At 38.9% G+C, this 72089-nt stretch overlaps 1 protein-coding gene across 1 annotated transcript; it reads right to left on the bottom strand.

Annotated features, from left to right (window-relative positions):
- Positions 1-44276: 44276 nt before the first annotated feature.
- On the bottom strand, positions 44277-71878 carry LOC114663078 (tripartite motif-containing protein 16-like). Its single transcript, XM_051935368.1, has 9 exons — positions 71269-71878; positions 61788-61884; positions 61428-61504; positions 60280-60513; positions 57521-57683; positions 54883-54948; positions 51005-51067; positions 49220-49285; positions 44277-47893 (listed from the first exon to the last, which is right to left on the bottom strand). Exons 1-9 carry the CDS (start codon positions 71845-71847, stop codon positions 47364-47366), a joined length of 1875 nt encoding a protein of 624 aa, XP_051791328.1. The 5' UTR covers positions 71848-71878; the 3' UTR covers positions 44277-47363.
- Between the last annotated feature and the right edge of the window lie 211 nt (positions 71879-72089).

Below are 72089 nucleotides of genomic sequence, written 5' to 3'. Positions count from 1 at the left end.
CACATGGTCACCATGCTATAGTAAACAGTATATGCTCATACGGATGTTGACTATATGAGTGAGGCACGCCAACTGAGAACAAGCAAGGGAGACTAATACCCACAATCCCCACATGATGCTTGGCAGACAAAGTGTATACGTACTACTTGTATTGCAAGACCTCACTCATTTATCAAGTTCAAATTTATTTAAAATTTTAGCTTGTCTTGCAAAACACTTGCACTACTAAGTTACTTGCAATCCAAGGTTTTACTGTAATAGACTGTGCTTATCTTACATAGTCTTGTGCCACTTAATGATGGAATAGAAATTACTTTAATTTTAGGGTATTTTATGTTTTTTAAATATAGCAAATGATTGTTATTTTATGGCTTTTAGTTGGCTCCCTTTGCTGTTGTACTTTTCACCATATTTTTACAATTTTTTTTGACACTGTATAATATTTGTGTTTATTTTTTTAATAGTTTTTTCCATAATACTACTTTAATTGCAAATACACAGATGCAAATGTAAAATTGATATGGTTTCCTTTAAAAAAAGGGGGATATCTTTGTATTTTACATAGACAGAGAAAATCTGTTAAATAACAAAATGTTAAATTGCAGTTCATTATTGTTTTTAAAAAGAAGGTATTAGTTATTTGGAATAACATGAAAATACTGCTAAATGTGACTGTATGTTTTCCTGTAAAAATATGCTTTTTTTTTACAGTGCAATTGACTTAACACCCATGTCTTTGGGGTATGGCATGGGACCCGTAGTCCCTGGATAAAAATTCACACAGGCACAATGAGAATATGCAAACTCTATATGGACAGTGGTTATGGCAGGAATCAAGCTGAGATCTCTGAATCTGTGAGACAGCAGAGCTAACTACTAAACATCTTGGGTAATACAAATATTTATTTTTATTTGTGTTCACCAAAGCAAAATGTTTTAATAGACTCTGACTCATGTCCACCATTGCTGTCATGTACTGTTGTTAATAAAATATCAAAGAAGTGCTGTTAACAAGCATGGATCACCTTCCAGATTCTGATAAGGCATGCGGGGTGAGAGGGTATGTGGTGCTAAATGTGTTGTCTCTTTCTGTCCCTACAGCGCCATGAGGGCAACTGAATTCCACCCACAGCTTCCCAGAAGCCCCGACCCTTCCATTGTAAAACCAAGACACCCACAGAAAAGGTTGTCTCACTTCTCGGAGAAGCTTCCATATAACAGAACTGCCCATGACTGACCCTCTCAAATGAGCTGCTTATAATGGAGAGCCGAGTTGGCTGAGAGGGCGATTAAGAAGCCTGATTTCTACTGTGAGTGTTTTTGTTCTGTTTTCTGGACTATTGCATTAAATGGGGTGGTCCAGTTGGCATTCCAACGTTTCTTTGGAATTCCAGTTGTCCCTCCATCCTTCACACAAGTATATGATAAAATACAACATCAGCATCAGCGTTAACAACTAGAATAAGCAACGTCAGCAGTAGTTGAAATTGGTATGCTAAGGATTAAGGGAATTCAATTTAAATCTTTCATTTTCTGGCAGACTGTTACGGATGAAGAATTTGTTAGTACTTTAGATCATTGTGAAACTTTAAAGATTTTCTGGTATTTTCTATTTTACCAGTGAGCTTAAAAGACAAATCCTCTTGAGCTTTTGTTTTTAGAAGGCAAACAACTCAACCTTTTTCACTTTTTCCTTTTGTGTTCTTATGAATATCTGTGTATTCTTTAGTGCAGTGATTTGCGGTTTTGCTTTATTATGGCAAAGGAAAAGAGCATTCAATTTATGACAGTGTCTTCCTTTGAAAAAAAACTCTCAGTTTCTCTTTGGCTTGAACTCTCAGCAGAGAACAATAGGAGTGGCTGGTATGAAGACGAAAGGGTACTGGAGCCCATGTTGCACAACCTGAAAGAACAATTATTGTGGGCAGATCAGAAAACACTATACTTTAATCAGCAGGTCATCAGGACAAGCAAAAGCAATTTAGGAAGCTCCAAATCAAGATCTTTAAATCTAAAGCAAGCTATTGTACTGAGTTAAATCTCCTTTAGATTATGCAAACTGCAACACTGACATGTCTCTGGTGGCATCTTGATTTACATGGCGTGCCCCTAAATCAATGAGATATTAGTCACATATACACTGACATCACTGAGATATACACTGATATATACACTGACATATAAGTTCTTGGTGGCATCTTGATTTACATGATGTGCCCCTAAATATAGAGGACATAGTTAATGATTTTGTTTGATACCCCTGAATGTGCCTCTTTTAGCATTCTACACCAGTAACATGTTGTTGTGCTCCTCAAGAATCTGTAGATAGCACATAAGCACCAGGATCCCCCTGAACTTTCTGTATTTTACTAGCAGTTTAACATGGAGGTTTGTCAATCCCCACTTCCACATTCCTCACAGATGTTATTTCTGCAGATACAAGAAAGGATATAATCATTACATGAATAAATACACCCAACAGTTTTTGTTTGAAACCTGGTTCTTAGTTGTAACAAATGCAGTTAACAGCATAATTATTGCAATCCAGTTTAATTAAGGACTGGCTGCATACAATTGACATTAACAATAATTTGTAGCTGAGAAACATTGCAGTGAATTCTCATTGGCTTTCTGGCTGGTTTACATTCTTTAATGTCTACTCTGACTTTGATGTATACTATTTATTTGAACAGCCCAAAGAAACATTTTTCACTTTTAAACTATTTGCGTGTCATTTTACATTGATGACGTACAATGACACCTTTGGCAAAACAGTGATTTCTTATTCAGCCTGCGTAACACACACACGTTGCAAATCCACCCAGGTTTCAGGTAAACAATTACTCATCAGTGTGTCCCTGTTTGGTACTTACTGTCATGGAAACAGAAGCATCCAACAAACTATTGAGATGAGAATTGGACAGATTTCTTGGTACCCCTACATGAAAAAAGAACACACAATTGTCTCTGAAATAACTTGAATTTGACAAAAGTAATTGGCACCCATCATTGTGTATTCCGCATTTAACAAATTTCAGGATTTTCTTTAAAGCTCTGATTCAACAGAATATTTCAAATTAAAACCCAAATGGCATGGACAAAAATGATGGAACCCCTTAACCTAACATTTTGTTGCACAACCTATGGAAGTAATCACTGCAAACAAGTGATTCCTGGGGCAAATTCCTGTCTGGCTTTTTTATGTTTTTTTATCAACAGTAGAGTCCTACTGGGTCTTCTTCAATTGAGCCCACAGTGACAGATTTTGTGATCAGACACTGACGGTCCTTCGCCTTGGGAGTTCAGCTGGTATCTCTTTGGAAGTTGTCCTTTACTTTTTGTCTACCATTCCCACTATCCTTCTGCCCATTCTGAAGTTGATATTCCCCTTGCATCCACTTCTAGGTTGGCTACAGTCCCATGGACCTTAAACTTCTTAATATTTGCAACTGTCTTCACAAGAACATCATGCTGCTTGGAGATGATCTTATAGCTTTTAACATGCTGGTCTGTCATTTTGTTTTTGATCTCCTCAGATAACTCTCTTCTTTGCTTTCTCTGGTCCATGTTCAGCATGGTACACACAGTGACACCAAGCAGCAGACCAACTACTTTTCTCAATTTAAATAAGCTGAATGACTGATTGCACGATTGGAGACATGTGTGATGCTAATTAAAGAAAACAGCTATTTTGAAAAATCACTGTAATCCAATTATTTATAATATTTTCCCTGGGTACAAACAAATGTGTCCAGGCAAATTTAGAATTTCTTTATAGAATAAGTAATACTTTATCTCTTTTCACCCTTGCTTTGCTTTACTCAATGGCATTTCAAAGGCATGCAGGTACACATGGGGTGTCTGCTTTTGATTTAATTACTTTTCTGGAGGCAAGCAGCACTTTTTTAATGAGCTGTTAAGGGTACCACATCTATATGTGTTTTATATAGTGCCATGCACCATTCTAAGGTGATTTACAGTGCAAGCAAGAATACAAAACTGTACTCAGACAGAACTGAATCAAACCTTAAAATAACGATAGCTGAACCAAACACAATACAGCAGGAACATGCCCTGGAGGAGCTTCAAGTCAAAGAGAACAAAGCACAGTCACTCAGGAGAGATTCCTTGAATGTTTTACTGCCACAACAGTAAGTTGAAGCAGAGCGCACTACAGCATGGAAGGATAAATTAAAGAGGCCTTCAACATTTGCTTCATTTATGAATATTTTTTTTTAGACTGTGGAACAAATTTTCAGTTCCTATGCACTTTGAACAAACAGTGAGTGTTGCACAAGAAACAAATCCAAAACTATTAACCAAAGAAAGTGTTTTTTAAAGAAAGCTACACAAGGCAGTTAGGTTTTGTATTATGGAATAATTGATTTACATGACTTCATGGGTAAAGACCAATCAGAGGCCATGACAGCTCAACAATCACCTCGCGGTGATTCCATGTCATTGCAGGTTCAATGTGAGAAGCAGAAACCAACAGAGCCACAAAATATCATGGATTGTTCCTGAAACTTTCTGAAAAAAAACACATAAAAACTGACTTTAACATACCCAGTGCTACTGGAAAAGCGACATGGATAGCCGTTATTTTATTAAACTTCCTCTCACTCTGTAAAACTCCACACATCCACCTGATTATTCTCTGATGCTTGTTTGTGCTTGTTTGTAGAAGGCATTACATTGTAGGGAAGTCGTTGTTTGATTCACTGCCAACATTCTGATATAGCGTGCAAAGCACTGAACTCTAAACTTCATTGCTGTTGGTACCATTACTACCATTTATTCATAAGTCCCCCTCAAAACGACAAATTGGACTGGTCTCACAACACAGAGAAATAATATAAGAAAAGGCAATTCAGGCTCTTTTTCCTTAGGAGACTGTGTTCCTTTAATGTAGTAAGTGACATCCTTCACATCTTCTACGACTCTGTGATAGCCAGTGTGATTTTCTATGCTGTAGCATGATGGACTAGTAACATCACTTCAAGAGAGGCCCAAAAATTTCAACAAGCTAATTGAAAGGGCAGGCTCAGTTATGGGATGCACTCTGGACCCCCTGAAGGCAGTAGCAAAGGACATTATTAAAACAAAACTGTGTGCCATTATGAGCAATGCTGAACATCCATTCTGACATACCAACACTTTCAACCAATGAATTTTTCAGTAGAAATGTGTCAAGAAACACTATTAGAGGCTCCTTTACACCAACAACAATACATCAGCATAATGCCTTACTGGGACTGGGACAGTGAAGTAAGAAGTTTTTCTTTCCTTTCAATGTTCTTCCTTTTTAGTCATTCTGGTGTGTGTTCAGACCATAGTGTGTGTATATATATGTTATACAGTGATTGCCAAATAATAGAAAGAGTACACAACACGTGTTTCGCCCTAATTCGGGTATACAGTATATGTTATATATAAACGTCTACACGTGGAAGTGTGTGCATCTGTCTGTCTGGCCCAGAAGTGTGATGCTACAGCATGAAGGTCAAAGAGCCGATAAGGCTGCCCCAAGTTAACAAGTTGGAGATAAACTCGCTTAGCCACTAATACACAAGCAAGGCAAGTACATCTGCAAAACGAAACCTCTGAGGAGAGAGAAACTTGCTTACACTCAAAAGAAAATTGGGGGCGACCACGTCCACAAAACGAAACCACTGACTCTGCCTTTCAACTTTTTCTCTGACGATTTCAATAGTTTCTATTGTATAGTATATACAATATATAGTGACGTGTGAGTCAGTGTCATGCACCAAAAAGACAAGGCTGAGTCTAAGGACTTCAGGAAAACCAGCTTTATTCAACTTAAAACAGGAACAGCAAGGGTATTTATTGAAGCGGGAGATACCACTCGACTACACAAAGACAGTAAACGGGCAGGGCTGGGCCAGGTCAGTGGCAAAATGGCAAATGTTCCCTGCATTCCCCTACCAGGTGAAAGAAGCATTGCACAAGGCAGTGAGCTTGCAGTTGCCTCTGTGGCACTGCAAATCTGCAGGGCACTGTGAATGTGCAGTTGCATCTACGACAAACGAACAGCGCTAGACAGATGCGTCAATTGCATTTCGGCATGTCACCCTGTTGGGGAGGGCTTCAAAAGGGTTAAAAATATCTCACTATATATATATATATCTATATTATAAAAAAATCTTGGGAGGGAAACTAGAGAGACGAGACGTGATCTTCTCAGAAGACAATTTGACGTCCTGCGAGAGACACTTTAATGTCACGCGAGACAAAGCAGTCAGACAACATTTAAAACAAGTTTACGGACATCTAACCTAGCAGTTGTTGGAATGCTTTTGGCAGACGCACTTCACGTGCTCCCAGCTCTTAAAACAACGACAAGCAACAAGCAGAAGATGTAGCTCGCCAGCAGCAGGAAGCCAGCAGATGATCCGACTGCTTTTCCTTGGCGTGCATTCAAGGACTCGTGATGCAGGCACTCCCTGGGTGGTGTGGTCGATTGGTGTGGCTGTAGTTCCTGGTGGTATGGCACAGTGGGTGTGTGAGGCTTTTGGTTGAAGGGCCCCATGTGGGTCTGCTTCACATTTTGATTGCTACACACTTTGAAATATTGACTTATTTTTGACTTTGTTAAATAAACAATTTTTCAACTGCAAAACCAAACTTGTTACTGATATTATAATTGACAACAATTTGAGAGAAACAGGCATAACACAGAATGAGCAGTTCAGCCCTTAAATCAATGGACATGCTGTTATGCCTTTACATTTACAGGCAGTCACTTAACCCTAGAGTACCTAAGGGAACTCTTCTATTGTTAGGGACCATGGCTGGTCACCACTTCCAAAAACAATATCTGTACACCTTCCATCTTAGTGGGGGGACTCCTCACAAAGTTTCCTATGGCCCGACCACTTTAGCAGTCCCAGCACTATTTAAATCAGTTAGACTTCATAGAGCCTGACCCCTACAAAGAGCTTTCCAGAAGGGTGTTGAAAGGCTTTACATGTCTTCTTCTGGAACAGTCACTGTGACAGTTGGACCCACCCTGCCTGTAAGTGCTTAGTCTTTCCGTTGCTAAAATACACTAGTAAGCAAACATGCAAAGTATGCTATGTCTGTGAGGCATGTGTCCATGTGAGGCTTGTCTGCATTGTTACAACAGGATTGCACAGAATAGAAAAGGAGTACCTGTGAATTTCTGTAGCTAAGCTAAAGATCATAAGGTCATGCAGTTTTTACTTTCATTGCAAATTCTACCACATGCAAATCATATTTAATTTATATACTTTAGGTCGGTTGTAAATGGTGGTGTTGAGAGCACCAAAACTGCCTACCTGTATAATAAAATGCACAGTGTTAATCCAAACAACCAGTCATGTTGAGTAGTCACATCTGTTTGTCTGTTAATCTCTCTGTCCAATGTAACAACATGGCTCCCAGTGGACTGATTTGGCACACTTATTCTTCAAGAAGATATGTTGTGACAGTTCAGTTTTCATTGAGATATCTTGAATACAGCATACTGTACACATTTCTGAAATTTCTAATTCTTGAATTAAAAAGTATTCAATTATCAAACTCGTCTGTCTTAAAACAGAAAAACTTTTTGTGTGACATCAACTATGAAATAGTTTAATGTTTCAATATTACCTTGAGAGTAGTTACTTGAACTTCATTATTTTTTATATTTGTTTTTTATTTTACTCTTGATACCTGCTTCTGAGGACAAAATAGTTAAAACACCCACAGTGAAGCCAATGCACACTCGCTTCAAGACAGGATAGGGCGGGGTCAGATGTGGGCGGGGTTGAGGTAGGGAGCAAGCAAGGTTGGATGACCGAGTATTATCATATAAGAATTGTACAATGTGTATTTATTAATTCAATTCACTAATAAAGATACCGTATATACTCGCGTTTAAGTTCTCCCACAGATAAGTCGGGGCTTGATTTTACCATATAATTTCTGGTATTTTATAATGTCGGTCGTGTAAGTCAAATGCAGAAAGCTCACGTTATTGGTCCAAGAGATTATGATATGCTAATGCCCACCTGACAGAGTAACCACTGAGCACACTGCCTTTTTTTCTATGTATTTTGCCTACATGACCACACGGTAAATAATACACAAACTATTCCGAAGCGACGTTTACACTGTTTTGTGTTTTTTGTATCTCACACCCTCATACACCTTTATCGTAAGAGCATCCCTTATGAAGAAAATATGAAGCTGGTTTTAAATTAAAAGCCATTAAAATTAACAAAGAAATTGGTTATTGAGCTGCTGCAACAAAATTCAATGTGTCTGAGAAACTGGTGTAAGATTGGAGGAAGCAAGATGTAAAAAAAAAATATATGCGTCGTATTTTTGAACGGGTATATAAGTCGGGGTCTGATTTTATGATTGATTTTTTTCGGGTTTCAAGACCCGACTTATACGCGAATATACACGGTATTCTTTATTTTTTCAATATAGAATTAAGAATAATGTTTATTTGTTGTTCATTATTCCTTACTTACCAGATTGCAGCAGTAAGACTCATTATGTCTCTGGCTTCTGCCTCCATCGCAACTGTCTCGTCTCTGCATGGCATGAACCTCAGTCCCAGAAGGTCACTACTCCTGCTCCTTGAAATAAATAAATGACGTGATGTCAAGCAACATAACGTACATGAAAATGTATGAAAGATGGCTTAGAGACACATTACACTAAAGTCACTAAATGTGCACTCAGTATTTCCGCTACACTAAAAGTAACTTCACAGCTAATGATTTTCTTTTGATTTGAGACAGCTCATTAATCAGCCTACACATAAAGCAGGTCATACATTAGACTTAGTAATTACTAAAGGACTGAAAGTTGATGTGAAGCAGATCATTGATATTGGTCTATCAGACCATTTTCTTTTACTATTTAATATAGAAATAATGATAGAAAATATTCACGAGAAGCATATTGTTAAAAAACACTTCTTTGATTCAGCAGCAGCTTCAAAATTTACAAACATTCTAAGCAACCAGTCCATTTGTAGTGCTAACTACAATAGCGAGGATAATGTAAATAGTAAGGTGAAAAAATGTAATACTAAGGTGAGAGCTGCTGCTGACATAGTCGCACCTGAAAAGACAGTTAAAAAATCTTCTAGCATTGTTATACCATGGAAGACCCAAAGAGTGTCTGATTTAAAGAGAACATGCCGGAGAGCTGAGCGTAAATGGAGAAAAACTAAACTAACTATCCACTATGAGATATTGAAGGTTAAAATAAACAGAATACAATAACACAGTCCGTCTTGAGAGGCGCTGCTATTTCTCTAGATTTATAAATAACAATACTAGTAATCCCAGAGTCTTATTCTCTATGATTGATCGTCTGCTAAATCCAGCTAACTCAATGGAATACTTTCAGTGAAACTTAAGAGGCTATTGCTGTATTTTTCAATCAAAAAATTAATGATATTAGAAATAATATAGTATGTCTCCCCAACACTGCGCATCCTCTTAAGCCCCAGTACTCCGTTATAAACAAATTTATATATATATAAATATATATTTATTTTATATAAATGTACCTGATTTATATAAAATAATTTCTCAACTGAGACCCTCCACCTGCATCCTTGACCCAATACCAATAAGTTTTGTCAAAGAAGTATCGGGCGTGCTAATTGATAGTATTCTTGACATAGTAAACTCGTCATTAGATACAGACGGTCTTAAGACTGCTGTAGTTAAACCCCTACTCAAAAAAAATAATCTCGACTCCACTGCTTTTGAAAATGTTAGACCTATTTCTAACCTGCCTTTCTTAAGTAAAATTCTAGAGAAGGCAGTCATTATGCAGCTAAATGACCACCTCAATAAACATGCTATTCTTGATAAGTTTCAGTCGGGTTTTAGAACAAATCACAGTACAGAAACTGCACTTGTTAAAGTAGTAAATGACTTGCAGGTAAATGCAGACAGAGGCCGTTTATCTGTTCTTATCCTCTTAGATCTTAGTGCCGCATTTGACACCATTGATCACAATATTCTTAGAAATCGCCTTAGTCAGTGGGTGGTCCTCTCTGACAGTGTCTTAAATTGGTTTGAATCCTACCTGACAGGTAGAAAATTCTTTGTTAGTTGAGGTAATTATACTTCAAAGACACATGATATCCTATATGGTGTTCCACAAGGCTCTATCCTGGGTCGCTGCTCTTTTCAATCTACATGCTTCCGTTAGGTCAGATTATCTCGGGGCACATTGTGAGCTACTACAGCTATGCCGATGACACACAACTGTACTTATCAATAGCGCCTGATGAACCCAACTCTCTTGATTCACTGACACAATGTCTTATTTGTGTTTCTGAGTGGATGAGTAGTAATTTTCTCAAGCTAAATAAAGAGAAAACTGAAATTTTAGTGATTGGCAATAATGGATATAATGAGGTTATTAGAAATAAACTTGATGCATTAGGATTAAAAGTCAAGACGGAGGTAAAGAATTTAGGGGTAACTGTTGACTGTGACCTGAATTATAAATCGCATATTAATCAGATCACTAGAACAGCATTTTTTCACTTAAGAAATATAGCAAAGGTTAGACCTCTTATATCATTGAAAGATGCTGAGAAATTAGTTCATGCTTTTGTTTTCAGTCGACTAGATTACTGTAACGCACTCCTCTCAGGACTACCCAAAAAAGACATAAATTGATTGCAACTAGTGCAGAATGCAGCTGCTAGAATCCTAACTAGGAAAAGAAAATCCGAGCACATTTCTCCAGTTTTGATGTCACTACACTGGTTACCTGTGTCATTCAGAATTGACTTTAAAGTACTGCTTATGGTTTATAAAGCCTTAAATAATCTTACTCCATCTTATATATTGGAATGTCTGACAAACTTAGATCTTCAAATGAGTGTCTGCTTAGAATTCCAAGAGCTAATCTTAAAAGAAGTGGTGAGGCGGCCTTCTGCTGTTATGCACCTAAAATCTGGAATAGCTTGCCAATAGGAATTCGCCAGGCTGATAAGGTGGAGCACTTTTAAAAACTGCTAAAAACACATTACTTTAACATGGCTTTCTCATAACTTCATTTTAATTTAATCCTGATGCTCTGCATATTCAATTAATTATAATTACTATTCATGGTGGCTCCAAAATCCGTACTAACCCCTACTTTCTCTTCTTTTCTTTTTCTGGTTTTCTGTGGTGGCGACCTGCGCCGCCACCACCACCTAATCAAAGCACCATGATGTCCCCACATTGATGGATTAAAGGCCAGAAGTCCATGTGACCGTCATCATCAAGTCCTTCCATGAAAACCCTGAATACAATGAGGACTGATCATTTATGTTAGGTAGAATGCCTAGAGGGGGCTGGGTGGTCTCGTGGCCTGGAACCCCTGCAGATATTTTTTTTTCTCCAGCCGTCTGGAGTTTTTTTTTGTTTGTTTTTTCTGTCCTCCCTGGCCATCGGACCTTACTCTTATTCTATGTTAATTAGTATTCACTTATTTTAATTCTTACTTTGTCTTTTTTCTCATTCTTCATCATGTAAAGCACTTTGAGCTACATCATTTGTATGAAAATGTGCTATTGAAATAAATGTTATTGTTGTTGTTGTTTCATGATTCATTATTTCTCTGATGCCATCATTTATCATGAAAGCGCCATAATAATCTGCTATCTTTCATGTTCGGATGCATCCAACAACTTATCTTGAGACTTAAAACAAATATTAAATCTCCATTGGGTATTTCTTTAAAAAAGTTTATCCATCCATCCATCCATCCTCTTCCGCTTATCTGAGGTCGGGTCGCAGGGGCAGCAGCTTGAGCAGAGATGCCCAGACTTCCCTCTCCCCGGCCACTTCTTCTAGCTCTTCCGGGAGAATCCCAAGGCGTTCCCAGGCCAGCCAGGAGACATAGTCCCTCCAGCGTGTCCTGGGTCTGCCCCGGGGCCTCCTCCCGGTTGGACATGCCCGGAACACCTCACCAGGGAGGTGTCCAGGAGGCATCCTGATCAGATGCCCGAGCCACCTCATCTGACTCCACTCGATGCGGAGGAGCAGCGGCTCTACTCTGAGCTCCTCCCGGATGACTAAGCTTCTCACCCTATCTTTAAGGGAGAACCCAGACACCCTGCGGAGGAAACTCATTTCAGCCGCTTGTATTCGCGATCTCGTTCTTTCGGTCACTACCCATAGCTCATGACCATAGGTGAGGGTAGGAACATAGATCGACCGGTAAATTGAGAGCTTTGCCTTACGGCTCAGCTCCTTTTTCACCACGACAGACTGATGCAGAGCCCTCATCACTGAGGACGCCGCACCGATCCACCTGTCGATCTCACGCTCCATTCTTCCCTCACTCGTGAACAAGACCCCGAGATACTTGAACTCCTCCACTTGAGGCAGGATCTCGCTCCCGACCCTAAGAGGGCACTCCACCCTTTTCCGGCTGAGGACCATGGTCTCGGATTTGGAGGTGCTGATTCCCATCCCAGCCGCTTCACACTCAGCTGCGAACTGATCCAGAGAGAGCTGAAGATCACGGCCTGATGAAGCAAACAGGACAACATCATCTGCAAAAAGCAGTGACCCAATCCTGAGTCCACCAAACCGGACCCCCTCAACACCATGGCTGCGCCTAGAAATTCTGTCCATAAAAGTTATGAACAGAATCGGTGACAAAGGGCAGCCTTGGCACAGTCCAACTCTCACTGGAAATGGGTTCGACTTACTGCCGGCAATGCGGACCAAGCTCTGACACCGGTTGTACAGGGACCGAACAGCCCTTATCAGGTGGTCCGGTACCCCATACTCCCGGAGCACCCCCCACAGGATTCCCCGAGGGACATGGTCGAACGCCTTTTCCAAGTCCACAAAACACATGTAGACTGGTTGGGCGAACTCACATGCACCCTACAGGACTCTGCTAAGGGTGTAGAGCTGGTCCACTGTTCCGCGACCAGGACAAAAACCACACTGTTCCTCCTGAATCCGAGGTTCGACTATCCAATGGACCCTCCTCTCCAGAACCCCCGAATAGACTTTTCCAGGGAGGCTGAGGAGTGTGATCCCTCTGTAGTTGGAACACACCCTCCGGTCCCCCTTCTTAAAGAGGGGGACCACCACCCCGGTCTGCCAATCCAGAGGCACTGTCCCTGATGTCCATGCGATGTTGTAGAGACGTGTCAACCAAGACAGCCCTACAACATCCAGAGCCTTGAAGAACTCCGGGCGTATCTCATCCACCCCCGGGGCCCTGCCACCAAGGAGTTTTTTGACCACCTCAGTGACCTCAGTCCCAGAGATGGGGGAGCCCACCTCCGAGTCCCCAGGCTCTGTTTCCTCATTGGAAGGCATGTTATTGGGATTGAGGAGATCTTCGAAGTACTCCCCCCACCGACCCACAACGTCCCGAGTCGAGGTCAGCAGCAAAAAAGTTTATGTTTAAGAAATTTGAACTATAATAACCACAGATACTCCACATCCAACAACATCTTTCCATCACTTGAGTTGGAATCTGCTCTCTATAAAAGCAATTTCAGCCACATTATATCGTAAAATGGTATCAAAAAAATGTTTTATGTACACTACCAGCACATGTAATTACATTATATTTTCATTGTTTCTTTTGAACATGACAAAAATATGTAAGAAGCAAACTTGTCATAACAAACACTGATGAAGTGACAAGAAAATTATAAAATGCTCCACCTTTCAAACCAGCTAACCAAGCCCATGAACACACCCAACTGTTGCCCTGTGCCTACATTTGCTGACTTGTTGTGATAGTAGAAGCTATAGAGACACACTATATTGAAACAAAGCTATTTCTTTTCATTTTTAAGTGATCTGGTATCTTACTGCCCCTAAATTCAATGCAACCACCTCTGATTTCTGAAGTGATGTTTATAGCTTATCAAAGCAAACGTTAGTTTAGACCCAGATCTGGTATGACACACATACTTATTTAAATCAACAGGCACAAATAACAGTAAATATTCAACAATGTAAATAGCACATGATTACACATGATATGATTAAGGTAAAATTTGCTCAAAATTTCTCCCTTGGAGAAAAAGAAAATTGCGAGGATGACTTGATAATATTGCACCACCATGGAAATGCCACATACTTTACATGAAGACAGGAGTTAAAGAGGTTAAAAATGTTTAAAATTATCTAATGTAATTGCTTAATTGCAATTGACTCTTCTCTTTTTGAACTGCTGTCTAAAGTAACCATCTAAAATTGTTGCAGTTATTTATGCAGATTGCCTCCCTAAGATTAATTCTTCATTCACTCTTTTTCTAAACCTGCTTACTCCAGAACAAGGCAAAATTTAAACCTGAATTAGGTACCAGTCCATCACAGGACCCACTCTAACATACCCACAATTGCACAGGGGCAAGTTAAAATTTTTGTTTAGAATTGGATGGGCTATGGAACTAAGAGGACCTGGTAAAAAAAACAAGCAAACAGGGATTTTAACACAGGATTTTGGAGCTTTAAGGCAGTAGCACTAACCACTTTTCATTTATGGTGATAATACTCTCTCTTTCTGACTCACCACAAGCACTCACCATAGTCTTCCCTGCTATGTATCAAGATATAACAAGGGTTTTATTTGGTCTTATTAAGGCTTACAATACACCAAAAAGTGATTATTAATTTTAAAGAGAATTCCACTGCAACAACACTGAGACAGTGAGACGTCTTATTTTTTTTTTACCTGTAAATAGATAAAACTGTAAAGCCATTCACTCTACATGAAGATTTGAATCTCACCACCATGACAATGATGGTAGAGACTGAGTGAGGTAAAGCAAACAAGCAGACAGTCATAAACAATGCTCATTGTCAAATGACAAGGTATTATTGTTGTTGGACTGAAACTGCAACGTTTGTTGCAGAAATAACAACAAATGAGAATAATAGCAAACCAAAACAAGTCCAACAACAAAAACAACAGGGGGAAACGTTTACAACTCTGAAGACTGAACTCAGTGGCCTTTGTTGTCTTGTGTGACTGCCTCTTGTGGTCACCACTGTATGCCAAAGTTGCTGGCCATTGACTGACAGAGGGTCACATTTTAGTACATTGTGATTCAGGGTGTACCAAAGTCTGCTCTGTGGGGTTAAGGTCAGGAGAGAAGGCATACCAAGGCAACACTCCTCAAAACAATTGTGACTGCAGCAGCTGTGTGTGGCATGGCATTGTCCTCCTCTAGGGTCAGATTGTGTTGCCTCACATAAGAAATCATGATTTGCTTCATAGTCTCCTGCTTACAATAAACTCTCTTCAGCCTTCCATCAATGAAGTAGATCTATGTCCAGTCGGTGTGGTGAATGAGAGTCCACACCATTACACTGCTTCCAAACCCAGGGGGCTATTTCCTGGACAGAAGTATTAGCATAATATCATCCTCCTCCTCTCCACGTTGTAATTCTCTTGTCTGCAGGAAAAAGGGTGAAGTATGGCTTATCCTTGAAGAGAATCAGACGCGACTGCTGATGAGACTATTGAAGTCCAGCTGCTTGTGATGTCTAAATGGTGTGATCAGTGGCCCTCTATAACATGGATCCTGTCTCTCGTTGCCCTGTCACTGATGAGGGCATTCTGTTTGACGGCTGCTTCAGCAGTTGGCAGATCTGAAAAGGTCTCTCAGATAGACTAGCCTGATTTGTCACTCGTAGTCTGAGGTGATCACTCACTGACTACATTTTGAATGGTCATTTGTCTTGTCAGTCTCCTGAAAACTTGTCTACTCTCAGAACATGGTGGAGCCATTTAATCCTCAGTGTCTGTCATTGCTGGCGCATGACATGCCTGACTGTAGCATGCCAATGGCTCCCTCCCTTGCCTCTGGCAACATTCAAGGCACAATGAAATGCACAAAAAATGACTACGTATGGCCTTTGTCTTCTTCTGACCTAAAGCTTTTCAAATTTAAGACATTTCTAAAGGTCACCTTACAAGGCATTGTTCTGCCTAAACCTTGATGGGTAAAAGTGCACTTAATGAACTTTTGTGTGTTTGAAAAGTTGAAATGACTTACTGCTGGTCAGAGGGCTAAAACAAATTGACAGCTTTTTGCAAAGGTACCCAAGCGATAGCTATAGTTATCTCATTCCAGAAAATGTATGTTTTTTATCAATGTAGTTGTTTTTGCTGCAGGTTGAGAAATTTCATGATCAATAAATCAAAATATGTAATTGAAAAGGTAGGGTTTACATGGCAGAATACCCACCCATGTTACCCACCTCGAGTCTTCTAGGACAGAATCGCTGATTTTTTTTTTTCTGTTCCAGACCTTCACAACTATGGTGGACATGATTCTCTTTCCACCAACTAAAATATGGGGGCTCTTTTTTAGGTCGAACACAGCTACATGATCTTTTTTCCAGTCTTAAGCCACCTCAGCTCCAAACTTTTTCTCCAGTTCTTTTAGGACCAGTTAAAGCCCTTTTTTAATGATGTGATTCCATCATACATTCTGAGAGTCAAAATGGTTTATGTAAATGCCAGGTGTGTTCCTTGCCTAGCCTAGTAATGCAGTCACCTGTCAAATTCTACAGGGGGTCTTCTTCCCTTTGATCAATCCCATGATTCCATCCTTATAAAAGTTTGTCATTTTCTAATAGTAGTTAACATGACTGCTAAAAGTTGATCCCACAGCATTAGAGGACCCGAGGTGTTCTGGGGTGTCTGATCCTGCCCTCTGATCCTGCCCGACTGACAGTAAGGTCGACGCCAGCGGCACAGCCTTCTCATGGTGGCCTGCAGAGTAAAGAAGGCTCAACTGTGATGTGGTTCTTACTTTCAGAGAGAGCTGGCATGGGTGCAATTTGTCTGTCCATAGTTTACCTTCTGAGCAATCCCCCACCATTCCATGATAATTACACACCTATCTAAAGCCATCAGGGAGACATAATCTGTCCCAAACATTGTCATACCACGGTGTCTTTCCACCAGGTGCTTTTGGTCTGCTTCTCTTCACTGAGTCTTGTTTCATTATCTGGGTTCCACTGTAATTGCACACCCACACATGCCACAAAAACAGATGACCATATACATTCATGTGGGGTGAGAAGGCAAATCCATTTTGCAGCTCATCTCTCACAATTCTACAGTCTAGTCCTTTTAAGATTGATCGCTCCTCTCAACCTTACAAAGGTCATATACTCTGTGAAAAAATGTGCAGTCAGACTCTTCTGGAAATATCTGTCTCTGCACACCCACCCAAGCTACAAACAGTCCAGACACAAACAAACCTTGTTTAACTAAACACTGCCTTCGAGGAGTCTACCTAATCCTCACGCTATTTTGAAAACTTTGTCACCTGACACCTTAACCAGATACATACTTCAGTACTTTCTTTTCTCACTTAAAAAAATTTTAAAGATAGTTAAGGATCCGTAGGTCCGGGCTGGTCGTCCTACTAGTGACATAAATAGAGATGAAAAGAATATCCAGTGACGTGTCTCCACACAGACAACTATTGCCAAAGAGTTAAGACATCAACAAGCACATAGGGGTGTGAGTAACAGGGAGAACAAAATGTACGAATCAACAAACTAAACTAAAATAAAAGCCTGCTCTCTACTGACTTCACTTTCTCATCTCAGTTCCTGCATATCTTTCTCTGAGTGTGTTTACATGCACACATAAACCAGGTTAAGGGGAAGTTTTGTAATGTGCATACAAGTTGATAAATATTTTGTATGTCTTTATTTGTAACTTAGACAAAGCAATGCAATATTAGTGTTACATTATAGATGATAGCAGCAATGGTTTGATGGTTTAAGAACCCCTTCCCCCCTTTTAGGAATGAGTCTCTTTGTAATTTTACGACAGGGTTAGGGGAAGTGCTGCAAACACGTTTGGTAAGTGTTTCTCTCCTGAAGTCTCTCAGTCATCCCCCACAGGAAAGCCAGGCTGCCTAACTGCCAAGCTTTACCTTAACATATGGTTTTGGGGACAGGTGTGAAGGTGTTCTGAAATATGGCTGTTTGGAATTGGCTTGTATCAAAAGCTTTTAAGTACTATGACGCCCTATTGGCTGTAGGGGTTGGACATAAAACCATTAAATTTGCTTGCTTTACCTCACTCTCTCTCTCTCTTACCAAACTGATGAACTGAAAAGGACAACACAACGAAGAGCACAGCTTGGCAGCCATATTGAGACAGGCATGCAGCCTGTTCTGAAGAAAGCAGACCACAAATGATGCCTTAACTAGAGACATTTTTAAGTAACTAACAAGTCTGTGTGCCGCCTGAAACTACACATCACCATTTATCAGGTTCAAATGTACTTTGCATATTGTTATTATTTATGAATATTATCAATAATACATTATTTATTGTAACTTAACTCCTGCTTGTCTTTTGCTACACCTAATTGGCTGAGGTTATATATGTAGAAGGGAAGGTGGGGAGAAGTTATATGGTACAATACCTTATAAACAGTGGTAAGTCTGTGAGATTTGACGCATTCTGACAAAGGCTACATATTAATAGTACAAAAGGGGAAAGTAGAGTAATATATTACTCTACCAAGACAAAACAGAGAGTAACCCAGTTAAGGCAGAAACCTGGTTTCTTACAAACTTCTATTTAAATGTGCAAGTATGCTTCTGGAGTCCTCCCTTGGCAAAATGCTCAGACGTCATTAAACAGCACAAAAAAAAGAGTTAAACTCTATCATCAGTTGCCTTGAAAACAAGCATGACGTCACGGATAATTTTCTTGAGTTTTTAGTCCTTCATGTGCTCTGAAGTAAATAACATACATGCCCTTTAACATCCTTGATCTGAGCCAGCAATGATTTGCAGTATGAACACTGGCAGCTGCATCTCAAAATCTCACTACAGTAGACCCCTGCAAAGTCGCAGTTCAGAGTTCGCTGCCTCAGTCGTTTGCAGATTTTTCCTTAGAACCTAACTAATAATTGTTAGCGGAAACTGCAAATATCCTCCGCGATTTTTTTATGGCTTTTTTCGAGGTAATACTTTACTGTAGAGAGAACACAAAGCAACTGTAGAGGAAAATGCAGCTTGGAATGGTGAAAGTAGCCAATCCAAGAAAGTTATTCATTTCTCCTTGCTGCTGCCCTATGACGCATCTCCGGCAGATGTAGCCCAGCATTCCTGCATCAAAACAGTTTACTGTGTGTAGCTATCTCGAGTGATTCACTGAGTGTTGTTGTGTTTTTCGTGTTGTTCTTCTTAAAGTCTTTAGATACCGCCCAAAACGCCCTGCACCTTCTAAGGCTTCTGGTAATGAACCTAAGCACCAAAAGAAGTTTAAAACACTCCAGGAGAAGGCTGAACTACTGGATTTGCTCCGGGAACTAAAAAGTTACGCTGCAGTAGCCACCCGAGTAGCTGTAAATCCTCTGATTTGCTGTGCAGTCTTTAGCTTCATTACATACATTCATCATACTGCACAGCTAATTCATCATCATCATAATCTTTAATCAATATCATTCATTATTTGTGAGAACCTGTACATTTTACTGTATTTTTTTAAATTAAATTAAATTAAATTATTACATATTTACCCTACTTATACCAAAGAAAACGACAGTACATACTAAAGAAAACGCGCTTGCAAAAATTACAGTACAAATAGAATTAACATCAGTATTTTACATTCTAGCACTGCAGGGGACATAGCAGTACAGTACTGTACAGTATACGGGTTTACCTTTACATTCTTTAGAGTAATGTATTAACCTAAGTATGAAATGAATTTAAAGTGTTTTGGGAGCATATTTAGGGTTTAAACTATAAAAATAGACATTTATAGGCATTTTTTTGACCACATCCAAAATTCACAGTTTTTCACAATTCACTAGGAATGTAATCCCTGTAAATTTCGGGGGTCGTCTGTATTTCAAAATTTCTACAATAAATAGCCAGAAGAAAACTAAAATGACTTTTAGTAACAGATTTCTGTTACCAGATTGCACGCAGCACACTCTTCTGCTTGGATGTGCGACTAAGCCCTACAAAGGAGTGGCATACCAGGACGTGTGCTTCTTGCCTTACACCCAGCACTGCTGCTGGGACAATATTACCATCAGTATTTTTACTTCAAAAAATAGGTACAGTGATCCCTCGCTATATCGCGCTTCGCCTTTCGCAGCTTCACTCTATTGCGGATTTTATATGTAAGCATATTTAAATATATATCGCGGATTTTTTGCTGGTTCGCGGATTTCTGAGGACAATGTGTCTTTTAATTTCTGGTACATGCTTCCTCAGTTGGTTTGCCCAGTTGATTTCATACAAGGGACGCTATTGGCAGATGGCTGAGAAGCTACCCAACTTACTTTTCTTTCTCTCTCTCCTGCGCTGATTATCTGTGATCCTGACGTAGGGGGTGTGAGCAGGGGGGCTGTTCGCACACCTAGACGATACGGACGTTCGTCTAAAAATGCTGAAAGATTATCTTCACGTTGCTACCTTCTGTGTGCAGCTTTTAAGTATGCTGCACGGTGCTTCGCATACTTAAAAGCTCAAAGGGCACGTATTGATTTTTGATTTTGTTTTTCTCTGTCTCTCTCTCTCTCTCTCTCTCTCTCTCTCTCTCTCTCTCCCTGCTCCTGACGGAGGGGGTGTGAGCTGCCGCCTTCAACAGCTTTGTACCGGCGGTGCTTCGCATACTTAAAAACAAACAGCCCTATTGATTTGTTTGCTTTCCTCTCTGTTTCCTTTGAAGAGGAAGATATGTTTGCATTCTTTTAATTGTGAGACAGAACTGTCATCTCTGTCTTGTCATGGAGCACAGTTTAAACTTTTGAAAAAGAGACAAATGTTTGTTTGCAGTGTTTGAATAACGTTCCTGTCTCTCTACAACCTCCTGTGTTTCTGCGCAAATCTGTGACCCAAGCATGACAATATAAAAATAACCATATAAACATATGGTTTCTACTTCGCGGATTTTCTTTTTTCGCGGGTGGCTCTGGAACGCAACCCCCGCGATGGAGGAGGGATTACTGTATTGCATTAGGTGATTTATTTTTATAAAAAGTAAGCAGATTACACAACACACATTTCTTTACATACATTAACTGCAACCACTGTTCCCAAGATTGTGCTGCTGAGCTTAGCACTGTATGTTCTGGCCATCGGTATAAATTTAGTGATTTCTGAAATAATGAGACAGATTATTTCAACCAAGAGAAGCAATAATATGATTGCCTGAGCATTTTCCTCTGGAAATTTATGTTTGTGGGCACTTCTACCTGTAGCTGCTAAATGTGTGTGTGAAGCTAACACATGAGCAGGTGAACAGAGTGAAATCAAAAATGCACAGACTTCAAAATCCTAACCTTTAACCTGGCTAAGGATTTACATGGCCAAATAACTGGGTTACTGGAAGAGAATTCTACATGTATTAGCCTGTTTTGTCAGAGACTAATAACTTGGTTTATCTTACCAGAGTAAAGGTTTACATGGTATTTTAGAAACCAGGTTTCTATGAATAACTGGGTTATTAAAGAATCTCATATAAATGCACTCATGTCCTTGGCTTTTTGCAACCAGCAATAATCCTTTCGTCAAACTCTAGCCTGAAATGCCTTTAAACCCCCTCTCTGTGTCATTTCTTGACCTAGGTTATCCTTCTATGTTTATAGGAACACCACACTGAAATTGTCTTTGCAGTCCTTCACCCCCACAGACTCATTAGCTCTTGAAGAGTCTTCAAAGCAGCCTTCTTTGTGCATTTTTGTTTACTTGGGTAGCATAGTTCCACCTGCACCTGGCCTGGGGTCTTCTAGCCTTTTCTCACTCAAACTCTTCATCATCTTATATATAAAACATATATTGTTCAGTATGTCAGATGATACAAGAATCTCAAACCCACTTGAAACAGTTCAGGGTAGCTGATGCCTATGCTGGCAGCATCAGCTACAACTCAGGTACCAGCCCTATATAGGGACTGTTGTCAGGTCATCCATATCTACACCAGGATGATTTGGAGTCAGCAGTTAACTTAACATGCATGACTCTGGAAAGTGGGAGGAAAACAAGAGTAAATTAAGAAAAATCCACCTGGACACATGCAGAGTACACATGTACTAAGCACAGAATTATAACTTCTCTCTCTCTATCAATCTCTATAACCATAGAGAACCATAAATACCAGTATATATAACCATATATATTTACATATTTAAGGCCCCAAACCCCAAACACAACCACACTAATGGCAGCCCTGAGTTCAAAAGACTTCAATTTACAGGAAAATTACCTTACACATGTACACCAAAAGTAAACAATTCAATCCCTTTTCTTTTCCTTTCTTTCTCCTTCTCCATTCCTCCCAGGCAAGTGTTGTCCTCCTCCTCCTCTCCCAATTTCAACTTGATGAGGTGAGGCAGTGAAGCTTCTTTTACGCCAGACATGGGAATACTTCTGGTGCCACAATGTTGCACCCAGGAAGCACTTTTAAGTCAGGCAGATCTATGAACTGGGAACCTCCCTGCAGCTCCCCATGGCAGCACTGAAGAAACCCAGCAGGGTCTACACACGGGAGATCCATCAGAGGGATGCTGCGATCCACCAAGTTATGGACATGGCCCAAGGAGGCAGTCTCTTTCCATCCTTCCATTTTATTATTACCTCAGCCATCCATGGGTGCCATTCATTGCAATGGCCTCCTGGCCACTTAAGACGTCATACATCCCAGCCAGTATGCCAGCCAATCCATACCCTCTATTCCAATATATACTGTATGTAAGCATACATAGTCACTGCACAGGGTTGCGTGTGTATGTGTACTTGTGTATATCTGCAATCTTCCACTTTACTTCAAGCAATGCTCACTTGACAAAAGAAAGCATTTCCCTCAGGCAGCCAGGGCTCAGTAAAATTCAAAAGTGCCGTCTACAGAATCAGACTGATGATTCTAAGCAGTTGTTTTCTCGAAAGCCTGCAAAATACATTTACTTATTGGGTTGACACCTTTACCCAAGGCGACTTACAACATTTATGATAAAACTGGTTACATTTCTTTTGGTTTTCCATTTAGAGCACAAGCAGGTTAAGAGACTTGCTTATGGTCACACAATTTTAGCAGCGGGACTTGAACCCACAACTTCAGGGTTTGAGATTCAAAGCCATAACCACTACACCACACTGCCTCTCTGAAACAAATGGAATAATATAAAATAAATAGAGTAAAAAGAATTTAATATAAAGAAAAAATAGATTTAAACAAATAAAAGAGAATATACAGAAGAAATAAAAAGAAGACCCCCAACATCCCCACTTCCCCATCCAAGTGCATAACCATAATATAGCATAACAGCATGGAAACTAGAAATTTCTGATGTTCTAACTTTATTTGTTGGCATATCTTTTAAGAGAGTTAGTCAGAAGGTTTTCCCTTTCTTTCTTTTTAGATTTCTTTCTTTTTAATCATTGTAGTATACAGTATATATATTGTCGTTTGTCAAAATATAATAGTATTATTTATTTATTGAGCTTTTGTAAAAAGCTAAATTTCCCCCGGGGCAAATAAAGTGTATCTATCCATCTATCTATCTATCTATCTATATGGGGGGCTTTAGCCTCTTGTGAAGATGGTAGCTGTGGAACCAGGTAAGAAAACGTTGCAGCTGCTTAGATAGAAGTTGCTTTATTGGAAGTGTTTGGTTATGTGATAAGGGACCATGTGCTGCACTGCTGTGACCTCCAGGGTAAACAAGGCAAATCATTCTCCCTTTTAGATGCTATATATACACTGTACTGTAAATATACAGTATATCTGTATATGCTGTCAAGAAAGGGTCAGTTAAAGGTACAAGAATTGGAGTACCAGTCCAGTAATCCCATTTTTATAAATATCCATATCACTTATACTTCAGAGCAGAACAGAACTTGTAATTCACCTGAAGCTAAAGATGTGACATGAAGATGGGTGACCAACCAAGAAAAGCCTGGATTGCTGCTAGAAGAGGTGTTGCTGCAGCCAGCAAGGGGGTGCTTACAATGTGACCTAAATTGAATCCCAATGGCAAAGTGCAGTGATGGGGACACTGTGCTGTAGAAAATGGTGCCATCCTTCAGATGAGATGTAAAATTGAGATCCTGACTCTCTGTGGTCATAAAAGATCCCTGGGCATCTTTATAAAGGGCAGGGTGTATCCAATGTCCTGGCTAAACTGGCCACCATTGCTTGTTCATTGTGGTCCCTTAATCTTCCCCTGTCTCTAATTGACTAACTGTCTCTCACTCCTTCATCACCTAACAGCTAATGTGTGGTGAGCGTATTGGCACAAAATGGCTTCTTTTGCATCATGCAGGTGGATGCTGCACATTAGTGGTGGTTGAAGTGGCTCCCCACTCACTGTGTAAAGCACTTTGAGTAGTGAGAGAAGCACTATATATATGTAAGGAATTATTATTAATAATAATAAAAGAAAAAACAGGTTTGAAGCAGAAATCCACAGCCAGAATGGCTTTATTTCAGTCAAAAGTCTTTAAGGTAGCAAAGGTACTCAGACAAGCTCTTCAGAGCTTGAGTGGGAGCATAGCCATGGATGCTCGGGTATGTGTCCTTTACAACTGCAGGAAAAAGAGAAAAGGTAGTAAGCGACATCAACCCCTCCCATTTCTGGTTGGAACTGCTTACCTCAATTAAGCCTTACAGGTGCCCCTTAAGCACAAGCGTGTGACAGTGTGTATTAGGTGACTGGATTGGGCTGACCACCATCACCTTCTTTCCAGGACTGAATCCCAGTTGTTGGGCTTACATCTTTATCACAGTCTGGATACACAGGAGACCTATTTAGATGGACAGTGTATTTGACTCTTGAGTGGTTGTCAAACCAAGGTTTGGCTGAGGTGGAATTTTACATGGGGCTGAACCACAGCAGGTTAACAGATATATAGTATAAATTTAGGTATAGTTTACTAACCTTTAAGAGAAAGGTAGGAACAAACACCGGGCAGGGAGCCAGCCCACCACAGGGCACACACACACACCACACACAATTTAGGATCGCCAATGCACCTAATCTGCATGTCTTTGGACTGTGGGAGGAAACCCACGCAGACATGGGGAGAACATGCAAACTCCACACAGGGAGGACCCAGGAAGCGAAATCCTCATTGTAAGATCCACAGATCCCCATATCTTAAAACATAACTCACCCCCCAACTGGTCTTGTACTACACCCACAGAACAAGTTCAACCTAAATCTTATTCTACATTTATGATCAGGATACCAATATTTTCTTGAACATAAATTTTGCCCTCCTTTCCTTCAGGCCTGATAATTTTTCAATTACTTCCTGATTAAATTGATTCATTTTACTAAGCCTCCCAAAAAAACTAGCCTCATACTATTGTCTATACCAGTATTTCCCTACCCTTTTTCTGTAGTGGCACACTTTTTGTAATCAAAATCACCTCAAGACACATCACTATTTCACTAGCGACATACACATTATATCTCATAAATGTGCCCGAAGGGGAGGGACTACCAGAGAAGCCGGTGAAAAAGCACCTCCGAGATCGCAGACACGGCACTTATTGAACACTTTGGTGGTATCTCCAAGCTTCTTTGCCCTTTTGCCCACCTATATGCCACAATTCACCCACTAGTCCTGTGAGGCTTGCTGGTGACCACACACCCAGGGCAGATGAACTCTTGCACCAGGAGACACATCTGAAGTGCTCTAACATGGCGTTCATAGAGATGCTTTCATGCCAGTTTCTCCAGGCAGACCAATCCTCCTCAGACAGGTCTCGACTTTGTGTGGGAAAAAATCCATGTGTTAGCTCATTCTTGATCACTTGTTGCTGAAGTCAGGTCAGTCCAGTCAATGCTCCTTTATTTATTTTTTAATTTATGAAGGGGTGTTTCATTATGGAAATAACTGCTTTTTCTTTGACTTCTGAAGTTCCATTTGAAGTTGCCATCAAAATCGCATTCACTCATCTGTATTTACAACAATGTTGGGTGTGTACTGTGAACCATTGACGTCAACATGACATAGTGCGTTGACGATTGCCCAATCACATTACATAAAAACACCTTCACTGTCAATAAATGTGGATTGTCCGGGGCACAGAGAACTGCATTGCTGGGAAAATCTGAAAGCAGCCAACTAAAGGGCAGCCTCAGTTCACCTGCTTGCCAAAAGATCAGGGACTTACATAATGCCAGTGCCCTTCATTTAGAAAATATAGGTGTTCACACAGAAATGAAACAAGTACAAGTCGGAACCAAGTTAAGTAGAGTTTTTAAAATATTTGGAAGGGGGGAAGCACCCCAGCGCAATACATTACAATTCACCCCTGGTTATGAGATTATTATAATTTATTCAAAAATTTACAGAAGTTTTTTTTTTTATTCTAAAAATGTTTCAAATAGAATTTAAAATCAAGTGTGAGTTCTTACATGATTAGAGAAGTGGTAGAAAGTTTGCTGTTCTTTATATCTTGCCTATTGTTGTGTCTCACAACCCTATAATGCCCAATGCTTACAAAACAACATCCTATTTTTGAATTTTTTTGTATTTATTGTTCATCAAACATTGAACTTTTTTAAACATACATAAGGGATGGCAAAATGTCCTATACTTGAGTAATCACAAAACAAACAGCTAACCACCATAATGACAACAAGTAGAAGAAGAAGAAGAGCGTTGATTTCTGCCCAGCACCAAGTAAACTGTAGAAGATGCTTAAGTGATGAAGACCAAGCAACCAATAAGAAGACACTGAAGTACACAGTCAAGCATGAAGTGATCCTAAATATTGAACACTTGAGCTGCCGGCAGATACAATGGCCCATAGGCACCAATGACAAACCTTTAGAAAAGCAACAGCCAAAAGTGCATCTATTAGTCACTTATTGGTATGTAACAAGACCCTTAACAAAGGCACTGTTTGTGTTACGTAGCCAAACATGACTAATAAAAGCATCATTGATAGCCCCGTTCTAAAGTGTTACCTGTCTAACAACATGCACTATGAAAGAATCCTGGGTAATGCTTTTTGACAAACATGTATTCATTAAATTAAGTATAGGCTGCGTAACTACTGCTGGTGAGTTGTTTCACTTTAGAAATCAAACATAAATTATTTGTCATGTCATAATATAAACGTATATGGTGGTAAGTCCAAGAGTGCATTACCCACTGCTGCTACATCTGGAAGCTGACAGCTTAATCTTCAATCTTATGCTATCTTATTTATTATTAATACATCTATAAAATCTGTAAATCTATAAAGTCATGGTATTTGATTGTGTTATATAGGAGCGTTTATAAAACCTGGATTACTTATATAGAATGATATTGTTTATAAATTGATCTGATTTTATAGATTTTCTATGTTTCTGCACTTTACTTCTTCTGTTGTAATTAAGCTGGAATGTCAGGCTACGGCTTTGGTCGCAAGCTGCCACCTTGTGTTGAGTTGAAATACTACAATAATGTCTTAATATTAGTACAATTACAGACATTTGCAGTAAGTCGATGGTTACCCTCTTTACACTTTGCTTATTGTGCCTGTTACCTATGGAATTTATACAGCTATTTCATGAGATTCTAAACAGTTTGATAGTTTTCACTGGAAATTTCTTAATATATGAGAAATGTATTCATTTTACTGTATATATTAACATATAATTATTAATTATAAATATTCATCTACTCTCAGACCTCCATAATCCAGTTGTTAGAGCTGGGGCCTGTTCCAGCAACACTAATCAGAAATCAGGAACCAAACAAAGATGGGGTGCCAACACCCCTGCACCTACATTCTATTACACTGGTCTACAAAAAAATATTTTTGTTTGTTACTGGGAACTTCAGAGCAGCTCTTTATTAAGTTTTTTACATTGAATTCATATATGAAATAGGAATTAAGCTAGCACATCAGGTTTTTGAAATACACATCATTAATGTTTTGACACTTTTGAATATCAATATACTGTAATATATCAACACTGGAGTTTGGACTATGTCCCACCAAAATTGTTTTGATGTGTTTATTTTGAAAACAAACCAGAAGACGATACCAGAGACACGTTAAAGCATATTTATGTCAATTTACCTCAATATAAAAGTGAAGTCAGCGTGCCCAAAAATGTTGGCTGCACTCGCTTTTGCACTTGTACTGCACATCCGTCTCTCTTTGCAAGAACCAACAGTACTCAACTATCATGCTCGGAGTGAATTTTCCCCGATAGATAGATAGATAGATAGATAGATAGATAGATAGATAGATAGATAGATAGATAGATAGATAGATAGATAGATAGATAGATAGATAGATAGATAGATAGATAGATAGATAGATAGATAGATAGATAGATACTTTATTAATCCCAAGGGGAAATTCACAATATCAGTTTTCCATCACCTTTATATCTTGATTAAATCTTTCCCCATGCTCGTCTCTGACATTGCTTAGATTAGGTGGAAAAAAGTCCAGATGAGAATGTAAAAAATGCTTTCAGCATATTCTCCACAAGCTCAGCATTATTCTTTGCTCTGTGACTGTCAAGAAAATTCTTGACAACCTGCACGAATGAGGGTGCCGATTCAGTTGGCTTCAGTTTCCTTTTGAACTCATCGTCGAGCATCAGTTCACGGATTTCAGGGCCAACAAAAACACCTTCCTTAATTTTGGCTTCACTTTTCTCGAGACCAAACTTATTTCTTAAATGCTGAAACGCATCGCCTTTACTGTCCAGTCACCCTAGTTGTCCAAGACCTGGAACATCATAACTAAAAAATGGGACGTGCTGGACGAAAACGGTTTTCAGATTTGGAGTCAGCAAGTGAAATTTATTAAAGTACAGATGAAAGAATCCCAGTAGCAAAATGCTTGTTGACCAGTGCTATAGAGCACAAATTTAGATTTTGGGATGTGACAACAAAACTGGAGCACCTGTACAAAAATGCACACAGAAAATGCAGACTTCATACAGAGAGTGTCTAGGCTGGGATTCAAATTTAGGATTCAAGTGCTTTAAGCCAGTGATGCTGACTAGTGTGCCACCATGGCATCAGATCATAAGGGTCAAAAGACCTTCGTAGTGAGTCTGTCTCTACACAACAACATTCACTCAGGAAACCTGACATGGCAAATCTCGCTGGACTAGATCCATTTTTTCTGTCCTTATTTGAAAAACATACTGTGCAGAAATAATAATAATAATGCAGAATTTCAAACATTATTCTGTTTTTTTAACATATACTGTCCAGTTCATTTGTTCAGATCAAGAATCCAAAAAAATAAACCTTATACCTGTACTGTAATTATTCTTGTACAAAGATTAGCACACTTGAAAGAACAATAATGTGGAATTATTTCAGGCTTTATTGGAGAACAAAATGTGTTTATGTATCACCATGTTTACATCTTCAACAGCAACAGGACACAGGAGACGAAAATAATACCAAAACAGTTTGAAATGGAAGCTTTAGTACAAAAGCACTTCATCACACTGAAAGTACTTTGCATGTCTTCTGTTCAAAGTAATCCATGGCAGACAAAATACAGTTTTTCACAAGCTTATCTTAGAAAATGTAATTAAATGACTGAAAGTCAGCAGCCATTTTCAGAGGTGGTGATGCAGCTTTACAGGAACAGTAAACAAGCTAAAGTCCTCATTGGGGTCTGTGAAGTTGGAGTTCATGGTCACATTGCATGAGCAAGGGAGCACCTGACCCGTGGCCCTAAAGTGGTTAATGTAAGGATCTCTAGAGGAGTAAAGCCAAAGAAAGAGCTGGACTTGGGAACAGGATGTTAACACGTTATTATACTGCTCATGGGAAACAGGGAAACAGGCTGTTGTTTATCCCACCTGTTACTTTCCTGAAGCTGTTACCCATAATCCTTGTCTTGGGGCATCCAGTAAATTTAGTCTTGATACAAACCTTAAATTAATTGATAACCAAAAAATAAGGTGTATAATTAGACCAAGGGATAAAACCAGACCCTCCACCAGGGGCATCTGTAATAGAAATTTACTACAAATTAAAACAAAAAGTATATCACCAATTCAGAAAGAAGCATACAGTTTTAAATGCTGCTTATTGAACATTCGCTCTCTTGGCACTAAAGCTGTTTTGGTAAATGATATTATATTAAGTACAAAATCTGATCTGTGTCTTCTCACCGAAACCTGGCTTAGTAAATGTGACACTGTCCCCCTAGCTGAGGCGTCACCAGATGGATACTCATTCCTTCATAAGTCTAGAGATTCAGGTCGAGGAAGGGGCCTTGGAATAATTCACTGTAGCAAAATGCAAATCACTTCTAAAAATTTAGGCAACTTTACATCCTTTGAAACATTCATTTTAAATATTAAAACAGATCCCAACACAATTATAGTGCTAGTCTATAGACCACCAGGGCCGTATTCATTGTTCATGTCTGAATTTAGCAACCTTTTATCTGACTTGGCTATAAATTATGATCACGTAGTACTGATGGGAGATTTTAATGTACACATTGATGTGGAAACTGACACTTTTACCAAATGTTTTACTTATTTGTTAAATTCACTAGGATTTTGTCAGAATGTCAAAGGTCCAACTCATAATCATAACCACACATTAGATTTAATTATAACTTACAAAGTTGAAATTCAAAATTTAATTAGTACTCCATTAAATGAAGTTATTTCTGATCACTACTTAATTACATTTGATTTAGTCCTGCCCTTGCCAACACACTCCCAGATTAAAACAAAGACAGTGCGACATCTAGATTGTAATTCTGCTTCAAAATGTATAGATACTTTGAGTAAGTCGAGTGAAATTGTGGAAAACAATTTAGATGAGCTAACATCACATTATAATGTGACCTTGAGAGATGCTTTGGACACAGTGGCTCCCCTTAAAACAAAAGTGATCAAAGCACATAGAAACTCTCCCTGGTTTAATGAAAACACTCGAGCTCTTAAATTAGAGTGTCGAAAACTGGAACGCAGATGGAGAACAACAAAGCTACATGTCTTTCAAATTGCATGGACAGAGAGTGTTAATAAATATAAAAAAGCCCTCTTTAAAGCTCGGTCAGAATATTATTCTACATCTACATTAATAGATAGCAATAATAAAAATCCTCGGGTACTGTTTAGAACAGTGGCTAAATTAACAAATGGAAATTCAGATCAACAGTGCAAAATACCAACAGACATTAGCAGTACAGACTTTATGAACTTCTTCAATGAGAAAATTAAAAATATAAGATCCCAGATCTCTGCATCACAGTACAAACCAAATACTAGCTTAGCAGACCCTGTCTCACATTGCACTCAGCACTTTAGTAATTTTAATCCTGTAACTGAGCAGGAAGTCTTAAGTTTAATTTCTAAAATGAAGCCCACTACTTGTTCCCTAGATCCAGTGCCAACAAAACTAGTAAAAAGTGCAATGGATGTTCTTGCAGCGCCTATCCTAAACATTATCAATAGTTCATTATTGCATGGCACAGTACCTGATGCACTAAAAGTGTCAGTCATTAAACCATTACTTAAAAAGTCAGACCTTGACCCACATATACTAAATAATTATAGGCCTATTTCAAATTTACCGTTTCTCTCTAAAATACTAGAAAAAGTAGTCGCCAATCAGCTTCAGACACATCTTACGCATTACAATTTATTTGAGAAATTCCAGTCTGGTTTTCGCACTGGTCATAGTACAGAAACGGCACTAACACGGGTTGTAAACGACATTCTGATATCCTCTGATGAAGGAAAGTCCACTGTAATTATGTTGTTGGCCTTAAGTGCAGCATTTGACACCATCGACCATTCTATTTTACTGCACAGGCTAGAAAATGATGTTGGGCTTACAGGCACCGTGCTCGCTTGGTTTAGTTCTTACTTATCAAATCGATTCCAATATGTACAGAAATGTGCTGACAGTACTCCATCATTATACACAGAAGTTCAATATGGTGTCCCACAGGGCTCAGTACTGGGACCTTTACTGTTTTCACTGTACATGCTTCCACTGGGATCTCTCATTAGGAAACATAATGTTAATTTTCACTCGTATGCAGATGACACCCAGTTATACCTTTCATTTAAATCAAATGAAGTTTCTCCAATGTTGTCTTTAATTAGTTGTGTTAGTGAATTAAAGGAGTGGATGGATAAGAACTACTTGTCTTTAAATACAGATAAAACAGAGATGTTAATTGTTGGAGGGAATGATGCTGATCACAACAATATTTTGTCATCATTTAACTCAGTGGGAATCCCAGTCAATTTTACTGAATCAGCCCGCAATCTAGGAGTTCTCTTTGACTCTAGCATGTCATTTGAAGCGCATATTACAAAGTTGTCCAAGACATGTTTCTTCCATCTTAAAAATGTTAGGAAATTAAGGCGCTTTTTAAATAAACAGGATTCTGAGAAACTAATTCATGCATTTATCTCTAGTAGGATTGACTACTGCAATGCGGTGTTCACTGGATGTTCAAACTGTTCTATATACAGCCTCCAGTTAATCCAAAATGCGGCTGCGAGAATTATTACAAGAACAAGAAAATACGAACACATAACTCCAGTTCTTAAATCCTTACACTGGCTCCCGGTTAAGTTTAGGGCAGATTTCAAAATCCTTCTTTTAACATATAAAGCATTAAATGGTCGAGGTCCGGCTTACTTGTCTGAACTTATCATGACCTACAAACCAGAGCGCACATTAAGATCTCAAGATGCCAGTCTGCTTATGATTCCAAGGATTAATAAAATAACAATGGGAGGTCGAGCTTTTAGTTACAGGGGCCCCTAAACTGTGGAATGGTCTGCCTGCTACTATAAGAGATGCCCCTTCGGTCTCAGCTTTTAAATCCCGGCTGAAGACTCACTACTTCAGTTTAGCATATCCTGACTAGAGCTGCTGATTAACTGTACAGACTGCATCAATCTCTGTTGTTAGTCATTAGCACTTAAACATAAGTAACATGACAGTTATAATTGTATAATAACCCTCACTTATTCTGTTTTTCTTCTCGGTACTCAAATGTGGCACTTGGTGCCACGGCCCACCTGCCAAGTTGTTTTGCCTGCCTAAGGAAAAGTCATCTCTGATGGAGGATCGCAGGAATCGTGGGAAAGAGGGGTCCTTTCATCGGATTGGCTGGCCCAGCACTGTTTCAGCCGTGGAATGGCCAAAGGGGGGGGCAGCTTGAAGGATGAGGTCTCCAGGACTCTACACAAATCCAAATCTTATTATGGGATATATCATCTACTGTTAAATTCTGCTCTGTACTTCTAAAATTTATATTTTTTATTTCTTACTATATTGAGAAATTGTTCTGTTCTGTGTACTGTATTGTATTGTATTGACCCCCTTCTTTTGACACCCACTGCACGCCCAGCCTACCTGGAAAGGGGTCTCTCTTTGAACTGCCTTTCCCAAGGTTTCTTCCATTTTTCCCTACAAGGTTTTTTTTGGGAGTTTTTTCCTTGTCTTCTTAGAGAGTCAAGGCTGGGGGGCTGTCAAGAGGGCAGGGCCTGTTAAAGCCCATTGCGGCACTTCCTGTGTGATTTTGGGCTATACAAAAATAAACTGTATTGTATTGTATTGTAAGTGTGAGCAGCCATCAAGGATAAAAGGAGTAGCAGAGCAATGTCCTTGAAATGGCAAAAAAAAAAAAAAATTTGGATGAGATGGGAGTATATAATGGAGCGGAAGATCTCCTGGGAGTCTATCCTCCATAGAAGTCTTCGATGTTTTTCAAACCTGTATTTATGGGAAAAGTGGATACACCAGGCTGTCACTTATGTCCCAGTGAGGGGACTGAAACACATCCTAATCTGCTGGCCTCAAGGCATGAAATGAGTTGTGTTACGATCAAGTGCTCAATTTAATTGCATAAGAACTCAGCAATGGGATTAGTACCAGGAGGAGTGTCTGCTTGTCAATCAAGGTGATTTTTTGTCAAGGTGGGAACAGTCAATGGAGGCAATAAAGTTTTATGCAACTGGACTATTGCATACAGCACAGGATTTGGAGAGTCAATTGAAGATACCATCACCTATCATCCAGACAATACTAAGACTAGATATCATTCTCATTTCTGAGGCAATGAAACAGTTGATCCTATCTGAGAATTTTTTTTTCTTAAAAAGAGGATAAAAGAGGCCCAGAAGAGAAAGAAGGCAAAATACCAGGAGATGGTTGAAGGCATTTGGAAGCAGCAGTGGAGGACAGAGTGCTTGTTGATAGAGGTGGGTTGCAGGAGGTGTTGTAGGACAATCGCTGAGTAGGGTCTATGGAACATTTGGCATCACCAGAGCAGAAGGGCAAGAACCATTAAGAGCCATATGGAGGCTGCACAAAGAGCCTCCAGATGACTCTGACTGAACAGAGAAGAAAAGTGGACTGTAGCATGACTCTTGAACACAGGCAGTGGCTTGATAAACCCTAGTCGGGTTGCCTAGAAGAGGATGCATGATAGTTTAAACTGACCTGAAACAGCTGAGGACTCTGGGAGCTATCAGTGATGAGGTGTTCACGTTTGTGCATCAGAAGATGTATCATATACTGTAACTGAACTTTTACTCCATAAAGAGGCACAATCTCTTAGTCAATCCATTCATGCATTTTCACCTTACTATTCCAGTAACATAAGCTCTTAGGCGAGCCCGGTCAGTGTGGCAATCAATTTTAAGTTTTTCCAGGTCCTCAAAAGTCCTCCCATATTGCTGAGTTTCTCAACCTATCTTGAAATTGAACCCAGCAACCGAGAGCACGAACCTCATTTTGACTGCATGTATTAGTGATCTCATTATTTTTGTCACTACCCAGAAAATTGTCTGAGGACTTAGCTCCCACCTTGTCACAAATAAGAATTCATAAATTACTTTCATGGCGGTTCTAATTAAATATAACAGAACCTCACCTGTAACAGAGATACTGATGCCCACTCCTTCAGCCAGGCCTTCGAGTGGTATTCACCAGTGAGTACCTGTTGGTAATGTGACCCACATACATCAGTCAGGTCAGCCTTAAAATGCTGTGTGGAACTGTAAAGGGTGAAGTTCAGGTAGAATGCCAGGTGGGTGACAGGCATGAATGAGCCCAGAGGAGTGATTTCTTAACTTGAATGAAATTCGCTACTTTGGAAGTAGAGAATATGCATTGCTAGTTTCTTAAATGAACATGACGGGCTTGCTAAAATGTGTTGTTATGTTAAGAATATCTATTTACATAACAGAGATTTTTACTACAATTCTTGGTTTCCATGGTACTGTATGAAAAAAAACAGTGGATCTTGAAGTCATGTAAGAAGAAAGATAAAGGTCTAAGAGGAATGTTGTACTTCAATGGAATGAAAAAGTTCTTGACAGAGAAGAAAACATGGGGATTTTATTCAAGCTTTCAGAATTCTGAAGGGTAAACCACGGAACACCCTGAGAAACTATGGAGAAGCATCTTTTAAAAAAAAGTGACCCTGTGCAAGTATGGAATTGGTTATTTAATCATGCAGCTAAAGCTGATCCCAATGTCACTTTCAAGACGTTAGCACGTAAGCAAGCTTTGATGTGAGAAAAATGCTACAATGCCCCGATTAGATATTGGAATAAACATTTACATTGCAGGAGTTTCAGGTAAAGCTTGGGTATTATTTTTACCATTTTGCTTATTTTTCATTTTCTATAAACATGTAGTAATGAGTGTTATTCATTCTTTGGGATACTAGCTATTAGAATTTGTTTCGGAGAGGAAGATGAAGCTAAAGGGCAGCATCTCTAAGCCCCTTGGCTCCTTACAAACTTGGGTCTTATCACTGCTTTTTTATCTGTGAAATCCAAACAGCTGCACTTCACATGCACAACCAATAAGGATGGTCACGTCTACTGATAACACCACATTTGTGACAAGTCTGCTAACACCAATGAGATAACAGCGCTGGACAAATGGTGTTGCTGAAATTGCCTGGTATTAAACCACAAGAATAAAAGAGTTAGTCGTGGGGCTTTAAGGAAGACAAAAGATTACATCAAAATATGGGAAAGAGTGATGGATGCTAGGCTGAGAGGAGAGGTGGTGATCTGTGAGCAGCAATATGGTTTCATGCCAGAAAAAGAGTACTACAGATACAATGTTTGCTTTAAGAGTGTTGATGGAAAAGTAGAGAGAAAGTCAGAACTAATTGTAATTGTGTGTTTGTGGATTTGCCAAGAGAGGAGTTATGGTACTGTGTGAGGAAGTTGGGAGTAGCAGAAAAGTAGGTGGTGCAGGATATGTATAAGGAAAGTGTGACTGCAGTACACTGCAAAAAAACAGCCTAGAAATAAGATAAAAACACTAAATTTCAGGAGAAAATGACTTAGTGAAATTATCCGTCCATGCAGCAAGATAATTTACTTGCCAAGAAATCTTAAAATAAGTTAGTTCCAGTCTAGAAATAAGAAAGCTACTGATAGGTGTTCAAAGGTTTGAAATAAGTAGAAAATGCTGTTTTTTTAGAACAAATTACTTAAGATTAGACTTTCTATGGTGGAAATACACTGAATATTAGAAAATAATTTTTCAAGGAACAAGAGAATAAATCACTAATATAAGTGGAAAATTCTTAATACCAGTCGAAAAATAAAGTCTTCTTACTTGAAATAAGTTAGCTCATCTTGAAATAGGTAGTCCAATATTTAATCTCAGAGCATATATTTTAAAACAGGAAAATTAGATTACAAAAATCACAGAATAAGAAACAAATATACGATTATTAAGAAATAAATGCTTGAAATAAGCAAAATTATATGCCAATGGGGTGAGATATATTGACTTGGATTTTTATAAAATCCTGAAAGTAGTTAATTTCAACACATACTAAGCTATATTTGCATGATATATACAACAAATTTCAGTCCACCTACAAAAGAATAAGGTAAAAGTAGCACAGTGCTCTCATTTTAGGATGGTCTTCATTTCAAATTGAAACCAAATATTTTAGCAGATGTTTGAATTAGGAATTCACTCCTACATTCAAGACGCATTATTAATATATAATTTCCTGATATATGTTGGCTTCCTGAATAAAATAAAATAACTTACAATAAAGACATAATCATTAGCATTGCTCTTATTTAAGTATTACATCAGTATCCAACAGCACTACTGCTGTGTTTACAATACAGAAACAGAAAAAACATAAGCACATGAAAATTAGTTGACACAGGGAGATTACCTTGTATATAACACAAAAGTCATATCCATATCATTATTGTACACTGTAGTTCAGGACTGTCTCATCTTGTCACAGTCAGAAATGCACAACAAACTTAAATTACATAAACAAAATTTTAACAGTGGTAACTTTGCCAAAAAACAGGACAAACAAAATGCAACCTAACATGTTAAAATCCACAAAATATCAAATTATCTACAATTTATCTAATTGATTTTCAAATATGGTAATTATATACAGTACATCACACACATGCATTTCCTGTTCTACATTTGGCTCACACAATTTTTCTTCTAGCATATTTGTATTTTCCCTTCAAATTGTGTCCAGTAATATTTCAGTTTGAATTGCAGAGAGGACAGCGGGAATGCATTTAAGATATGTTAGATGTAGTGCATAATAGTATGCCATAAGGTACATGATACATTCCTGCAACATTTCTTGAGGGAAAGTTGTCACAGGCTCACTTCCAATAGCTAGCATGCAGTTATCTTGGTCCACAATAAGGGCAGCGCTAGTCAGTGGTCAGTCTTTGCTACAGAAAGGTAACAGGATTCTCGGAGGTCTTCAAGACAAACAAAAACCAACAAAGAAAATAGGCTGAATTTATTTTATCCTCTGTAGTCCTATACAGATTTATTATACATTTACTTATTTATAATACTGAATTAATGTGCTAATTTTAACAGAAGCTGTTATACACAGCTTGTAATTGAAATAGCAAAGAAATCAATAAAAATTGAAGATTGTTATATTCTGTTGAGCCCCTTTAATCAAACCGTTTAATGTATAGTGTCGTTCCTGTAGCTAACATTAAAAACAACCCTGAAAATTGCTGCCAGTCACAGATGGATAGAATTGCAGTAACTGTCTTTATTTTTCCTTTAAGCAATATAAAAATGCAAAGTTTTACCTTAAGGCCATGAACTAATGCCTCATGTTTTATTTCCCAGCTTTTCTGGGGGTAGAGAAAGTGTAGGAAACATGGATGGCAGAGCTCTAAACATGGCGATGGCATTTTTCACTAATGAAAAAGAAAAAAAAATCTTATTAAATATTTTTTCGCTTTATGTTCTAATATAACTCAAACATTCTCCTTTTAATGAAAAAAAACAACATACAGCAAGATTTAAATTAAGAATGATTTATAACAAAAATGATATGATGTCTGGTATTATTTTTACCTACTAATATGCTAGAACATGAACGAACAATTGAAATGAGCCTTACATAGATCATATTTAAAGTTTTAAGTATTCTTTAAAATATTCCTTCATTATTTATACCTAACAAAAGGATAGTGTCAGTCAGTTTATTATTCTGTTGTGTCTTAAAAAGATCTAGACAAAACTATTTACAATGCTAATAAATGGCTTTTTAAATACATAATTAAAGGGAAAATTTTATTTCAGAATAACACAGTACAACATTCGTAATACAATGAAGAAAAAGGAACCTGGAACTCACAAATCAACAGTTACTGGCAAAGAGAGCAGTAATAATATTTTGCATGAAAATTTCTCAAAGTTTGGCTTACTATAATATAGACTTGGTCTGTATGGAAAAAAATGGCATAAAAAAAGCGCAACCCTTTGAGCATTAACTGCAAAATATCATAACTTTAAACAACTTCAATTTGACTTTCATTTAGGCCTATCATGCTGCAACACTGAGGTAAAGTGCGATAACTAACTAAAATGAGTTTGAATAAAATATGCATGATAAGTGTTACCATCATCGTGCATATGTGGAGGCTTCAGGATCTTCATTACTCCATACAGCGGTGCTTTTCCATAAAAACTGGTCCATCTGCTCTTAACTTCTGTGATGCAGTTAAGATTATTCCAACTAAGAATACAACGCATTTCCATTACCTATAAAATAAGCACACTCTAAGTCAGCACATATTTTGTTTTAAGAAACCATTGTGGCACCCGGACGGGGCTTATGCCCGGCCGGGACACCCAGGAGGACAGGAGGAGGGCTCATTCCTCCTCCAGAACGCGAGGGGGTGTCCGCCCTGGTTGTATTGGGGGCTTGGAAGCTCTACCCTGTAGGGGCCCGTGGCCACCGCCAGGGGGTGCCCTGATGCCTTGGGGACCCTGGATCCCAGCGCTTCCGCCACACCCGGAAGTGCTGGGGGGAAGAGAAAAAGGGACACCCGGAGTGCTTCCGGGTACACAGCCGACACTTCCGCCACACAGGGGAGTGCCGGTGGAAGATTGCCGGGGAGCACTGGAGGGCACATCCGGGTGTGTATAAAAGGGGCCGCCTCCCTCCAGTCATGGACAAGAGTCGGGAGGAAGGAAGATGATGTCGGGAGGAAGACAAGGAGGCAGCCTGAAGAGAGAGAAGGCATTGTGTTGTGGCCAGGACTTTGGGGTCTTTGGGGTTTGTGAGCACAGTAAGACTGTAAATAGTACTGTAAATAAACGTGTGTTGGGTGACATGAGCGTGTCTGCCTGTCTGTGTCCGAGCCAGTCTCCACACCATTTTCAAAAATATTTCAGTGAAATGTCTGTGTTTTATGTACTGTACATGATCCAGTTCTTTAAAGGCCTGGGTAAGCCTCCCATATAAATTACCTCTGTGCATTAAATTCATGATCATGGAGCTGAGTAACTGCAAATTTATTTGGCTCTGGCTTCTTGTAAGGTCCTGTAGTGTTTTGTAGTGCCTGGCCTGTATTTAGTGGCTGTCAACTATTGTGTCAACAGCTGCAAAAACATATAAATGAATAATCAAATCAGTTGGTGTTTTCTAAACAGTCTGAACTAAGATGGGATATGACCATCTCTATTGTGCACTTACCAGATGGATCATATTCTTTCTCTGCTGTAACTTCTTGGGTACGACTAGAAAGGTGACACGTTAACAAGCGTCGCTGAAGCAATAGAATTCCCGAAGATGCAGTGGAATCGGCCTCGCCTGCATTCTCGACTTCAGCAGCATCAGGCTTGTCAGTGGTGATGCCGAGACATCTCTTTATTTATTTGAGGCATACAGTCCTGTCGCTTCTGAGGTGTGCAGATATTCTGTAGCCTTTCCAGGAGTTGCTTAAACACAGGTTCCTGTAATGAGATTACACTCTTTTAAAAAGTGTGCAAGTGAATACAAGGTGTGACTGCTCAGTCTAAACCCCCAATAAAAACTAGTTATTTATACTCACCCATGAATTTTGATCTTCAGCTGTGTATAGGTTTTGGATAATACTTGACTATAAGTTTTGCCATTGAAGAAACCTCATCATTGGAGGTATATTTGTCTTCCCTTGCTGTTGTCCTCAGTATGGGCACTATGTTGGTCACTGTAGTTCTAATTAGGTGGCGCAGTGGTAGTGCTGATGCTTTGCAGTAAGGAGACTGTGGAAGATTGTGGGTTCACTTCCCGGTTCCTCCCTGTGTGGGATAGCGCTTTGAGTACTGAGAAAAGCGCTATATAAATGTAATGAATTAATTATCTACAGCGCAGATCCTTTGAAAGAATACAATGCTCCTCTTCCCTATGTGCTGCAGTGTTTTCTGACCTGCTCCAACTCCATTGTCACTATGAAGGCTACTTCTCAGGGCTTGGTAGTTGAATGATTTTAGAGGGAGCTGGCTCCTCTTCAAAGTTTTCTGGAACATCCTTGCTCACTGGATTGATGGGTAGGTGAAAAACTGGTATTTTTTAGAGTATTGCAATCAGAAGAGGAGGAAGATGTGCAGCTGTCTTTTAAGTTATCTTGCTGCACAGAAAACTGCAGATCCTGTTAAAAAAAAAAAAAAATACAGGAAAAGGACATTGAAAATAGTCACCAGTTATCAATAAACTGTTTATATAATTATGAAATTTGATGACGCCTGACATAAATGGAAATATTTACTTTTATTTAACGTAAATGAAATTAGTAATCAAAGACAGCATTGCTCAAATATCTGACCGCTTATATTTTCATTGTTAAAATTTTTAGGTAACTAAAAACAAAATAGTAGTCATCTTCTTTACTTCCGGATAATACACAGAAACGATATGTGCTCAGTTATCTATTGATATGGAGTATTTTCATAATATCCATCCATCCATCCATCCATTTTCCAAACCCGCTATATTCCTAACTACAGGGTCACGGGGGTCTGCTGGAGCCAATCCCAGCCAACACAGGGCACAAGGCAGGAAACCAATCCTGGGCAGGGTGCCAACCCACCACAGATTTTCATAATATGTTGTATTGAACTAAATAAGTGCTACATGAGTACTGTGAAATTCTTACTTCTGTGTGCTAATTAACACGTAACACGCTATCATTCTCTGGCGGCATGATAAACTTATCAAAACATTTGTAAATTAATATAGACTTTGTATAAATTACAAACATACATAAATATGTGTTTACACAAAGATTCAAATGCTGAGGTGAACATGTTGGGGCAACAGCCTTGATGGATGCATGAGCTGTCCTGCGCTCAGGTGTGACATTTCAAACTGCTTTTATTGAATTAATTGAGAACGACAAAGCCCAAGTTTCAACTCTTCAAATTTCCACATCTATAAATATATATTTATGTTGTCATCACTTTCATATCATAAATGTCCTTTTCCCTATTATCATTTATATTTTTCCCCTGCTTGATCTCAAATATCATCAGGCATTGGACACTTCTGACATAAAAGTTGCTACAGAAGCCTTTAATCTCAACAAAAAGAACATAGCAAAAGTAATAATAACTACATTGTTTGCTCAACAATATTTCTTAAATAAATAAATAAATAAATAAATAATGCTGGCCTCTTGCTGTACTGCTGGCCATGAGGTTTTCTTTGAAGGAAATGCTTCAGATCTTTCATGTTGAAAGAGTCCCTAGAAGATCTTCTGTAACATTTGCAACTTGAAAGCAACAGAGAAGACCAGTAATTCATTCATATTTTGGACGTCATCTGCACAATTACCGGCAGTGTCATTTCCAAATTAGGTTTTTGCCTTTAAGTGCTAAACTTACAAATTTTTATAAGTTTTAAGAGTTTCTTGAAAGATGGTACATGTGCAAATCATGATACCTTTTTATTAAATGTTTTACATTTTGTTTCTTTTCTGAACAAGTATATCATACTGAGGTTTTAGGCAAGTAGAGATATCCTACAGAGGTGTATTTACCGTGCTGCCTGATCAAGGACACGATACATACGACTTACTAACTTAATTTGTGAGTGTATAAAATTAGCAGGGCGTTAACATTTCACTCAGACTGAGGCCTTCCCCTGTGCCATTAAAGTAATAAAGAGCACTGTCTCACTCGGGGCTGGCTCTAGAATATAGGCGAAGCTGTACAAGTCGCGCCCAAACCTTCGATTTTTTTTATATGACGCGCTCATGTATGGTATTGATAACGAAGTTAAGGGGGATGGGTGCTTCCATTGCAGTTTCGAGTACAGCAATCTTTTATATTCAAGCAATAAGCTTACAATTGTGGATACCTCAAAATCGATAATAATTTTAAAATACTGGCCTCTAAATTTTAAAGTCTTTTCTTTAAAGGTATCTCAATTAGAAGCGACTTGTGTCGTGTTCGCATTTACTACCCGTAAGAGCATGAGGCGCGTGCAATGCAGTTAGAACTTGGTACATTTTTAAAAGACACATTTCAATTTATTTTTAAGCAAACAGAAGTCTGTATCACAACGTCTTTAACAACTTTTTAAATAAATCACTAACAAATAAATCAACGACATTTCCGACTAACATTTATTTCATAATAACTCTTTGTATATATGAAATCTAACAATGATGGCGCTCGATAAAAAGAGCCAAGTGTTGCTGTGCAGCCTCAAACCACTCATTAATGCCTAAAATGGAAAGAGAAGCGCTAAATGTACCAATATATTCGAAAGTAAGAACTGCGTGCAGTGTAAGTTATAATTCAGGCCAGTGTTTGCAGGATAAATTGCAAAGGTGAAAACCGGAAATGAAAAAATAAATATGTATAACATAAACACCTGCATTTATTTTTTAAATTTTATGTAATGGTTACACGAAACTAGCTTGCCCCACTACTTCTGTTTTGTGTCGTAATGATTATAGGTATCAACGTGGACAGGTGAATTCTTGTGGATTCATAAAAACAGAATGAACTGCAGCAACAGTAAATGTCAATTTGAAACTTCCATCCATCCATCCATTTTCCAACCCGCTGAATCCGAACACAGGGTCACGGGGGTCTGCTGGAGCCAATCCCAGCCACAATTTGAAACTTACCTTTTAATATTTCCAGTGTGACTTCGTCAAGTGAATCCATCGGTTTATATGCGTAAATATGTTACTTATCAGCTGCAAAGAGCAAAGCAGTATTTTAGCTATCTATGTAACGTTATTAATAACCTTATGGTGAGAACGTTTCGAAATGTAACATCTGATGCGCGGGAAAGCTAAGGACGCTTTCCAGGGAACGCGTTTACGCATGCTCAAAGAAAGGTATGTTCCATTACATGACGAAGAAGGGATCAAAAACAGCACTGTATATTATATTTGAAAAAAAATAAATAACCGTATTTGTAAAAAAAAAAAAAAAAAAAAAAAACAATTGGAAACTGGAAGGAAACTAATTATACCGTTAGCTTTTCATATACTCAACAATGTCATTGACGTAAATATTTTTTTTCCCTAAAATAATGGAACGATCCTGTATATTACGTCTCATAACAGCTACAGTCGCTTAGCACTCGCGCTTTTTGTTGTTTAAACATCAAAGATGATTTGGCGTTGTTTTATTTGCTGCTCGTTTGTGGCTTTGAGTTTAAAACGACTTTTGAACCATATCAACACTACACATTATATTGTTTGGAGTTTCAAGTTCATGATGCTGTGTCTTTGATAGAGATGTTTTGTCATTTGAAATTAAAATCCCTAACCTGGATAAATCCACCCGTTTTGTTGATGCTACGAAGCTGGTTAATTTTAATTTCAGTGAGACTATATGACTGAAAAACAAAATATATATTCTTGTGAAGTACTATCATGGGGATATCATTGAACTACTGTATATAAAACTTTTAAAGATTCCTAAATTCTTTAACTTTTCTTTTTATGTTAAGAAAATCCAGCAACACTGTTTGGATTAAGCCATTTATTTGACACAGTGAAAAAACTCTTGCATCAAACCACCAGGCACATTTTTTATACAAGGGTCATTTATTTTAAAATGTGGAAACCATTTTGATTTGAAGAAAAATATTACCATTTGAATATAATAAAGTACTACCCTTTGCAGGGAATCCAGCTGTTAAATCATACTAGTTACAGAAAAAGGCCAATGAATTAGGCAAGTGTTAATCTGAAATGGCATAGTTGTTAACAAAATCAAGGTTGTATTCTAAAACCTTTCTGGAATAAAAAAGAGTTTAATTTAAGTCTCGGGGTTGTGTCTTACTCAGTTCTTAAAACAAGACAAACCTAGAAAGTTTTGGTTCTTGAAATAAGAATATATGTCCTGCTATGCTCATCACTGTAGTTGATAACAGGCTTTTCTCTCACAGTTGTGTTTTTTTAAGTCGAAATTGTCTTGGAATTACACTTTTATATCTAAGTCAGATAGTTTAAGACCAGTTATCTTGAATTGAGCAAAATAATCTAGCAAGTATCATTGCAACATGAGATATTTAATCTCTTGGGGCAAAATATTAGATATATTACCTTAAAATAAGAAATTTGTACTTGTTAAGAAAAAATGTTTTGCAGTGTAGGAATGACAGCCTTGTTCAAGGTGAGATTAGAATTACATCAATGATCAGCTCTCAGCCTTTTCCTTTTCTTGTTCTTTATTTCACCTTATACAATTTCTTGTATTAGGAATTTGTTAGTTTTCACATACCAATTGGGGTCAGAGCACAGGGTCAGCCATTGTAAAGCGCCCCTGGAGCAATTGCAGGTTGAGGGCATTGCTCAAGGGCCCAGCAGAGTACAATCCCCTTTGACAGTAACAGGGATTTGAATTGGCAAATTTCTGGACATCAGCACAGATCCTTAGCCTCAGAGCCACCACTTCGGCTTAAGTGGTGTTTGCAATGGTGATGGACACGTTGGCAGATGAGGTCAGACAGGAGTCTCCGTGGAGTATGATGTTTGCGTATGACATTGTGATCTGTAGTGAGAGTGGACAACAGGTTGAGGCAAACCTGGAAAGGTGGAGCTACACACTGGAGAGAAGGGGAATGAATGTCAGTAGGAGTAAGATGGAGTACATGAATGGGAATGAATGGGAATGTGATGGAAGGGTGCAACTGAAAGCAGCAGACATTATGAAGTTAGATTAATTTAAATATTTGGGTTCAACAGTCCAAACCAATGAAGAGTGCAGCAAAAAGTAGACGAAGATAGTTCAGGCAGGGTGGACTGGGTGGAGAGGAGTGGCAGGAGTGATTTGTGATAGAAGAGTATATGCCAGAGTGAAAGGGAAGGTCTCTAAAATGGTAGTGAGACCAATTATGTTATATGGTTTGGAGACAGTAGCACTAACAAAAAGACTTGAGGCAGAGCCTGAAGTGAAAGAGTTGAAGATGTTACAATTTTTGCTCTGAGTAATGAGGGTAGACAGGATTAGGATTGAGTATATTAAAGAGACTACACAGGCACGACAGTTTGCTGAGCAAGTGAGAGAGGCTAAATTGAGGTGGTTTGAGCATATGCAGTGGAGAGACGAGGGGTACATCAGGAAAAGAATGCCGAGGATGGAACTGCCAGGCAAGATGAAAGAAGGAAGGCCAAAGAGGAGGTTTATGGGTGTGGTCACGGAGGACATGAAGGCACTCGGTGTGGCAGAAAATGATGTAACAGACAGGGATAGATGGAGACAGATGATCAACTGTGGGAACACCTAAAGGGAACAGTCAAAATAATAATAATTCATTTTATTTCTATAGAACCTTTAAATATCTCAACTTTCAAAAATTTTGTATTGGGGATCTGTTTAGGCAACAGGACTGAAGAGCAACTAAGGCTGATTCCAGGACTGCATGGTATGAGTTATTTGGAAAGGTTGAAGGAGTTGAACCTTTTCAGTTTAAGTAAACAAAGATAAAGAGGTGACATGACTGAAGTGTTTAAAACTGTAAAAAGGAATTAGTACAGTAGATCCAGGATTATACTTTGAAATGAGTCCAACAAAAACATGGAAACACAGTAGGAAACTTGTTATTGAGAAATTTTACACAAATAAAGTTTTCTTCACATAGAGAACCATAAACACATAGAATAAATTACTGAGAATAGTGGTTGAGTAGAACTTTAGGGACATTCAAAACTCGATTTGTTCTTATTTTAGAGGAATTAGGTGGATAAGATTTTAGAGTTTTGTTGGGATGACTTGCTTGTTGTCATCAAATTTTTTCTAATATTCTAGTGTTCTAATGAGGGTCTATCAGTTGAGTTAAGGTGGGTCCAAATAACATCTGTTAAGCTATATTAAAAAAAAGTTAACCCTATCTGTAATTGAAGTCGCACAGAGTGGGCATTAGTTTTCTGGTATTCATTCTCTGTGATTTGATGAACACATCTAACCCAGCATGATCTTTTTCTGCTGAAGTAGCCCATTCACTGTAAGGTCAGGTGTGTTGTGTGTTCAAAGATACCTTTCTACACACCACTGCTTTAATGGGCCATAATTTGAGCACCTGTGTTGATAGCTCCCCTAGTCTCTTTCAGTATTAAGGTGTTTTTACCCACATACTGTAATGCCACTTATATCTGATACGAGAACCACTACGTCTGGTAGCAGTCAAGCCACTAGACTTTAGTCATTGTAATGTTTGATCAAACAACAGCTAAACCTCTTGACCATAAATGCATGTGATGCTGTATGCTGAGATGAAGCCATGAGACTGGCTGTTTGGATGAGCTGGCTTTTGGCATTAATGAGTAGGTGCCTATTGAAGTGGCCACTGAGTAATATAGTATATACAATAAATAAGCAGTGAAAACTCTAATTAGAGAAGTAATTATATATACAAGGCAAGTAAAATTAGGATACCACAGAAAGCACTGCCACATATGAATAAGTTCACTTTATCTCTCTTGCATCTTCCAGATTGTTTTGCTTAATCCTTCCCAGTAGATATCACCACCTTATATAATTGTTTCCCATACATTTCAACAGATTTTCCAAGTTTTGTCAAAGTTCAACATCAATGACACAATGTCTTTCCTTCCGATTGATTACTGCTCATTCATCTTTCAATGAACAGATTTCTAGCCTGCTCCCAACTCCAAATGCTGGGTATAGTGGTTCAGTATAGTTTGTTTTGAAAGTGTGTAGATGTGTCATTGTTTTTGAGACACTATAAAATGACAGGGTGCCTTCTGGCCAGTCCAGATACACCCCTATCCTGGAGCAACGGCTAGCAGTTACTGGAGTTACTCTATTATTGTGCCAGGCAGAGTAACAGGAATCAGAATAGAATAAACTCCATGACGTGTTGTTGAACCCAAGGGCACATTTACCACCATTTCCTTTTCTTTGGATGTTTTTGTAGGCAACACCAATAGTTGTTTCTTCCCCACTCCACTCCACCTCCCAGTAAAAGCGACCGCCATAAAGGCCTTCTTGGCAAAGCACTTGACAATAGCAATCAAAACTCTCGGGGTGATCAGAACATGGCAGTCCATTTCCCTTCAATGTTGCTTTTTTGTCATCATCAGATATGCAAAGCCTTCTGTGTGCAGTCTTCTGGTCCATTTTAAGATGGCATAAATCTAATTAATAAAAAAAATGAAGAAGAGTCTTGGAAAATAGGTCATTCATTCTGTGTTGTGCTTGAAAATGTGTAATTATAATATGTATATAGATTAAATATAATTAATGCACAATGCAAAATACTATATATCTTTTAGTTTGTTTGCCAAAATACATTGTTCGGACAGGACAGTTGGCCCACATTCCAGTGTCCAATAAAACCCCCCATGGCTTCAGCAGTTTTTTTTTTTGTAACTGCTATCTTCAGATGGCTTTTTCTTTTCTGTTTTTTTTTTTTTTTTTCTATTGGTCTCCTCTACTTTTTTTTGAAGAAAACTGTAAATGGAATGATATAATTAGAACATAATATGAGAAGTTAGACAAACAAGAGGAGACCATTCCATTTGGGAATAGACAAAAACTGAACTGTGAAGAAAGAATCAAGATAGTTCAACCATGGAAGCTGTTGACATAGGCAAGAATTGGAACATACAATAAACTGGACAACTGGACCATAGAAATTGTGAACTTGTAAAAATATGAATAAATAACTAAAAATTGAATTATATATAAAGCTGTGATCTAAACCAATTGATAGAATTTATAAGCAAATATCAAGGGGAACAACAAACTAAACAGTCAAAATTCAAACTAAATCATGACATTTATACATGGAACTAAATTAAGACACAAAAGCTAAGATATAAACCAGTTCATTTAATATGTTGACTCAGTCAACATATTAAATGTGAACAAAAACCAAGATATGAACATGATTGAAGTGTTTAAAATGATGAAGGGAATTCGTCCAGTGGATTGAGACTGCGACTTTAAAATATGTTCATCAAGAACACAGGGACACAGTTGGAAACTTGTTAAAAGTAAATTTCGCACAAACATAAAAAAAGTTTTTTCTTCGCACAGAGAACCATAGACACTTGGAATAAGCTACCAAGTAGTGTGGTAGGCAGTAGGACTTTAGGGACCTTCAAAACTCGACTTGATGCTACTTTAGAAGAATTAACTACAGTATATATGTTTGGCAAGCTTTGTTGAGCTGAATGGCCTGTTCTTACCTAGATTGTTCTAATGTTTTAATAATCATTGAATGTACAAATATTAATACCAACAACAATGGAAAACAAGAAATGTTATCTGATTGCCATTAGATTGGTTAATTTTCACACATCCAAGGTGTAATCCACATGAATCTTTTAGTCAACTCCTGAATTGAAAGGGCTCCAAAAATGTCACCTAACTGGTTAAACATGTAATCTATGCAGAAAATATACATCTTGACATTAACTCCAACAAAAATGTTAAACAGAAATAAGTAAAAGTCATACACTTCAAGAAGTCATCTCTGCTCTTGGGCTCAGGTGGCTGCATACTCTCCAGTTCATCTTCTGTCCCTAAAGAGGAAACATGCCAAATAATCCATTCTCTCTTGTTTCAAATCAGAATACAGATTAGGCTTCAATGGAGTTGTTCTTACCACACCTTCTTTAAATTACAGTGAGTAATTGAAACAATACAGAATAAAAAATACAGAATTGACCAAGTGATTTTTTTTTTACTTGACACACTCCCATATGTTTTCCAGTATCATTAGGGGTGGACACCTTAATGATTCAGCTACTGAAACTATCCAAAGCATGTCATTCATAGATTAAGAATGTCTCTTCCATCCATCCATTTTCCAACCCGCTGAATCCGAACACGAGGGTCACGGGGGGGTCTGCCGGAGCCAATCCCAGCCAACACAGGGCACAAGGCAGGAACCAATCCTGGCCAGAGTGCCAACCCACCGCAGGACACACACAAACACACCCACACACCAAGCACACACTAGGGCCAATTTAGAATCGCCAATCCACCTAACCTGCATGTCTTTGGATTGTGGGAGGAAACCGGAGCGCCTGGAGGAAACCCATTCAGACACGGGGAGAACATGCAAACTCCACGCAGGGAGGACCCGGGAAGCGAACCCGGGTCTCCTAACTGTGAGGCAGCAGCGCTACCCACTGCGCCACCGTGCCGCCAGAATGTCTCTTTTAATAATTAATATAATTTCATAATATAATAAACTAGGGGGCTTTGCCCCATGCTCACTTCACTCGCCAACCCCCCAGCCTGCACTACACACCAGTCATTTCGCGTATCTGCCGCTCGCGTATGTGGATATCACTTTCACCAAACAACAAATCTTTTCATTCTCACAGATACGCCTCTTCATTGGGAAGAAACACTACTTTTCCCAGATGGCAACATGAATTAAAGTTTAAAGCCAAACAATATCTACATACTTCTGTCATATCACCTACATCCATATATTCAATCTCTTTTCGCTGTTCCGTTATTTCACAGAGTAATAATTTCCATTTGTTAGCGCTAATGCAATTTTTATTATAAGTTTTTGAGATTTTCGAATTTTAGTACTTTCATAGTCTCTAATCTGCTCTGCATGTGTATCACGCCAACGTTTTTGAACGTCTTTGTCTTTATTTTCCGACCTCGCTTGGAGCTGAGAGCGCAGGAACTGTGTCTGACAATAACATTGACACAAATGAGAACTGATTGGACCGTGGGCGTGGTTGTAAATTTTTGAGAGGAGGGTGGGACTTGTCAAAATCTCTTGGCAAAAAATCTCATCTTGCTGGACCTGAAATTACCTCTCGCGGGATTTAATTAATCTCCAAGAAAGTCTCATCCCAGGATTTCCTTTTATAATAGAGAGATATAATTAATTATCATATATAATTAATAATTACAGAAATCTTACAGCCCCTCAATGCTGCTTATTACTGTACACAGTAAGCTCCAACTCTTCACTTTCAGGCAGTCTAAATGATTTTTCTTGACATTTCTTTAATTAATTAATCAAATGCTAAAACTTACTGGACTGGACTGCTCTCTTAATGAAAGTACAAAAAAGTTTGTAGCTAAACAAAGCAAACCAGAGTATACAAACACAATTTAATCCATCATTATCAAGAAATAATGATTCAAATAAGTTAAGAAAACAACCAGACCACAAATACAGAATGCTTGGCATCAAAGTAGAAAAAGGAAATAAAAGTTCAGAACAAAGTGAGTTCAAAAAATAGTTTACAATGAAAGAAAAGTCTTACCCTTTTTCATCTTATCTGCAGTCTTAAAATCTGAAATGTACTGGGCACCCAGTTCTTGCTTACCTGTAAAGAGAAAATGACAGCAATTCCTGCTTATTGAACATTTGCTTAATGCAAGTTCAATTCAGTTTTGCAGATGGTTTTCATTTGGTCAGGAAAGTTAACACTTTAGTAGTAATCAAAATAACTAGAAAGAAATATTCTGTAGACTTCTGCTGAATTAGAACAGGAACTAATTAAGGTGACATCCATGTATGCCTCAGGCTGAGGTCAGTTCTCTAGAAATTTGAATTACTTTAGTCTTCTCCTCCTATTCCACCCCACCAGCTTCTGATTGTTTCATGCCCCCTTTACACAAAAACAATATATCAACAGTTATCATGTAGTGTGGTGCTTTGTGTAAAGTAGCCTACACACCTTAATGTCTACACTCAATTTGGCAGTGCAACATCCCATACTCCACCACTCAATCCATTTATGAAAACATTTAATCTTCTTCTGAAAAACCCAATCAAAAGCCCTTTTCATTTCAGATTGGTGCATTGTCTACATCTTAAACATTCAGTCATATGAAAAAGTTTGGGAACCCCTCTCAGCCTGCATAATAATTTACTCTACTTTCAAAAAAAAGGATAACAGTGGTATGTGTTTCATTTCCTAGGAACATCTGAGTCCTGGGGTGTTTTACGTACAAAGATTTTTAGTGAAGCAGTATTTAGTTGTATGAAATTAAATCAAATGTGAAAAACTTGAAAAATTTGGGTCCCCTTGTAATTTTGCTGATTTAAATGCATGTAGCGGCTCAATACTGATTACTTGCAATGCCAAATTAAGCCTTGAACTTCATAGACAGTTGTGTCCGATCATGAGAAGAGGTATTTAAGGTGGTCAATTGCAAGTTGTGCTTCCCTTTGAATCTCCTTTGAAGAGTGATAGCATGGGATCCTCAAAGCAACTCTCAAAAGACCTAAAAAGAAAGATTGTTCAGTCTCATGGTTTAGGGGAAGGCTACAAAAAGCTATCTCAGAGGTTTAAACTGTCAGTTTCAACTGTAAGGAATGTAATCAGGAAATGGAAGGCCACAGGCACAGTTGCTGTTAAACCCAGGTCTGGCAGGCCAAGAAAAATACAGGAGCGGCATATGCGCAGGATTGCGAGAATGGTTACAGACAACCCACAGATCACCTCCAAAGACCTGCAAGAACATCTTGCTGCAGATGGTGTATCTGTACATCGTTCTACAATTCAGCGCAATTTGCACAAAGAACATCTGTATGGCAGGGTGATGAGAAAGAAGCCCTTTCTGCACTCACGCCACAAACAGAGTCGCTTGTTGTATGCAAATGCTCATTTAGACAAGCCAGGTTCATTTTGGAACAAAGTGCTTTGGACCGATGAGACAAAAATTGAGTTATTTGGTCATAACAAAATGCGCTTTGCATGGCGAAAGAAGAACACTGCCGCATTCCAAGAAAAACACCTGCTACCTACTGTCAAATTTGGTGGAGGTTCCATCATGCTGTGGGGCTGTGTGGCTAGTTCAGGGACCTTGGCCCTTGTTAAAGTCGAGTGTCGGATGAATTCAACCCAATAGCAACAAATTCTTCAGGATAATGTTCAAGCATCAGTCACAAAGATGGAGTTATGCAGGGGTTGGATATTCCAACAAGACAATGACCCAAAACACAGTTCGAAATCTGCAAAGGCATTCATTCAGAGGGAGAAGTACAATGTTCTGGAATGGCCGTCACAGTCCCCTGACTTTGAATATCATCAAAAATCTATGGGATGATTTGAAGCAGGCGATCCATGCTCGGTAGCCATGAAATTTAACTGAACTGGAGAGATTTTGTATAGAAGAATGGTCGAAAATACATCCATCCAGAATCCAGACACTCCTCAAAGGCTATAGGAGGCGTCTAGAAGCTGTTATATTTGCAAAAGGAGGCTCAACTAAGTATTGATGTAATATCTCTGTTGGGGTGCACAAATTTATGCACCTGTCTAATTTTGTTATGATGCATATTGTATATTTTCTGTTAATCCAATAAACTTAATGTCACTGCTGAAATACTACTGTTTCCAAAAGGCATGTCATATATTAAAAGGAAGTTGCTACTTTGAAAGCTCAGCCAATGATAATCAAAAATCCAAAGAATTAAGAGGGGTTCCCAAACTTTTTCATATGACTCTATGGGACTGCTGAAAGACTGGCCACTGATCCACACTGATCATCATTGTTCTTTATATGCACATGTTTTGGAGAAGATCCCCCCTTCTTTGTCTTCTCTCATCTCTCTCTTTCCTTGATCCCCGCATTAACATTTCTCTCACACTTCATATATTTCTTCCTTTTCACTGGTAGGAAGGTTATCTATTGTTCCATCAACATTAGTTACAATTGTTTGTTTCATTCTTGCATTTATTAAACTCAAATAAATATCTGATCACAAAATGAAGATTGTGCAGTTACTAAATCTGACCATTTATTTTGTGGATGACATCAGTGTTCGACAGCCACACTGCTGCATCTTTAAGGACCCATAGGTCAATAAAACTCCATTTATTCTTTAAATCATTCTACTTCATTCTTCTGAATGGTTGCTCATAAAGGTTTACTCCACCCAAAAGTGATATTTTTATATGTTACTTACCTCATGTAGTTTGTGGTGATGGCCAAGAGAAAAATGTATTCTTATGTTTTCATGCAGAATGGAGAGAAAAGAGTTTATAATCTAATAGAAGGCAGAGGTGACCAATATTGTACAAAGGCAAAGACTGTGAAAAATATCATGGAATAAAGAAATAAAAGTCTCATGTTACTTGTGTCACATAATCCACATGTCATTTATTCAGTCGTATGCTCAAAATGTTTAAAGCAAAAGTTTTGGGGGTTTTTTTGCTAAAATATTGTTAAATGTATACTTCTGGAAAGACCAGAATATATCATAAATAGAAAACGAACGCCTCATAGGATTGCCTTTTTTGAATTGAAACCAATGAATGAGGGGTTGAAGCAGATCTTCAGTTCAAAAGCCATGTGTTTTGCATGTTTTGAGCATGCAGCTGGGTAATTAACATGTGGATTTAGCAACACAAGTAACCTGAGATAATTTTTGTTTCTGTTTTCCACAGATGTTTTTCAAGTCATACATAGCACTGGTCAGTTTTGGCTCGTATTCTATCATAATCCTTTTTCAGAACTTATTCTTGTTTGGACACAGCCAGTACTTGGATGTGAGACAATCTAGGAAAAGCTTGAGTTGCAGCTAGAAGAGGTGTTGGTGATGCCATCGGGGGTGCTTTCCCTGCAGTCTGTATGTGGATCCCAATGCAGTGATAGGGACACAGTATTGTAAAAACTGGCGCTGTCCTTCAGATGAGACGTATTACTGAGGTCCTGAATTTCTGTGGTCATCCCTGGGGTTGTTTCGAAAAAGTAGGGTGTTTTTGATGTCCTGGCTAAGTTGCCTACCATAGCCTCATCATCCCGGTCCCCTAATCAACCCCTAATATCCGTCAGCCCTTCTCTACCTAATAGCTAATGTGTGGAGAACATATTGGCACAAGATTGGCCGCCGTCACATCATTCCGGTTGATGCTATACATTGGTGGTGGGTGCAATGGTTTCCCATTTTGTTTTGAGCACTCTGAGTATGTTAGAAAAGTGCCATATGAATGAATGTAATTATTAATACTATTATTTCCATTTTGCATGAAAAACAAGAAGTTAAACGTTTTTCTCAGCTATCATTTCAAAGTACATGGAGTACATAACATCAAAAAATGTTATTTATGAATCAAGCATTTATTTAATGGTGGGGGTAGGAATGTACAGGACAGATGACCTGATAGCTTTGCTAGAAAAATTGCCTTACACTTTTTTATCTCTTCGGTGGTCTTTGGCTCTGTAGATCTATGGTTATGTGGTTCATCCTCAGACCCTGTGATGGGGAAAAAAAATACAAATCAAACATTAGTTTTCCTAGGTGAAATCTTATGGAATACATGCTCTGCCATCTTGTCACTATAACCCTTTGATGAGCTGAATTGTTTTCAGAAACCTTTAATGATCAAAATAGGCAAAGGATGGAGGCATGAAAATTTAACAGTACAGCGATTTCAGTTAGCTTAAAATGTAATTCACTTATTTTTCGAAAGATTAAACTACCTGATTCTCCATTTCTGAGCTTAGCTGCTAACATGAGTCTTTCAGAACTTTTATGGTGTAAAAAAATCAACAACCCTGGAGACCTGATTTCATGCCGGGTGAATTAAACTACCTGCTGAGTATTGACTCTCAAGTCGCAGATACTTTCACTGCAGATTTATGACCTGAAATAACTCACGACAATTTGCTTTCTAATTAGTTTAAAGATTAAAAAATTAGCTCACCTCACCTAACCTCACCCACTCAACGAGTACACTGCATACTCTGACTCTGCTCCGCCACAGAGTCTTTTTCTCCACATTCCGATAGCTTCAAGTCTTTCTGCTTATGTCTGGTTACTTGATATTCTGCTACATGCAGTGCAATTTTTATCAGTCAAAGTTTTCAAATCAAATTCAACATTGTCATCGCTTAATGGCAGGTGTATTTTGCATGTATTGTAGTGCACAAGTGACTCCATTTTGCATAGATCTAATCTATTGAAGCAGATCTTCAGAAATAACACTCAGACAACATCTTGCCATCTTTATGACAAATTGGGCTTTTTCCCATCTGCAAGTGCAATGTCATTGTGACTTATTTAATGGTGTTCAAACCCCCCACCCACCCACATGGATTCTACATATGACGCAAGCATCAAACAAACCATGAAATTTCTTGAGTAGTTACATGAACCTTTGGAAACGTGTTAAAAGAAAGTACAGGATCCTCCATATATATTTGGGACAAAGACACATTTTTTCCTTGATTTACCCCTCTGTTCCACAGTTTAAAATTACAAATCAAACAATTTAGATGCAATTAAAGTGTACATTGCAGATTTTCATTTAAGGGTATTTGCATACATTTTGGTCTCAGCATGTAGAAATGAAAACATTTTTTCTACACAATCCTGCCACTTCAGGGCAGTATAATGTTTAGGACATTCATGATCACACATGTTTGTTTTACTCAGGTGTGTTTCATTGCTTTCATCAATGCATTAATAAGACACCAAGGTGTGCTTCTAACCCTTTGGAGTTTATAGTTGCTATTGTTCAACATGAGGTCAAAAGCTCTTTTGAAGTCAAAGTAGCCATTATTAGGCTGAAAAACAAGAATAAAACCAATAGGACATTGGTAAACCCTTAGGATTATTGAATCATCTTTCTGGAATATCATTAAGAAAGAAGAATGCACTGGTGGGCTTAATAATTGTAAAGGCCAAGGATGACTCCACTGCTTATGACAGAAGAATCCTCACTAAGGGTAAAGAAAAATCCCTAATGGCTGTCTGACAGATCAGAAACAGTCTTCAAGAGGCAGACATGAATATGTTCAGAGACAACTACCCACAGAAGGACTTCATGAATAGAAATACCGAGGCATTTCTATTGCTACAAGATGCAAACCAATAGTTAGCCACAAAAACAGGATTTCCAAAAATGTACTTAAAAGAGCCTGAAGTCTTTCTGGAGAAAGGACTTGTGGACAGACAAGACAAAGATGAACCTGTATCAGAACTGCCCAAGATCCAAAACATACCACCTCAGCTTTTAAACAGAGTGCTGGGGTTGTGTTATGGGCTTGGGCTGGTATGTCTGCCACAGGTACTGGACGCACTACTCTTCGTTGATGATGGAGTTGCTTACGGCAGTCTCACGATGGATTCTGAAGTGTACAGAAACATGTAATCTGCGTCAAGTTCTACTAAATGTCTCCACACTGATTGGACAGGCACTTCATCCATGATAATTATACCCAAACATAATGCAAAGATAACACAAGAGTTTTTTCAAAGCTAAAAAATATAACATTTTTGAATGGCCAAGGCAGTCACCCAATTTAAATTCCAATTGAGCATGCTGAAGAAAATACTATTAGAGGGCTAGGCAGAGCATCACCAGAAGTAGCACCTGGTGATGTCAATGAATCACAGACTTCAGCTACTCATTGCATGCAAGGATATGTGACAAAGTTCTGAATATGATGGCTGCAATAGAGACCTGTCCCATGCTATGTTCCAAATATTAAAGTGCCCTGAAATGGGGGGATTGTGGAGAAGAAGCGTTGTGATTTCTATATGGTGAGTACGAAATATATGCAAATACCCTTACAAGAAGTCTGCAATGTGCACATTACTCATGGCCAGTTCTAGGGCTGCCAGTTCAACTAATCTGCATGTCTTTAAGGGATGTGTGAGGGAAAACCAGGGTAGCCAGACCAAAACATCAGAATGAAGAATACGCAAAATACAACAGGTGTAGAATTCAAACCCAGCACACTTAATGTGTACTGCAGCACAAACCATTCTGCCACCATATGGCAGAACAATATTTATAAAAAGAGACAGAGTTTAAACTGACCTGTCTGAATAATTTGTATGAATTCTAAGTTGAAGGGTTTCCTTTGCGTAATTTTTAAATTCAGAAAGTTCCTTGCGTAGAAGCTGAGGAAGGGGATGTCATACACACAGAAATGTTGGAAAGTCTTTTTGTCTTCATCAGGGATACAAAGAGTTGTACAGTTCTGCAATAAATTAATAAGTGAACAATATGTATTAGTTCAACAGCTGCTAAAAGGATTAAGAATGATTTTGGGGGATGCCTCTTGTTTTTTGTTCGGTGCTTTTTATTGTGCCATTTGTCTCACCCCATTATGAAGTATGTCCACATTCAAAACTGCCCTTGGCTCCAACTTTTTTTCAAGGGTGCATAATCAAAATCGCTTATGACTCAACACATGATGTGTGGCACATTGTGTTTTTAGGGGGACTATATAGTGTCCTTTAGCTTAGGCCTTGAGGTCTTTTTTTTGACCTAAATCCAGTTTATCCCTGTTTTCAGAAAGTTATCCCCATGTCATATTTTGACCCTTTTAACCTTTTAATTTGGATGTTGACCTCATGCCTTGCTTTTTGTCAGTTTAGTTGCCTTCTCCTTTTCACAGGGTTTAGAATTAGTTTCAAGAATATTTCCAGGCAACTTACCTACACTACAATGACCATGGGCTGATACTTTGGCCGCAGGATCCATAAAGCACTTAGCCTAGCAAAAATGAAATTCAATTTTACTATTTCCCATTCTTTCCAATTCCTGCATCAGCCACACAGATCTTCTCTCTGGAAGCAAAGCAGGGCATAAGGACAGGAAGAGGCTTAAACAGACAATAGCAGCACTGCACTAGCTGTGGTCTGCCTTTGAACATGGGTCAAAATGTGCCATCCTGGAGGATGACTATGGAGCTGCTCTATTCTCCACCACTTACTTTTACAACTAAAACCCACTTCTTGCCTTTTAATGAAGTTACTTCTTTCATCAGATTGTATGCACTGTGTTTTCTGAAGCAATATAGTGTCATGTCAATTGATGACAGTGTGGTGACAGCACAGTTTTCTGACAGATAACAATGGCTCAGACCTCACAGTTACAGAAGTGCTGCTTTAGCATGGTGATTCAGGACACTTCTCAAAGAGCAAAAACTGAGGTTTGACGCCAGGTGAGCTCTTACAGTAACATCTCCCGAACTTAGCTATTTTAGCTATTTTTATTATAATGTAAAAGCTAATTTCTTTATTATTTTCTGCCACTGAATGAGTGACTCTTCTTGTGGGGGACATCTTTTAGGCTGTTCTGCAGTTTACTCATTTTCACCCACCACAGGGCAAAATGGATAAGAACAGTCTGAGTCTGAACTGTTTGATAATGACTACATAAGGCCTAACTAAGCAAGTGCATCTGAATGGACCATCCACAGCTGGCTCAAAAAAATTAAAAACATAAAAATAATTAGTAGAAAATCTGATCCTCGACACCATGGATATATGTAAACAGCAATAGGGAGAAAAAATAAAGCAAGCAGTCTCCAATACAGCAAACTAGCATGAAGGACCTATGGCCGAGACTCAGAACACTTGCTTTGCTCATCTGCTCCATATATGGACTGATGTAATCACCATCTTAACTGAAGGGTTATTAAATGTTCACACAAGAAATACCACAGTGCTGAAAAATTCTATTTAGTTTGGGCTATTTCATCACTGGCAAGTATTGTGTTAGGTTGAGCAAACAGAAAATCAAAAGTTTTTGGGAGAGGAAATTACATTCACAAATTTTAACTGTTTCCTTATCATGTGATGAGTACTGTAGTGGCCTGCAGATTGCTCCTTCAGCAGAGGGCTGGGCTAGCACTCTTTTGAGAAGCTTGGAAAAGACAAGGGAAGGGTGAGTGGAGACTGTCATATAGACATCAGGAGTAGGAGCCATAACCAACAGCACTTGAGGGCAGGTAATCCGCCTGAAGCTAAGTATGTTTGGGGTTTCGCCCAGTACTTGGATGAGAGATAATCTAGGAAAAGTTTTGAGCTGCTGCTGGAAGAGGTGGTGGTGAGGTCAGCAGGGGACACTTACCCTGTGGTATATGTGTGGATCCCTATGTCCCCACTGCAATGTTGGGGACACTGTTGCCATCTGGTGCCGTTCTTTGGGTATCCTTCATATGTCCAGATTAAATGGTCTACCACAGCCTGGTCATTCTGGCCACCTGTCCCTAATTGACTATCTCTCTCATCCCTTCAACACCTAATAGCTAATGTGTGGTGAGCATACTGGTGCAAAATGGCTGTCATCCAGGTAGATGCTGCACATTGGTGCTGGTTGAAGTGGCTCCTTACTCTCAATGTAAAGTGCTTTGAGTAGTGAGAAAAGCACTATGTATGTGTAATGTCTTCTTCTTTTTCTTCTTCTACTTTAGAGCGATGGAGGTGCAAAGGGGAAGGAGAGAGGAACTGAATGAATAAGAAGAAGTGAGTGATTGTGGGATATATTAGACTAGTTACAAGTGCAAATGTTTAATAGAAATTATTGGATCACTAAGGTGTAGCGACCAAATGCCCACCAAAGCACAACACGACATACCCATCTCTGTCAGTCTGTGACCTCTCTGTCTCTTCGCAATTCAGTCCTTGTTTTCACTCACCTCCACATTACAAGCCTAACTTATCTCTGAGCTTTCAATCCCTGTCTCATCTGCGTACCTTGAAGGACCAGAACTCTAAGGCAACATAGACAGTCACCCAGGATGGAGTCTGAGAAGCACATTCTTTAATTCAAAGTAGCATTGGTACCTTCAGAAAATGGAGATGATTGTCTGTCTTTAAAACATCTGCCAGCTCTAATTTTTTCTTTTTCATCTCATTGATTTCAGCTTCATATTGATGCACGAGTTCCTCTGTCTTTTTTAGCACAGTCCTTTCCTGATCTCTGATGAACGCAGTGAATCTGTCGCAAGATTTCTCAATACTGGAGATTAACTCAGTAAATATCTTTTCACTTTCCCAAATTTCTGTACCTGCAAATTTCTGTGGAAAAGAAGAAACATGTAAACATTTAGAAAATAGTCTGTATTTGAGTTTCTTTCATTACTAGACCCAAAGCCTTAACCTCAATATGTCAGCTTAAGTAGTAATCAGTTGAGAAAACAAACTCTGGATACTGGAGTTGTGATGCATCAGTTGTAGCCACTAAACCACTACGATATTTCTTATCCAACATTCTGCTATACTAAGACATCACAGGTATTGTTCACATATGTTTAACATTCCAGCAATTGGAAATTATTCAGACCCTTTAAAGTCATCGATAAAGGTATCTGGATAAAAATCCCACACAGTCAGAAGGACAACATGCCTGCTGGCCAGCCCTGAAGCTGTGAGTCAGCAGCACTAGGCACTGCACTGCTGTGCCACAACTATTTTGGAGTGAAGTAGAAGCAACCATTAGAGTTTGTCCTACATATTCACACATTTACCTTTATAGTCAACAATCATGTCACACAGTGCTATAAAGGCACACATTGGAAGTCCATCGTGTATTGTTGTAGAAACAGCAGTAGTAGAATTGTATAGTTTCACATGTTGTCTAATCTGTATTCCTCAAGTAAGTGCTGCATAAATTTATTAGATCACACCTTTTCCAGGTCCAAAGAGCAAACACAATACCCAGAATCTTTTATTAGTCAACGCACCTTATGCTACTTAATTATTTAAACTTATATGAGGATTTCCAAGTCTGGGAACAAGAGAGCTGGAGTCAATCCAGGCATCCTTCGGCACATGGCCAAAATCAGTCCTGAATGTGGTGTAAATCCATCACAAGATCCACACATGCAATGGGCCAATTTAGGATCACCAGTCCAACAAAGAAGCACATCTTTGGAGACAAGAGGAAGCCCAAACTCCCAGTGGAAAACCCATGCAAACAGGAGGGGACTCACATGCAAAGCGCTGGAGCTGTGAGACTGCAGTGCTAACTGATGTGTCACCATGCCATCCATGCTGTTAAGCTTAATGTCTTAAATAACTTAAAACCTGGCAAGCATAGTGATTTAAGATTTAATTTAAGACTGAAAAGTATGGGGTTTGTTGTCACCGTTCCCACCACTGGCACACTTTGTGAGTTTGATCAAATCACTTTGACTGCCAGTCCTATGCATTTGTGATTTGTAAGTGACTTTGGATAAAAGTCAATCTAAGATAAGGTTTCATCGACATGTGCTTGCCTTGTCTTTCCAAATGTAACATTACAACATGAAAGAGTGGGCACCACTCATTGAGAACTGATCATGTAAACTAACCTTGATTCTCAGCATCACTTGCTTCAGCTCCCTCTATTTTCTTCTGTCTTTCTTGAATTCGCTGCAGAATTTTTTCCTGTGTTGTCTCAATCTGACACTTAGAGAAAACCCTAAGATTACTATTTTTCATACAGTTGATTGTGTGAATGATTAATTTGTCTATACATTTTCTGTATCCATCATTCAGTTGCAGTGAGACAAACTTGTTCTGGGAAGCAGTGGACATGATGGGAACTCTCTGAGATGAACAGGCTTGACCTCCCTAACTCTTCCCCAAATGTTTCCAACCAAGACACAAGATAAAGGACCTTCCAAAGTGTTTTGGGTTGGCCACTGAATCTTGTCCCAGTAGCACTCCTGTTGTCTAGAGATTCACAACCCATCTCAGTTATTATGTTCTAGTCTGAAGACCTCATGTATGGTCAAAATTCTTGCTTTCTAACTGAGAATGACCCCAGCAACACCATGCAGGATTCTCATTTTGAAAAATTGATTCCATCAGCACATTTTTCAGGCCCAGAGGTTATGACTATTAGTAATGATGGAAATTAAGACTGGCTGGAAAACAGCAAGCTTATAGAAATATAAATAACAGGGAAGCAGGCTTTCATTGAGACAGACCATGAAATGAGACACATTTGAAAGCAGATTACAAACTTCAATAGCCCAAATCAAGATCCAAACTCAAAGTTGAAAATCCATAGTCAAACTGTCTATTGACAGAAAAAAAATAAAATTAAAGTATTAAAGGAATACTTCACTCAAAAATGTTATTTTTAATATGCTTCCTATCCGATGTAGTTTGTAGCTATGATCAAGAAAAAAATTTAACATAATGTTTTCATGCAGAACCGAGATAACAAATGTTCTGATAGAATAGATGCCTAAAAACAGAAGACAAGGCCAAAAGGTCCATGGAAAATCTTTCATTATTTGTGTTGTGTAATCCATATGTGAAGTCATGCAGCCATACACTTATAATTGGCAAAACACATTTAATTTATTAAAATATTATTAAGTAAACCACTTCTGGAAAGTGCTATTGTGAATTAAAATGGACCGTGCTCAGACATGAACAAGCATTTGAACCGAGACTTGCCTCCTGCCTCATTCATTGCTCAGGGTTTCAGCTCAGTAAAAGTTTATTCATTGCCTGCCATTACTTTTTAAGTCATATCAACAAAATGTTTGCACTGAGAGACATGTGCGAGTGAAAGCCTTATCAGGAAGAGAATACACCTTGAACTTGTGTATATTGTGATGGACGGCCAGCAGCTCAACCCGGCCGGGATGCCCTGAGAAGGAAAAGATGGGGGAAGGCAGCTACCTATGGACACTGCCTCCACCAAGGCGTTAGATGGCACCTCCCCTGGAGTATAGCTGTGCCCCGGATTCCCAGAGGGCATCCTGGGACTTCGAGTTCGGTTTCACAGCCCTGTTGGTGCCATGGGTGCCACCAGGGGGAGCTATCGAAGGACCTGGGGAGTCATACTTTCCCTATAGCCTGGAAGTACTAATGGATCACGTGGACAGGAGCCCAGAAGTACTTCCGGGCTGACCTAAAGAATTTGAGTTCTCCTTCTGACCCTGAAGTGCTGGTAAGTCACGTGGAAGGAAGAACAGAAGCACTTCCGGGTCGGGCACTATTTAAAGGACTGCTGAAGACCCAGAAGGTGAGCCAGAGTTGGGAGGAGTAGGACAGAGCTTGCTGGGAGGTGTGGAGGAGAATATTGTATTGATTTATTTTTGATGTATTTGTGTATGGTGGCTGTAGTGCTTAAAAGGCACTTTGAAGAAGAGAAAAATAATTAAAAGATATTCTTCGTGCTTTTACCCTGTATCTGCGAATCTGTCTGTTGGGTTTAAGGGGCGACAGCGACCCCTAGCGTCTTACAATATCCATGGTGCAACAGTGAGCGGTAGGTAAATTCGCTGGTGCAGTTTCACAGTCTGCTGATTAATAATCCCGTGGTACTCCAGTTGTAGCATGAATATAAATGTAAAGTCTATGATTCAAATGCTTGTTCATGTCTGAGCACATTCCATGTTCATTCACAAGAGCGTGTTTGGGATATTGTGAGCATAAGACTGGATGACTTGACATCTGCATTGTGTGACACAAGTGACGTGGGATTTTTTTCAAGAAGGTTTTGGCATTGTTTGCTGCTGTCCAGTGCTGGTCATCATAGACACTTATGGTATAAGAAAATTTATTATCTCTGTTCCTAATGAAAACATGAGTTTAAAAATGTTTCTCAGCCATCGCTACAAACTACATGGGATAAGTAATACATAAAAAAATATTTTTGAGTGGAGTGTTTCCTTAAGGACGTATCCCCAATCTAGGATAGAGACGATTCAAAGATACCGCCCTTTTATCCCTTCATACAGCTAAAGTATCATCACATGTATCTGCTTCACTACCCTGCTAATGCTGCAACAACAGCTCTAAGATGGTGATATCCATTAGAAGCAAATATGATGTCAAAAAACAAAGCAACAATATATTCCATCCATCCATTATCCAACCCGCTATATCCTAACTACAGGGTCACGGGGGTCTGCTGGAGCCAATCCCAGCCAACACAGGGTGCAAGGCAGGAAACAAACCCCGGGCAGGGCACCAGCCCACCGCAGCAACATTATATTAATGGCGTTAAATACATGTCAAAAACTGTTACAAAATTTGAATTCTGGATAACTGAAAAATCCCTATAGAGTGGGAGAAACGTAACAAAAAATGTGTATTCAGTTAAAAAAAAATCAAAACAAAACAGGATTGTGAACTTTTAGAGGACTTGGACCCCACTTGTCAATATTCACAAATCTCCAGCTGTGGCTTTGGTTTCTTAGTTAATCTCCTGATCACCTCAACCATCACTCACGAACAAAATCCCAGAATGCTTCAGCTCCTCTACCTGAGGCAACTGCTCACCCCATACTTGCAGGAACAGGGAGATAACCATGACCTCTAATTGATGGTATTGATTCTTATTCTGGCTGCATCACACCCAACTTCCAACTACTCCAGACCACAATGGAGAGTGTAGCCTAATGAGGGTAACATCATTTGCACAAACTTCAAACTTCAACACACTCAACAGACATAATGGACAGGTAAAAAATGTGATGGCCTCTCACACTCTGCACACAGTTGTGACCCCAAAAGCACATATTCTTTAAAAGACACCATGAGGGACACAGTCCTAAGTCTTTTTAAGATCTACAAAATATGCATAGGCAGGATTGCCAAACTTCTGTGACCCCTACCCCACCCTTACAAGTTTTTAGGCAGGGACAAAGAGTTGGTCTGCGGTTTTTCATCAATTATGTAGACTCTCTCTTCCAGTACTGGGGCAAAGAATGAGAGTTGTAAATGAAACACAGCATTTTTAAAACTGCTTCACTACCAGTTAAGACTATAAACGACATAAAAAATTCAGAATCAATGTCTCCATGATGGGACAGTTAATTTTGTTAGCTGGAATGTTAAAGGCCTGAATCACGAATTAAAGAGAAAGAAAGTATGCCTCTCACCTAACAGGCTTAAACGCTAAAACAGTATTTTTATAGGAGACCCACTTACTAAGCAAGGATCAATTCCGGCTACAAAAAGACTGGACTGGCCAAATGTTCCATTCTAGCTTTACAAAGAAAACTAGAGGTGTGGGAATTCTCATACATAGAACAGCCCCATTTGTAGCATCAGATGTAGTATTGGATCCTGAAGGGAGATATGTGATGGTCCATGGGCAACTTATTTAACTGTAAAATATTTTTGATAAATGACATGCAGGTTAGGTGGATGGCAATTCTAAAATTGGCCCTAGTGTGTGCTTGGTGTGTGGGTGTGTTTGTGTGTGTCCTGCGGTGGGTTGGCACCCTGCCCGGGATTGGTTCCTGCCTTGTGCCCTGTGTTGGCTGGGATTGGCTCCAGCAGACCCCCGTGACCCTGTGGTCGGATTCAGCGGGTTGGAAAATGGATGGATGGATGGATGGATGTTTATGCACCCAATGTCGATGATAAGGAATTCATGCAAAATCTATTTGCATCCATTCCCAATGTGAACACTCATAAAATTATAAAGGTTGGGGACTTTAATTGTGTTTTAAATCCACTATTAGATAGGACTCCTGCCACAGGGGGGACGACATCTAACACTGCAAAGACAATTACAGTTTGTAACCGACCACAACTTATCAGACTCCTGGAGGTTTCTAAACCCAAACTCAAGAACATATTTGTTCTACTCACCAGTGCATCATAGCTACTCAAGAATCGATTATTTCTTTATAGATAATAATTTCTTGCCTACAATTAAATCTTGTAAATACAACACAATTGTTATCTCCGATCATGCACCTCTAGTTTTGGAGCTAAAATCATTTATGCCCCCTACACTCACCTCGCAGATGGTGCCTTAACCCACTTCTATTAACAGACGAGAACTGTACAGAATTTATATCCAAACAAATTAGCTTCTTCCTAGAGACAAACACACCCTCAGAGGTCTCTACAGGAACACTCTGGGAAACTCTAAAGGCCTTCTTAAGAGGACAGATTATTTCATATCTTTCCCACCAAAATAAATTAGAAACCAAGAAAGTGTCAGAGCTAAGAAGCGAAATTACTAGAATAGAAGAAGAACAAGCCAGGCGTCCAAGTGAGGCTCTTCATAAGAAAAGGCAGGCTCTGCATACAGAACTCAACATCTTGACAACTAAAGAAACTGAACAACTTATTTATAAATCAAGACATAATTACTACGAACACGGAGAGAAAGCTAATAAGCTTTTAGCTCAACAAATCCACAAGCAAGAAGTTTGCAATGCAATCCCAGTAATCACCAACACTAATGGAGATGAAATCATTGACCATAAAAATATAATGCACACATTTAGAGACTACTATAAAACCTTATATTCTACTGAGTTTAAAGAAGACAACACACAATCTAATGCATTTCTGGATACATTACAGATACCACAAATAGATACTTTTAGTGCTGAGGAACTGGATAAACCTCTGACCCTATCAGAATTACTAGATGCTATAAAGTCAAGGCAGGAAATCAGCAGGCCCTGATGGCTACAATATAGAATTTTATAAGAAATTCTCCACTCAGCGAGCTTCCCTCTTATTGGCAACATTTACAGAAGCTAGAGACAATCAAATTCTACCTCAAACTTTTCGTCAAGCATTAATCACCGTCTTTCCTAAACAAAATAAGGACTTGTTACAATGTGCCTCATACAGACCAATTTCACTGCTGAATAATGATGTTTAAGATACTCTCAAAAATCATAGCTAGAAGGATGGAGAAAGTGCTGCCTTCGGTAATATCACAGGATCAAACTGGATTTATTAAAGGCCGACACTTATCTTCCAATCTTCGACGCCTGTTTAATGTAATATATTCACCTGCCAAGTCAAACACCCCAGAGATGTTATTATCATTGGATGCAGAGAAAGCATTTGATATGATTGAATGGAACTACCTTTTTCACTGCATTGGAGAAATTTGGGTTTGGCCTGAATATTTGTGCATGGATCAAAACTACTGTATACCAGTCCAGAAGCCTCAGTCTGTATTAACAACATTTGTTCAGACTACTTTAAACTAGAACGTGGCACCAGACAAGGATGCCCTTTGTCACCACTGCTGTTTCCAATCGCCATTGAACCACTGGCGGTCCACTGTCGAAATTCTTATCAGATTAAGGTGATTATCCGAGAAGGACTGGAACAGAAATTTCTCTATATGCAGATGATATGGTTTTATATATATCAGACCCAGAAAACACTGTGCCTGCAGTTTTAACAACACTTTCAGATTTTCAAAAGATTTCTGGTCTCAGAACTAATTTGAATAAAAGTATACTCTTTCCAGTGAATTCACAAGCATATAATATCAGATTTGACACCCTACCTTTTACCATAGCAGATCAGCTTAAATACCATGGGGTAAATATCACAAGTAAACATAAAGCTCTTTATCAACAAACTTTTGCCATCTGTATGGAAAAAATTAAGCAAGACTTGCATAGATGGTCAACCCTTCATCTCACTCTAGCCAGAAGAACTAATGTTGTTAAGATGAATACCCTTCCTAAGTTTCTTTTTTTTATTTCAAAACATCCCAATATATATCAATAAATCATTTTTTTAAGCAATTAGATTCAACCATAACCTCATTTATTTGGAACTCAAAACATTCACGTATCCGAAGAGCGACCCTACAAAGATCTAAGGCAGAAGGTGGCATGGCTCTACCTAATTTTCAGTTTTATTACTGGGCAGCAAACATACAAGCCATAAAAACCTGGACACAAATAAATGAACATACACAGGCCTGGTCTGCAATAGAAGTAAAATCCTGCAGTACTCTTTATATTCCCTGCTCTGCGCTCCAATAAATGCAAGTTATCGCAAATATACTAAAAACCCAATTGTGCTTCACTCACTCAGAACATGGAACCAAATTAGAAAGCAATTTAAGATGGAAAATCTTCTATCTGTGGCACCCCTGCAAGAGAACCACCTCTTTCAACCCTCGCAAACATATCCAGTTTTTAATATCTGGAAAAGATTTGGGATTAAATTGCTCAGAGATCTTTATATAGACAACATCTTTGCATCCTTTGAACAATTACGTTCCAAATTTAACCTTCCAGTTACACATTTCTTTCACTATCTTCAAATTAGAAACTTTATCAAACAGAACCTGCCTGATTTTCCTCATCTCGTACCCTCCACCATGCTAGAAAAAATACTGCTCAACCTCAAGGACTTAGACACCATTTCTGCAATATATAAAATTTTATTAGAGTCCCTTCCTTTTAAAGATCCAAGAGGACAATGGGAAAAAGATCTCTTAATTAATATATCAGAAAAGGAGTGGAAGGTAGCAATGCAGAGAATTCACTCGAGCTCCATATGCGCAAAGCATAGAATTATTCAACTCAAAATTATATATCAAGCTCATCTGTCTCGCTTAAAACTGTCCAAAATGTTTCCAGGGCAAGATCCAACCTGCGAACGCTGCAACCATGCTCCTGCCTCACTGGGTCACATGTTTTGGGCATGCACCAAATTAACTTCATTTTGGACCAAAATTTTTAAGTGCCTTTCAGACAGCCTTGGTGTCACAATCCCTCCTAACCCATTAATAGCTGTGTTTGGTGTTCTTCCAGATGGATTTGAAATGGAGAAGGACAAGCAAACTGTGATTGCATTCACTACACTTTTGGCACGCAGACTGATTTTGTTAAATTGGAAGAATCCTAACTCTCCTCTAATAAGTCAGTGGGAAACCGATGTTTTATATTATTTGAAATTGGAAAAAAATCAAATTCTCAGTTAGGGGATCTGTACAGAATTTTTTCAAAACCTGGCAGGATTTAATCAATATTATTTTAGAATAAGAAGAATTTTCTTTTCCTTCTCCATTTATCTTTTTTTGCCCTATTAAACTCAATAATTTAGGCATGTTTACAAGCCTTAAGTATTACTCCTTTGGCCATGCTCTCCTTCTCAGGGGGTGGGGTTTGATTTGCTATTTTTTGTAAAAATTGATCTATATGTATGGAATGATTACAATAAAATAAAATAAAAAAAAAGAAACACAGCATTTTTTAAAAACAGGGTCCACCACCCAAGTCAGACAGTTTTGACGTGCCATCTGCAAACTCCACATCAGGGGGTGACACCACTACTGGGTCCGCCACCCACTTTCCTCATTGGCCCACCCTATAGTTTAGCTTTTTTCAATGTTTTTTTTTTTCTTCAAATAAAATAATGAGCCTATACTGCATACATGCATTTTAATACACGTCTCCCTTGATTAAAATATCAGTTGATTATAAACTTACACAGCAAAGTCACTAGGGTTAACTTTGTCACTAGTAAAGTTCTTTTAACTCTTAAGTATTCGGAAAGTGCATATATCGATGGTGATTATACAGGACATGTCTGCTTAACAAAGTTTCAAATGTTGCCAATCACAGCCACTCAAAACATGCTATGATTGCAGGAGGCTATTAAGTAGTAACTTGCTGGATTTACTATAACACTCTCGTTGAGCTCCACTGAATCGATTCACATGAATCATTGAACATAGTCATTCAGAAAGAACAACTCACCCATCACTAGTTACTGTTGGGCTAGGTATTACTGGATGGCAATGTGAATGATGTCTTGAGAAATGGCTTACGTTTTATTAGCGAAAGGAATAAGGAACGCTGATGCTCCAATCGTAAATGGAAATCACCTAAATGGAAACCAATGCAACTACTGATTGTGCTGGAAAATCTACAACCTACCGGCCAGCAAATGTCAAAGGATCGGCCAGGTCACGAATTTGCCTGACATCCACGTGCCACTCAATTGATGTTAAAGATCTCAAATTTAATAACAACAGAATGGCATGCAGCTTTGTGGCTCATTGATACAACAGATAACAGTGTGCGGGTGGATTGCAGAATATCAAAAAATACGATTTTGGCAATTTTGTAATAATCTAGTTGAGGACAGATTCACTCATGTATCTGGAGACTGGAAATGCACGTACCAGGTATTCATACACAAATTACAAGGAATGGCCGAAAAGTAATTGGACTTTTTTGCTGTCTTATAATACTATACTGGTCAAACTTATAAAGGATATCATTTGGTCGTTCTTGCCTTACGATGGGTTCGTATGTCTTAGGAAGTCATTTTATCTTCATCATTTAAATTACTGTACTAGGTTTAAAAAAGCCATTAAAACTCCATCCATCCATCCACTTTCCAACCCGCGGAATCCGAACACAGGGTCATGGGGGTCTGCTGGAGCCAATCCCAGGGCATGGTGCCAACCCACCACAGTACACACACAAACACACCCACACACCAAGCACACACTAGGGTCAATTTAGAATCACCAATCCACCTAACCTGCATGTCTTTGGACTGTGGAAGGAAACCGGAGCGCCCCGGAGGAAACCCACGCAGACACGGGGAGAACATGCAAACTCCACGCAGGGAGGACCCGGGAAGCGAACCCAGGTCTCCTAACTGCGAGGCAGCAGCGCTACCACTGCGCCACCGTGCTGCCCCCATTAAAACTTGACATGCAAAAATAAATAAATAAATAATGGCATTTAAATTGGTATGACTGGGGTTCTAATATTTTTAAAATTAATATATATTTAACAGTAATAAAGATAGACCCACTCATGACAAATTTAGGCACACCCTTTTTTTTTTTTAAATCCTGGTGATGCTCCGACTCCACATACCATTAAAATTTACCAACAAAAATACCCTTTGTGACCAGAAAAGGTTGGAGGTTGTGCATAGGCCCCAAATGGGGTAGATACAGACATGCTCGGCTGGACTCGTCTATTTTACTTAAATTAGCAACGAGGCAGCTGCAAAGCTAGAATTCCTAATAAACTCACAAGCCAGTTGTAGCTCTCAGCGCACCATTTTATTTCTCACCTGCATCTCTGCTCTTTTGGTGTCCAGTGTGACAGCATCATGGGTCTTGTGCTCATCCATCATGCACAATAAGCAGATGTACTCCTGATCCGTTTGGCAGAAGAGCTCCATGGCTTTCTGATGCTTGGGGCAAAGTTCTTTTTGCAAGTTTTTACTTGGATTCACGAGTTTGTGACTTTTCCACGCAGCTCCTTCATAGTGGGGCCTAACATGAGCCTCACAATAAGAGGCAAGGCAGGTCAGGCAGGATTTAACAGCTCTGAATCGTCTTTGGATGCAGAAATCACACTCAATTTCTCCAGGACCGGCATAGTTCTCCTGAGAACTAATCAGTGAGGTCTCCTTGAAGTTGTCAATTATTTCAGCCAGTACTCTGTTTACACACAATTCAGGCTTCTTCTCAAATACCTTCTCACACAGAGGGCACGTGTAGAACTCTCTCTGATTCCAGAATTCCTCGATGCATGCCGTGCAAAAGCTATGGCCACACGGGGTAGAGACAGGCCGAGTAAAAATTTCCAGGCATATTGAACATATAATCTGGTCTTCACAAATGTGGCCCAGCACAACTTCAGCCATGGTAGAAAGCAGGAAATAGGAGCATGCTCACTTAGGTGAGAGCATAAATAAAGCTTTCTAGCCAAACTGGAATGAATGTGTGCAAACAGGTCTGTCAGGAATGTGGAAGCATCATCGGTATTCTGAAAGATACACTCTGAATGAATAAGGCCAGGAAAAAAGAAACCAAAAAAAATCAAAAATGAGGAAATACAAATAATGAATTTCGAAGTGACAGGGCCTCTTCTGGGCTCACGAAGTCG

Source organism: Erpetoichthys calabaricus, chromosome 12 (assembly GCF_900747795.2).
Source record: "Erpetoichthys calabaricus chromosome 12, fErpCal1.3, whole genome shotgun sequence".
Classification (NCBI taxonomy): Eukaryota; Metazoa; Chordata; class Cladistia; order Polypteriformes; family Polypteridae; genus Erpetoichthys; species Erpetoichthys calabaricus.
This window is presented reverse-complemented; position numbering and strand designations above follow the sequence as displayed.

Bases quoted from the DNA above. Each gene is read 5' to 3' on its own strand.
- LOC114663078 (XM_051935368.1), bottom strand. From the start codon at position 71,847: ATGGCTGAAGTTGTGCTGGGCCACATTTGTGAAGACCAGATTATATGT. The intron at 54,949-57,520 runs GTCAGTTTAAAC...TCCCCATCACAG, and splicing joins CATACAAATTATTCAGACAG to GGTCTGAGGATGAACCACAT. The intron at 51,068-54,882 runs GTAAGGCAATTT...TTCTCTTTACAG, and splicing joins CACCGAAGAGATAAAAAAGT to GTAAGCAAGAACTGGGTGCC.